Here is a 71,101-nt window from a genome sequence, read left to right as displayed (position 1 = left end):
GTATGTCTAGTTGATCCAATCTAGATAATTCTGGTTGGACTGATCCTAGTGCCATATCCATAAGTGACATTTTTGGCTCATAACCATGTAATCAGGGCTTGCAAACGTTTTAATAACGTTATGATTATAACGTTATATTTGATAAAAAACGATTGAAATTTGTAAACCTAATTATAACAGAAAACGGTAAACATAAATAAATAAATAAATAACACAAAACAAAACGTAACGTTTAACAAAATATATGATATCTAAATGCTTTTAAATTTTAAATAACGATAAACGCAAAAATTGTATAACGTTTTAATTATGAATTACGATAAATGCAAAAATTGTATAACGTTTTAATTATGAATTACGATAAATGCAAAAATTGTGTAACGTTTTAATTCTGAATAACGATAAACACAAAAGTTGAATAACGTTTAAATTTTGAATAACGATAAACTCAAAATTTGTATATCGTTTTGATTGTAAATGACGTAAAAAAATTTTTTTTCAAATGCAAGCCCCGCCTGGTACATTAAAAACATTTATACAATTTTCAATTTAAAGTCAACATGATTTTCAACTTCCTATAGTTATCAATGAATAGAACTATTATTAATTATAAAAATGTATTGAATTAAAAACATTAATAATATAGGTGACATAAATAATACTATATATTATGATTAACTACCAAATACTTACTGAATTATTGACCTACAACGTATTCTTGAAATTGAGGTGATCTGTTTATATAGATTAAACAAAATTATTACACTTTTTTTAAAATACTTTTTTCCTTTAATGCGTTATTTTAAATTATGATATAGCTGTACTTTATTTTTTAAATTTTAAAATCACATAAAACATAGTGTTTCCTTATGATAATTATACAATAAACACGAGTGCTAAAAATAACAATACAATTAATAATGATATGTTTGTGTATTGAAAAAGATACCATCCAGTGACAGCATTTTGTTGATACCTATGACTTTTAAGAAAAAACAATATGTTAAGTTAAATAAAACAATTAAACATTGAACTTGACTTTCGACACAAATTAATGTTAATTTAAAATCAATACCTAATGGAAATATTATATAATTGTACTCAAGGTTGAAGGCTCAAAAATAATATAAATATGCAATAGTTTATAATGAACTTTTGATTACAAAAATAATTCTATGAGATCGAAATATCTTTTTTTACAGCATGCACCCAAACACACATTTTTAATTACTCGTCTTTAGGAAATCTGTTTTACTTTATTTTTGTATGATTGCATCATTAACAGTTTACTGTTAACCTAATGAATTATTATAAATAATCACATGGAATCTCAGAATTTGCTGCATTATATCGAATATATCAAACAATGAATTTTAGCCAATTATTATCATTAGGGCCCGGAATTGTATGTATTTGTATATTTGTATTTATGAAATTAAAAAGTAGACAAAAATTTGAACCTTAACCTAATGTGTTAGTATGCAAAATTAAATGTTGCATATTTTTACATATTTGGCAGCCACAGGCTGGCCAAATCCGGTCGTCAGTTTGTACCCTAATTATCATATATATAAATTGTATTAACTATTTAATGAATTTTTATCTCAAATTTTGAACTCATGCCCCCTCCCCCCATTATTTGATTGAAAAATAAAAAAAATTTTAAATTAATTTAAAAAGTATAAATAAATAATATTAAATGTATATTTATAGTTCATATATTAAGAATTTTAATCGTTTAACAAATATTATTGTAGTATACAAATTGTTCAAAATAAAAGATAAAAAAACAAAAAACAATATCGTTATTACAGATAGATACTACCTAAAACTATAAAGTATCTTTAATATTTAGTTATTATCGTTCGACAGTCACAAGTCACCAAGAGGAGAAACGCCTTCTATCGTTTTGTCCGTTCTGAATGTACAAAAGTATAACGAGCTTAAGGACTAGTCCATGGCCTGGACACACAACACACTGATTCCAAAATTGTATTATAATTGCCAGAATCACGCCAGCGCTATGTCACGGCTGTTATAAATTCTGGTTGTAATATTATGTCGTACAATACATATATTTTTTTGGCAATTTATTGAAACATCCTGGTTCAAAACGTTCTTTTGGTTGGCCTCGTATACTTATTTCCAAATTATCTCTCATTCGTTGTATTATACTATCCGACATATTATGTAAGCAGGTATATTATAATATGATGCAGAATAAGGTTTTATTTTTTTAAAACTGGTTTCTTTTATGGGTACATGATATGGGTAGGTTGTAGGAATACACTGCGCCTGGGAAGTAAGAACACTTTCGATCTTACAAAGATTATACCTAATGTATAGTATTAATATATTATGTTGTTTATTTACACAATATTTGAGTAGATGGCCAACAAGAAATTATGTAAAATATATAATTTTTTTTTTATTGATCTGTTAATACAATTCGGCAGCAAGAGCCATCAGTTAGAGGTCTTAGATGCCATTTACAATACTATGCTACAATTTACAATTTGTATGGAGCTTACATTACAATAAATTTATTTAACAATTATAATATATTTTGTTAAAATGCTGGTTAATTTTAAAAATTAGATAATTTTTTTGTTTTGATCCGGGTTTGGTACAAGGAGGATTTCAGTTAAATTAAGATTTGTTCGTTCTTGTTCTTAAATATGACGTTTTGTTATGAATTTTTGATGTGTGTTTGACTGTGATCTGTGTGCCGCAAGTATCGAAGACGAGGAGTTCATCTTTAGACATGAGGAATCTTATCGAGTTTTTAAAGTCATCGTATGAGAGAAGATCTAGTTTGTTTGTGTCAGTGTCGCAGAAACTTATACTTTATTCCAACCACAATTTTATCTAAATAGTAAATACCAAATTGAAATCACACTGCTTTAGAAAATTAGAAGATAATTTGTTTTTCAGATGAAGTAATATTTTAGTATTATATTAGTAGAAGATGCTGGTATAATATAAATTATGACCTTTTCTGATTTGCTATTCGAATTTTAATATCGTCATAATATGTACTGGTGTTCTTCCACGAATACCGACTGTTGAATATGTAAATACTAAACGTGTTACCTGTATTATACAGTTTTTGGAATAAAGTATACATATTGCTATTTGTGTTATGTTACGCTACCACATGTCTTAAGGTTACAAGGATTATGATTTATGGTTTTAAGTTTTCTACCACAAAATAAGCAAAACACTAAGGTAACTAAATCATTAAATTTTATCCAGTCACACAAAGTATATACGATAAAATATTTTTATAACAAAAGTCGCCCTTGTTAATAAACTGGCTGTGCGTCAACATTCGAATGATCGTTATATATTATAAATAAAAAGCGACCGGTAAAACAGGCATTAGTATGATGCAAACAACTATTCATAATACAATCTACAAAAACGCAAACATAAACATTCTGTATCAAGTACCTACATACTTCCTCTACCCATTTCCGCAAAACTAAAATAGGTTGGTTGGGTTAGGCTCGGTTATATTGTTGAGATGTACATTCGCAGATCAAGGAATACATAATATTGGTTGTACAATGATGTTAAAAAATGAAATTATACTTTAATCTTCAACATACATTGTGGTTTTTGAAATACAATTCGACGTAGAAATTCAGAATGGTCAAGAGTGGGAGAACCTCAGTAATTGGGAAGAAGACTAACAAAACATGTTTACGCACCATCCAAAATTTTTGTTTGACAAAAGATTTTATTTTTTTGGTGTATTTCAGAAATCAAAATCGTATGACCTTGAAATTGTCACGAAAAATGTATACAGCATAGTTTCTAAACACTATACATTTTCAAAATATTTTGGATCTATGTGAGGTGTTTATAGACATTTAACTATATGATTTCTAGTTTCTGTCCATTCTGAACGAAGTGTTCTAGTGCTTACTACTATCAGCGTAGTAGCTGTACGGCTATGAATTGTACCTATTACTTGTACAATTATGTTTTGCTTTTTGTGTCACCGGGATTGGTAAAAGAAGAAGAATTAATATTAATTACGAATTAAAATAATAATAAATAAACTTTGATTATGATTTATTTACTATGATATCATTGATATTATCAGAGTACCATAATTATTACGTAGACCAATGTATTGACATTTGCAAATTGAATACGATGACTAATGGCTGTATATTGTAACACTCGTAATGTATAATAATAAATATTATCAATATGTAACTATTGCCAATATTCATAGCGTCAGACTGATTTTTACCGCCTCCTCCGCAGTGTGTGGGCCTTTACGGTAGACAGGTAGTTATAGGATTATCAGTGTTTATAATCAAAAATGTGATATGAATTATTAATCACTAATAACAGTTAAACATCATTCAAATTAAAATGTTATTGTATTTATGGTATTTATAGTTATTACTAAATTATGTAGATACTTAAAATTGGAACATGTTATGACCACGGCAATAAATGTTTCAAACCAGTTTTTTAATGGATGTCGGAGAGCACTTCATTACGAACAACACGTCACATTAATGTAGTAAACATTGAACTTCTATCGCCCGGTTGTCGCCGACTATATTTTCATGCCACATGAAATGCCTAGTTTTTGCTCCTTAGAAAGTGTGCGGGCCGGGAGCATAATATAATAATAATACACTCACCTTGACACCAGGTTTTTACACGACTTAGTTTTGAGCACCACTAGCAATTAAGTAAATACTAGCTGAGTGTGCAGCGGTGTAGTAGATCGAACAATAGTGGTCGGGATCGCCGGGTAAATACTGTTAAGCTACGTAGCATGTATTGTGTAAATATGTGTAGTTGTGTCTAAATGTGTACAAGAGTAAGTGTGTTTACAAAATAATTGTTAATAAAAAATGGCAGCACGGTTGCTGGAAAAAAAGAGTTATAAACATATTTGTAAATATTGTTCATATGTTAAATAAACTTATGCTAGTAAATGTACCAAATATTTTATACTTAAAAATACTATAGGAGGATACGAAGACTTTTAAAAGTTCCAAAAACGTATTTAATTTGTATTAGATATACACGACTCGATTTAGAGTAAATGATAATCTTAATTAAGTTATAAAATTAAATTTTTTTTGTCGGAGTAAAGATTGAATTTATTTTTTTTTTGAGTATTATAGTTATTAGCTATAGTTATTTATACTGCCACTCTGTTTAAATTAAATCAACTTTTTTTTAAAGAAACTTCAGGAGAGGTTTGAGGATATTCCTTGTTCCTGGGAACGTTCTTTGGAGAATATTTTTATTGGAATATCACTTCTTAAAGCATGCTTCGCGACGGTGAACCTCCACATCTCAGCTGGAGTATGTATGCGTTTTACTTTTAAAATACTTGAGCTCCTCAAAGGTAATACAAAACACAGAATTAGCACATTTCTGAAAATTTAACGAATTTTGTCAGAATTCTCACTTAAGTGCTTATAAAAAAATGTTGTGATTGTGTATTTCTATATTTTTTAATTTGTGTAATATGAACTTACGATGAACCTTGTACTAAATCTTAAAACGTTTTGATATCTTACACGTTTGATTTATTATTTGTTTTTTTTTCTGTAAATATGGATAAAAAAAAATTTATCTCTTAAAAATAAATGTTAACATTGTAAACCCGGGTACCTATACTAAAAGCATAGAGGTGCAGTCTATGGCATTTTCATCGACAGTTACAGAAATGCAAACTGTAATAATAACTTCGACAAGGGGAACAGGGATAAAAGGTACATTTCCCGAAATAATTTAACGCATATAAGGCAATGAAGGCATTCTTTTGAAAAGGAGCACTAGGGATGTTGTGAACCCATCCACAAACCACGAATAATTGTATCTCGTGCATTCATGCCATGCAAGCGTTCGCAGCACAAAATAAGGTCACCAGTCAGAGTTAAACAATACGACGACGAATGAAGTACTTACATAACTTCTTTACTCAATAATGAATATTATACAATATTCAAATTACAGTTTAAATAAATGTGTTACCATTGTTAATAGCAAAACCACACAAGGTTCAGTCAGAATTGGTTGGTAAAATCCGAAGACAAGTGGACAAAATAAATAAGAACTCTGTGACCACAGCTCCAATTTCAATTGAACGTTACCTTGAAAAACATTATATAATTATATATTAACAAAATTAAGTATCACATATTTTCATAAGTAATTAGGTACTCTGAAACAGTGTTGTGCATTATCTAGATAAAAATAATTCTAATTATCTTTTTATTTTATCTATATTTAAATAAAATGGTCATCTGAGATAATTTTTTGGGAGAATTTTTTTTTTTTATTTTGTTATGTTGTTGAGTGCCATATAGTATGTAATGTGTTGCCGTCCGAAATATTGGTCCCATAATTACGGCGGTCGACAGCGACGTCATTCTACTGCTGTGGACTGCGGCGCATATAATTAAAAAATGCTCTAAACAAAAGAAATGTAATCATATGATTTCTATGTATATTTACTTAAAACTTAGTAATTTGTGATACTTTGTTAATTAAATTAATCAATAATTTATAAAACAGTGTTTTACTAGACGGAAATTAAATTTCAATTAAATTTTAATGACAATTTCTAGAATACTGTTTTAAGCTTCTATATAATATTTAAAAATATCTTAAAGCTTGATTATTAGTTTTCAAATTAATTTTTTTAATCAAAGAGTAGACATATTTTACTTATATGTGATATTACATCACCTTTTAATTGTTTGTATCATTACTCAATGGTAATTTTAAAATGTGTTTTTTTATTCCATAGATAATCTAATAATTAAATCATACATTTAATTTATAATTCAAAATAGTTACACTCCATAGACCATACTATTATAGTAATATAACATCAGACGAAATATAAATAATAAATTAGATTCGTATAGATAAATTATTTAAAAATAATTTTATCTAGTAATAATTGTTCAAATAAAAATTTTTTCTAATTTATTTATTAGATATTAATGACATATTTTTATTGGGAGGCTTAACATTTACTTAAGTAAGTTTTTAATCTTACAATAGTATAGGACCTAACACAGTAAACATAGTCTATTGACACCAAAGCTGTTAAAAATAATTTAGGGGTGGTGGTAGATTTATAATTTATTTGGGAGACTAAGTTATGTGAAAATAGTTTAGCTTCCATGTGGTGATTACCAGCGAAAAAAAATATTCATAATTTATTAATCAGTTAATATTAAAAAAACATTCATTATTTTTATTTAATGTATTTTGTTTACCTAGTTGTATTTGCATATTTGGATATTGTGTTATAATTTAAAATTTTTAATGTTTGGTCTATTTTCTTGGTTTTCTTCAAGTGTAATAAATTATTACTATACATGCACCATACAATTTTAACTCTTTTTCAGTTATTACCTATATGTTTTTTTAAACTGCTGTCCATATAAGAAACTTGAATATTTAATGTAAAGTTCTCTATGAATTGTTATAGTACCTAATAAAAGTTTAAAAATATTATAGATTTTACGCTACAAGGTTTTTTTTCTTTGAAGCATATAAAAAACTACAATTTTGACAATATTTATGAAAATCACGAAAATTTGCAAATAATTTTGTGGTTCAAAATTTATGCAATGTTCAATTTGAAATATTAAGTTTTTCATAGGTAATTCATGGTATAACCAAAAAATTCACCAACCCAGTTTTTATTTTGATAGATATTTCAAGTTCATAGGTATTTGAACGAAATTTGATGCATTTGAATGAAAAATAACAGTTTTAGTTATTTTGTTGTAATTTAAAAATATTATCCGTGGGTACTTACAAGTATATGAATTACAATTTTCATCACACATCTTCACACGAGCTGACAAGCATATAAGATATTCATCGAAGCCCATTATTTTGTTAAAATAAATACAATTACAAATGCTTCACTCTTAGTACGAAAAAAAAACAATATCTTGTTTAGTAATAACAGTATTTTTATTTTAAAGCCGAAAATATCCAACATGACACAAAGTGTAAATTTTGAAAAAAAATTTTTTTTATATAATTTATCATAATAATTTTCGACACAAAGTGGTCATTTTTTAAGAAAAAAAATTGTTTTGAACAAAAAAAAAATGGCCATTTTAAATTTATTAAGAAAAAAAAACAATATTTTGTTTATAGTGATAACTGTATTTTTATTTTAAAGCCGAAAATATGCAACATGACACAAAGTGTGAATTTTGAAAAAAATTTTTTTTTATATAATTTATCGTAATAATTTTCGACACAATGTGGTCATTTTTGAAGAAAAAAAATTGTTTTGAAGAAAAAAAATGGCCATTTTAAATTTATTAAGAAAAAAAAACGAAAAAAAATTTTAATCTATTACCTCAAAAAAAAATGCCAAAGGCAGGTAATAGTTAACCTATAAACTACAAAAAAAAAAAAACACCAGGCAAGACACAAAAAGATTTAGAGGGAGGGGATTGACACGGAATGGCGAGGTTTGTTTGTACTGAATGGCCACTGGTCACCTCCATACGTCCACACGACCGGTCCCGCGGGCGGACGAGCGCAGTCGCCGACGCGTTTGTTCGCAGAGACGATCACCCAGACGACTGGTTTGGGCCCGACCACAACGACCGCTCAAGCGACTGGACGATTGGCGGTGGGGCGGCTAGTGGCGCGATGTTATGCGCTCGACGATTGACAGGTGCTGAGGACGACTGTCGCGACGACGACAGCGGAGACAAAAGCACTGGGCGAGCGAATACAGCTGTGATTGCTGCGGAACCGAAGCTGGAAGTCTCGCACCGCCGTACCCTGAAACTCATAATCGAATTCCCGCGGGTCCGGCGATGCTGCGACTTCCAATTCCTAGCATAGCTCTATCACTCGGCCTTGTGCCATAAAGTCTCCGCCGCCGCCGCCACAACTAGCCCTCGTGCACGCTCTGTCATCGTCGACGTACCGTCGGGGCGGAATCGGTGCCCACGCCGGTATACAACTAGCCGCCGCGCCGTGTCGTCGTGCGTCACTGCAAGGGCGGCCGAAGCAGCCGGGCCCGCGCCGAGTCGCCAGATGGTCTCGCCAACAAGCGACGCCGGCAACCGCTAACTCGTCGCGCCGCGTGTGGCCGTGGGACGTACTCGGGCGACATACCGCCTTTCACCGAGTGCACTTTTCCGCGTCAATCCCCTACGTGTGTCTTGCGTGGCGCTCCTCGGCCGAGGAGGAGGGAGCCGTGAACTCCGGCCGGTTACTCCCCTCGGAAGCAACCGCACATCAGGAGACGTGTCATCCGTCTCACTCCCTTCCAGGCGGTGGCGACGATCCTCCGTGATCGACCGCCCGGAAGTTTGCAACGTTTCTGTTCTGATGGCGGATGCTCCTGTTCACCCGACTCCTCCACTTTTGTATCGGCCTCGGCCGGCACGTCTTCCCCTAACACTGTTAACTCGTCAACTACTTTTTCTGCGTCCTGCTCGTCCGGTCCGACGTTCGGCGTCGCATCTCGCCCGGACGATCCGGGCGCTTCGGGGAGATGCGACACATTGTCACCGCAGGCGAATTCCAAACTCACATCTTCGCACACCGTCTCGACGATCCCGTCTAGAACAGACGACACTACCTCGTCTATGGACTCCGCTTCGGGCTGCATGACTACGTCGTCGGTCGTGTCGTCTGCTTCAAGTGCGTCGATCGAATCGCATAATACGACGTTCTCCGTTTGTATGGTAGGGCCGGTCGTATCTGATCCTGGCTGTTGTTCTCCGAGGTTGGTGTTATCCCCGGTGCCTTCGTCCCTCATCAATATGTCATAGATGGCCATTATATCGGCGTAGATTTCGTCGACGATCGTTTCGATTTCTGCGTTCATGATGTTTAGTTTGGTGTTTTTTGGCAGTGAATTACTAGTTTTGCGATCAGTGATGTCGGAGACAAAATTTGCAAGTGAATCAAAATAACAATCTCACCTTAAACAGTCGACGAAAAATTAAAATATCCCCCTGACGACGCGTCCGGCGTCGTTTATAACTAGCCAGCGAGTCGTCGTTCTTAACGGCCGGCGTTTGGATTTTGGGCACGCTTATTTTTCCAAACATATTATAGTTGTTTTTACACCCTAAGACGCGTAGGCACCTACACTATATTTTAACGAAGATCGGTACTTCGATTTGTATTTGTACTATAGTTTTATAGGTAGTAGCAGAATAATAATAAAATAATAACTAATAACTTAAATAACTAATACGTCTTGTAGTATTTTAGAAACTGCAGGGCGGAACGGAATGAATATATTTATTTAATAAGGACGTGAGTTTTTTTTTCTTGTATGTGTACATGTTTTGTAGTAGAAAAAAATACTTCGATATTGTAGTTATTTGTTACTTTTGAGCGGTGAATATATTCTTCTGTTTTTTCAAACATATCTATTATCTGCGGTCTGAACTTGGAAAAGGTCAATAATTTAGTGAGCTATTAATATTATTCTGCATATTTAAGTATCATATTTTACAAATATAAGAACGGATCCCTATAATTTTTTTTCATATTACGTTCTTTTTTTGTGGCAACCAACAATACAATATTGCTACGAACACCAAAGGCTGATCAAAACAATACTCCAATCATACTAGAATAATTATTGTGTATATTATTTAAAAAAATAAAAAACAATTATTTAGCATGAATAAAATAATAAATTAAGTAGGTACAATGAATGCCAACTCTATATGAGACTTGATGGTGATAATGCGAGCAGTATATTATGCCTACCTGTTGTGTATTATTGAAATAATATGTTTTATGTTTATTTTGATTGCGGACACGCTGATGAGCGGCTATAAGTGCAACTCAGCCACTTTGGCAGGCAATGTGCGAAAATTCAATTGTATACATACTTATACCTGATCTGCCCGATGAACCATTGCAAGCAACCAATAAACAAAAAAAAAACCATTTCTCTTATAACCATTAGCAACCGTATACAAACAAATATTTTCTTCGTAAATCTTAAAATCTCTGTTTGAGCAACTCTCCGGGTCGGACCTATCGGGTCCAATTGTGAATCTAAACCATCCAGGATTATGTCTTGTTAGATTAGTAAAATAAAATAAAATAAAATTGTACTCACGCAGTTTTTCTGGTAACGCCAACAACGGAAAATGGAAAATGGAGTCGTAATAATCGAATAATCATATTTCATACAGATAAAACCTAAATGTTATCTCTACTATCGACCATTATGTTTTATGTAAAGAGAGGGTATTTACGACTTTAAATAAAATCGAAGGGAATAAAAATGATACGAAAATTATCACTTTACAAAATTTAAACTTTACTTTATATAGTGAAACATAATATTAATACCTAATATTCAATATTATACGACATATTTCTCCATGTTCATCCATTTTTTTTTTTTGCGATGGCCTGCAGTTTAACGATTAGTTTTGTCATATGGACAATTTTATAAGCTAAAGCTTGCTGTAGCTTTTTCAATTCAAAAAAACATTCCGGAACTCAAAAAATAAATCACCAAAAAAATTGTTCCAAAATATTTTTTCGTATAAACTTTCTCCTGGAAATTACGAACAATTAAAAAAAAATTTGAGACAAATCGTCCAGCCGTTCTCAATTGATGATTGTTATACATTTTTGGTTCCATTATATATATATATAGATTACAAAAGCATTATGAAATATTATATTTAAATTTGGCAAACATTATTTTAACTCCACGATAATAACAACATATTATGGTGTGCACTTATTATTATACTATACAATATACATAAGTATACCATAACTCATTAAACATAACATATACCGATGATATTGTAATACATATATTGTGTATGCACTCACTTTTCGTAACATTTTTTTATTAGAAATATAATTAATTATGTAATAATATTTACACTAATAAATATGAAGATGGGTATTTCGTGTATAATTATTTTTTTTTTTTTTAATGAGTTGATGTAACTCGATCCATTTCTTATTTAATTGCCATCTAGGTTGAAAATCTAATTATATAGTAGGGACTTCTACTTTTCTACAGTATAAATACCTAGAACATAGTTCAATAATCATCAGTGTACTCGTTGTTTTTTTGGTGAAAACAAATTTATTTTCAAACATCACATTTTGTCAAAGTGTATACATATTTTTAGTCTAAAACATATTCAAAATGGCTACAAAGGTAAGAATACATTCAATACTTATTATTTACTAATTTTTAACAAGTGCAATTATCATTTTTATTTTTACATTGTTTTACACTACCTAGGTACCTTTAATGTATATAAAATATTTTTTTTTTATAATCATATATTATGGTATCCATAAAATAATATTTAATAAATACTATAATAAACTAGCCTAACCTAATAATAATATGCTAACATTTACAATTTTCAAACAATAGTAACTATAATTTAACGTATAATTATTATATCTTATACTTATCATTAAGTGTTTTAAATTGAATGATACCTTAAATAAAGTTATTTTTACCGCACTTAGAAAAATGCCATTGACTTAAATTACACGTTCTAATGTCGTTTAAATTACATAGGATATTCCGCTGATTATTTAGACAGACGATGTGTATAAGTAACAGAACGAATTAGTTTTACAAACATTATATTTTATTATCACACAATAATGCACAAGTATACATGTTATATTATCAACTCAATACAAACTTAACGTTGAACATTCCAGTTGATTATGTTTGCCACTTTGGTCGGGCACTTGGCCTTTGCTTATCCACCCATTGCGCACAAGAGTTACGTGGCCGACCATCATTACGATCACGCACCTGAACCATACCATTTCGAGTACGGTGTAAAAGATCTGCACACGCACGACATCAAGAGCCAGCACGAGGTGAGCGACGGTCACGGTAACGTCAAAGGATCGTACCGTCTCGTGGAGCCCGACGGTTCTACCCGAGTGGTCGAGTATACCGCTGACCACGAACACGGTTTCAACGCCGTTGTCAAGAAGATCGACGCACCCCATTACCATGGCGGGCACTCTGCAGACACCGAGAACTACCATCAACATCACGAGTTACTTCATCCGTACGAACATTCGTCGTACGACAAGTATTACTGAAATTAAAAAAAAAAAGATGAGGACGCCGATTACACAGGAAAATGTATTGCCAAACAGCTGGCCATATGGTACGAATTATTTGCTGTATTATGCATGTCGTGTATATTTTTTTTATTGAATAAAACATTCACCATTGTTATTATAAGACACGTTGCAGTATTTTTTTTGTCCACGCATGACAACCTTATCACACATTATGCCCAAAAATAGCCCCATTAAGATATTGAATTGATAGATGTGATTTGGCCATTGGCAGAATATATTTAACTCAAAAGAATCAACCTGCAAAACGTATTATAGAATTGTTTCATTAAATAGTTGCTAAGTGGTGTAGTTTATGTGTATATGCGCCTGCACATCCATGCACAACTGTACTTTATCGTAATTTATTAGGGTTCTAAAATTTCATAAATTTTTTTTTTTGAAATATTTCATTATTTGCATGTTTGAAATATTTAATTTCAATGAAAAAATGAAACTTTAATTTAAACTATAGAAGGAAGTATAGTTAACACCTCTGCTTAGTTAAATATTAAGTGGACAATTCTATAGAAATGTTGTTTACATCTTACATTATATATTTATATAGTTAATAACATAATAATTATCTACCTTATATAATATATCTCCTTTATATATTGATAATCACTGATCGGGCATGAAATCAGCCTGACTATCTAGTGATGATTTTATAAAACATACCAAAAACACGAAATCAACAAAATATATTTCTCAATATTTCATTTAAACATTTCAAAGTGAAAATTGCTTGTGGAATATTAATTCATACTCATAACCTTAATCATTAATCGTAATAAAGAATACCATTAATTAATGTAAAAACTGTTATTGAAGTAAAGGTAGATGTGAGTGTAATTCAATTCAAATGTTTTGTCTAATATTATAAACATATCTTAAACTCCTTCATTTGTTATTTGTCTGTAACGTTTTAACATTTAGGCCGCCAATTATTGACTGATAAAAATGCCCTTTCGTTTAACACCAGGCACTGCAGGCGTGGTTTCGCAAAAATGAGCTCGGGGATAGCGGTGACGACTGTTCGCCGGCTGACCTATTATAGTCTACCGCGATAAGAAAAGTAACGAAGTAATAGACGTTACTCCTATCTTAATCCGAAATCGTACATTCCTAACCTAAAACTGCTGGGGACCTACTCAAAAACGACACTGATCAAGGCGAGAACTGTTCAGGCGCCTCTCGGTGGAAAGATCACAAAAATGAAAATACTGTGAATCAATTGCCAGCGAGATGTATTGTCAGAACAATGCTAATATGCATGCTACAAATACGACAGCCCCCCAAACAACTACCATTTATTATAAAAATATAAACTATAATTATCTTCAATGGAACCCACGTATTATTTTTACACACACATGCGAGATGAATAATAGTTAAAAGATGTATGTTGTTAAAAAAAATGTATTTGAAATTGTCAATAACTTTGGGATTCTGAGCAGAGCGATGAATATATTGATCTGACAATGGTATGTGTTTGTTTTTCACTTAGTCAACTTCAGAAACTATTCTGGTTAGGAAATGAATATAATTGGAGCATCCAGAGGTCAAGATTGAAAATTCATAGTACCTAATTACTAGTTTTCAAAAAATTGGTGAAAATAAAATAAAGGAATAACTGTAATACAACTTTTGAGTTTTGACAAAACGTATTTTGGTTTTTTGATTTAACTGCTCTTAAAAAAATAATCATAGTCAACATGAAATTTACACTGAATGTTTGTATTATAATTTTCTATACATATCATAACATTTTCATAATATTTTGACTCTTTTCTTCAGATATTGATAAGATTGACTTAGATTTGTACTTGTTTTATTTAATTATTATCAATAAAAAATGTTCACACTCAAAAAAACTTAATTTTATGTAATTAAGTCCCACTATTCATAAATCATAAAAGTAAAAAAAGGTTCTATATTTACATCCAAGCATTGAAAATGTAATATATAGTTCCTGGTTGGTTTTAATATCTTGAACAAAAAAAAAAGTTTACCGGTAGGTCAAGTTTTTTGAGAGAATTTGAATAAATTTTTTTTTTTATTGATTTTAAGCCCTGTAGCTATGGCCATTAGCTGATTTTGAAGGTTTGTAGGTTTGTTGGTTTGTAGGCGGGACGAACGGTAGGTTGTAACACCTGTGTTTGTGTTTGGCAGAATTTTGATTATTCACCCGTAGGTTTCTGCCACGCGCGGTTGGGGGATGGAGGCCCCCCTCCCCACAGATTTCTGTCCGGAGAAAAGTGCCACCCGCGACCGAGGTTCAAACCGGCGATGGTGCAAGTTGCAACCGACGACGCCTTAGTCTACTCGGCCACTCTGTCCCTCCATTTGAATAATTATGCCATAAATTAGCGAATTTTCATCGAAGGATTTTTTAATTTTATTATTAATCAAAAACGAATAACGCAATGGATACTTGAAATTTTCAGAAAATGTCTATATTTTTCTACTACTAGTATTTTAATATTTTTTGAACTATTTATAGCTATTTTAAACTTGTTTTTGTAGTTAATTTTTATAAATGTCAATGAAAAATGTTTTTCAGTTAGAAACCGTTAAAATTTAATACAAAGCATATTAGGAAAAAAAGTCAATATCCTTCAATAAAAATCGCTCATCCCCACAACGTGTCCAATCATCTAAAACCATAGTACAATAGAACAAATAATGATGAATTTTAATTTATTTTTCTGTTAGTAATAATACTCCACTTTATTGACAATTATTATTATTCATATCCCATAGGTTATAGTATTTTTAGATTCTGAGTGGAGCGATTAAATGTATTGATTTTTTAGTTTTTTTTGTGTCTATGTACACGATAAGTATTTAAAATAATGCATCGATTTTCAAATTCAGTATGAGCGAAGACGGTATGTCAGTTAGATTTAAAAAGAACAATTTTTATGAATTTCTATCTCAAAATAATTTGAAAATTTTCGTCATTTTAACGCATTTTGTCAATATTTGAACTTTAAATAATTATAAAAAATTGTGAGTATAAAATACATATTTATTTTTTAAAAATAATTTCTTCAAACGACATTTACTGAAATATGTAGATTAGAAAACGAATGAAGGATTTAATGCTTTTATTAGCATACACATTTTTTAAGGGGCTAAGGCTCTACAAGTCTTTTCCATCCCACCCCAAAATGAGCACATCATGCATCCATAACAAATTTTAGTTACTTAGTGCATAATATAAGAACACATTAATATTAGATTCATGCGCGAACCGTGGGTGCTAATTTTGTTCTGACCACAGAGAATAGAATAGGAATGAGTTCATAAGTCATAATTCGATCGAAGAATAAATTAGGTCTTTAAAAAATCACTGACAAAGCATTATTTTAGATGGTAATTATGCACATACATGATGCGTTATAAGAATATAAGATATAATTACTTAAATTACAATTAACCAAAGCTAGCATGTATACGTAATAACAGACTGTACTTTTATTGTTTTTGCAAAAGAGATTTCAGAACTTGCAACTCCGCATTCTAGCTTTAACCAAAATATAAGTACTCACTTCTATTTAAAACTTATTATCTATGATTCAGTTACAACTGTAAGACGCTCATAATAAATTATTTTATGAAAAGTGCTTAATAGTATTTACAATGTATAATTTACTGTTTATTTATTATTATTTAATATATAATTATTCACCAGTTATTTTAACATAAAGTATAATATTATGATCTTTATTAAATTAATAATCCTATTCATAAGTTTTTCTTTTTTGTTAAGACGTCAAACCATATGTAAAATAATATTGTTTTGATGTTTATGAGGTTTATGATGTCTATAGTTAAAAATATATTATTAAAATGTAACTAATATTCAACTGAAAAATAATATAGGTAGGTTAATGTATAATTCAATCACGAAGTCAACCCAAAGTTTTTTTTTTTTGCTCTCAATTCTTTCATTTTTTCTTGTATACAATTTATTATTATGTATAATTGTCCATATTTTTTCTATATTTTGTAACCTGACTTTTCAAACTAATATTATATGTTTTAAAATGACCCAGGATGCAATTTACGTACATTTCAAGAATTTCCGGCAGCAGATTACGCAGACATGGCTTTATCTGGGTTATTTATAAGTTAATTTACATTTAAAAAAATGAAATTATAATCATTTGTATTTCATTACTACATAATCTGATAATATGCAAATCAACGTATAGGTAGGGCATATGTCATCGAACAAGAACCTTTCATTACTTTTGTTTTATTCGGTTTCCGTGAGGATACATGCTATAAGCAAAAAAGTAGTAGCTATCAATAGATAATTTATTATTAAACAAATAATACTATATCTGCAATGTTAAGTTAAAGTAAATAATCGTGTAAAATAATATTTATTGTATTGTTTTTAATTCGAAATAATATTAACACTAATATTGACAAAGATAGCATAATATTTGGTTATACGTTTTTATTTTTTAATAGAAGCGTAATTCACAACAGTCAGTTAGACCGTCGAATTTCAATTTAAAATGTTTGAAATAATTTTTTACATAATTGTTGTCATTTTTGTGGCGATGTGGTGTTACTCAAAATGGCAAAAGAGGCCATTTGAAAAATTGGCAGCTATTATGCCGGGGCCTACTTCTTACCCGATCATTGGAGTAGGATATCAGTTTATTGGATCAACAACAGAACGTAAAAAAAATAATATTTTATTCTTAAAAAAATATAATGTTACCTCGATGTATATTTTTGTAATATTTTTTAGAGATCATGAGCACAGTAATTGGATATGTGAAAGATTATAATCTCGAGCCATATAGACTTTGGATTGGACCATATTTTGGAGTAGTCATTGTTAAACCAGAAGACCTACAAGTAATTTCATTTTAAAAGCAATTAAGGTATACTTACTGAGATTTGATATTGAAAAAAATTAATTATGATTGAAAATGTATAATGATAATCAGATTGATAATTATAATGAAGTTTGACATAATTAAATTTTATTTTTTAACTATATTATGATATACATATAAAACACATGCAGATAGATTAGGTGTTATAATAACTATTAGCATTAACATGTATGAAAATCAATTTTAAACTTTAAAAATACTTCTCCTTAGTACCAACAAAAGTATCAACGAAATATAAAATTAATAACTTTAAAAAATGACAATATATTGGTCTATAAATCGTAACCATACATTTTTTAGATTGTCTTAAATAGTTCAAAAGCGCTTCAGAAAGGCAGTATGTACGTTTTTTTCAAGAACATTGTTGGTGAAGGCTTATTTTCTGCACCAGGTAAGTTATGTACAAAAGTTTAAACTATTTATATTTGTAAAAGGTAAAAATAAAATAATTTTTGTGAATACAAATTTACGTTTTATCTACTATATTTTTGATTATAATTCAAAATAATTTAAAACAATTATAGTTGACAAATGGCGGAAACATCGTCGAATCATATCGCCTTTGTTTAGTGGTAAACTTTTGGCACAAGTTTTCCCAGTATTTGTCGAGAAAAACAAAATCCTTGTAAGGAACGTCACGAAACAATTAAATAAAACACAAGCGTTCGATATCTGGGACTATATTGCACCAGCCGCACTTGATACTATTTGCGGTAAGTAAACAATATTTTAATCTTTAATATTTGAGATAATTATCTAGTTTCTTTATTATTTCTAGAAATTACTATGGGTTACAATCTTGACACTCAATCGAACAAAAGTGAATGTGAATTTGCCGAAGCAGTAATAACGTAATATGAAACAAAACAGTCATAAAGACTTAAATAGTATAACATAATACATTGTGTTTATTATAAAACATTATAAGTTATAACCATTCAGTACGATTTCGTCTGCAAATCAACAACATTTTTTTCTAAATTTCCATACTCAAAATTTTATTTACATCTATCATTTAGTGCCTTAAATTCGTAATTATCAACCACGTCAATGTACTTTTAGAGCAACAGATTTAGACGCGATGCGAATTTACAAGCCATGGTTACATCCAGAATTTGTTTTTTCAATGTATGTAAAACTCACTGGACAGCAAAGAGTCTTTGAAAAAGTGCAAACATTTCCAAAACAAGTATGTCGTTTAGACTTAAAGATTTTTAAAAAAACACTACACAATATCCAATAATCAGATGGTATGGATCTAATGTATGTATGTAATAATTTATTATTATTTTACTTGCGTAGTAGAAGATTTGTTATTGTGAATAAATGCCCAGGCATTGTGGACAATACCCCAGACTCTAGAATCTAGATGTAGGTATATTGTTCTAGGTCAAGTCAACATAAACATAAACAAATCCATAAAATGGGCAGAAATAAAGGTCTATACAATCGGCTTAAATTACACATATACACACACTTATGAACATCATTAATAAAACAATTTATTAAGATTAATAGTCAATACACTTACTTAATAACGAAACATAATATTACGAACAATGCTCTAGTGGGTCCTGCTAATCCGGACGGGGTTAGGAAATAAAGTAAATGAAAAAAAAGCATATGGAAAAAAAAGCAAATTGAAAAAAAGCGAATGAAAAAAAGCATAATGGAAAAAAAGCGAAAACAAATTATTATTATTTATTATTATAGGTATACATTTTACATAATAACAAAAATTACTACTAATGTATTAATTTTAGGATTATAACCTATGCTATAGCATACTATATTTTGATCAAACTCATATTTCGGGAATAAATAGACCAATTGGAATTTCACGGCCAGGTAAAAAAACTAAATTTCGAAATATCCCGCCAATCTTCCCACCTGTTACGTAAAATGTACACGAAACAACTATTAAAAATGCAGAGCGTACTAATAATCAAACAGAAGGATTTAATCATCGATTTTCTAAACTCGATAACTATAATCATCCCTCTATTTGAACACTGATTAAAAAAATTAGATTAGAGATAGATTTAGATAGCACTATCATGTTGATGCACTTAATATGTAATACCTACACTTATGACTTATTATAACATTATAATATACATAATATATTTAATTAATGAATTATTTTTATTTGATTTTTTTTTAACAAACTATTTGTAATAATTTATACCTATAATAATAATAATTGGTTTTCACTTTTTTTTCCAATATGCTTTTTTTTCACTCGCTTTTTTTCAATTTGCTTTTTTCCATATGCTTTTTTTCACTTGCTGTTTTTCACTTGCTTTTTTTCCTTTGCTTTTTATTCACTTGCTTTTTTTTCCTAAACTCAATCCGGACGGTGACGTATTATATGCGACAAGTTGTTTGACGATCACTAAATGGCTTGTTATAATGTATACATACGTGAATTCGTCATTTTTAGGTAATCAAAGAGAAGAAAAGCGAATTTGACCAGAAAAAAAAAGAAATTAATGCTAAAATAAACGTTACCGACGGTAAAAACGGTGAGTTATTTTGGAAACGTGGACTTAAATAATGATTGTGTAAATAAAAATCCAGGTTTTTAACACTAGTTATCAATTATTATATATATTACCCTACATAAATAGCAGTAAAACCAAAAGAAATAAAAAAAAAATATAAAACTAACAAATTCTAAATAACATGTATTAATTTTTAGAAAACCAATCAAAACTATTTTTGGATACATTGCTTGAACTGAACAATGATGGTGAACATTTTTCAGAATCTGATATTAGAGATCACGTTGTTACCATATTGTCAGGGGTAAATATATCGTTTATCTTTTGTAAATGTTATAATTTTCGTATGAAAAATGTTTTGAATAAAATGTGTAAATGTAATTACAGGGCAGTGAAACCAGTGCTATCACAATCTGTTTCTGTCTTTTGATGTTAGCTATAGAACAAGATATCCAAGTAAATATAATACAATACACCTAAAATATAACTAAAATATACAGATATAAGTCGTTGTGATATCTATTAAATATTAAATGTTTATAGTATATACCAATGTTAAATAAGTAAAACAAATTATTTTGTTGGTTGATTTAGTTTATATTTTAGGATAAGGTATATGACGAAATTTACCATATATTTGGTGAAGGTGACCGAACAATAACTATTGAAGACACTACTAGACTTGTGTACTTAGAAAAAGTGATAAAAGAAACCCTTCGGTTATACCCTGTTGGGCCAGTGTTACTCAGATCAACTGAAGAAGATCTTCAAATATGTGAGTGAATTTAAAAATGTACTACAAATGCATACGATAAAATCAAATTAACTGTTATTTAGTTTCAAGTGATTACGTATTGCCTAAAGGAACAACATGTGTTATAAGCGTAATAGGCACACATTATAATCCTGATTTGTACCCGAATCCTTGGACTTTTGACCCTGAAAGATTCAGCCCAGAAAATGTCGCTAAACGTCATAGATATAGCTTCATACCTTTTAGTGGTGGTCCAAGAGGTTGCATAGGTAAAGTTATATTTTGTGAAATAATAAATATTAATGAACAATTACAATATGTATACTGTAATACTATATTATATTTCAATTCAAACCACAGGAACCAAATATGCTATGATATCGTTAAAAGTCGGCGTGTCTACGTTCTTGCGAAATTTTAGCGTACATACAGATATCAAACATACAGATATTAGGTTAAAATTAGGTTTATTGATGAGAAGTGCTAATGGTTACCCTGTTACGATTCGACCACGAGTCAAAAGACCGACATATGAGTGAAATCAGAATTCACTAGGATAATGCACAATTGATTAATGATTAATCCGATTCATGAATTTTTTAAATGTTAAAATTAATGTATTATGTGTATTTTTGAATACAGTATATGGTGTTGACAAGAATAAACTGCCAAGTGGAGGTTACATACTCAGTTGTTTAATAAACGTAATTTGTTTACTGCTCAGAGCTCCAGAAGTTTTCTTCACCACTGTGATAACTTAAATACGTTTTTATTTAAATTATTCCAATCAAGTTAAAATTAAAACATTCAATATCAAAGAAATATTATATTGTTCATTGATTATGAATTATATTCGTTCTTAGGAGTTAGATATGATATAAAAAAACCCATTCACTAAAAAAGTTAAAGTTAGATTCTTTAGGTCAGTGGTGACAAAGCACGGCTCGAGGGCCATATTCGGATATCGACCATTTTTTTAAATGTGTTAAAATTAATTCCAAATTGAAAAAAAATACTAACAATGTAACTAACATTGTAACGTTTGTTAAATTTAAGATTAATTAGTATTTCCCATTTCTTATTGTGTAAATAATAGTCTAATTTGTATCAGTGTACCTATATTAATCTGTGCCAACAATGAAACATAATATTCACTAAAGGAAATATTTGAACTCTTGGTCCGCCAATAATTTTGTATAGCTTTTTGTAAAAAAATCATACTTTTAATTTAGATTCATTATATTTATGTATACTTACAATATGTGTCTAATATTTATCTTAACTTAAAAACCTCAAAAAATAACTTTAAATTATTAAATTATGATTATCTATAAACTATAGTAAATAAAACATATTATTTAAATAATTTTAAAGGCAACTCAAACACAACTTCACAAAATATTCTTTAAGAAAACACGGCAAAATGTTGTATCAATACAAATTTGCTTTTGTCTGTTGGTAAAGGAAAAAAATGTTTTTTTAAATATATCATACATCACAAAAAGATTTTTTAATGTTTAACATCATTTGATAGATTATAATAGGTATTTTTTTTAAATTGACCTTTGACCTATTTTAAATTGATTTGTGTTATTTTTATCATTTTGAACATAATTATTTTATTGAATTTTTAAGATATTTATTTAAATACACGATGCATTAAAAATAATCATATTTTTTATAAAATAATGAAATAAAAACAGTTAAGTGTAAATGCATGATGTCATTCCTGAACAACAACCAACTTTATGATCTTATAATTCATCAGTTTAAGTTCATAATTTTTATTTTCATTTTTCCCATGTTATTTAAACCCTAAAAAACGTCTAAAAAAATATTGCCATGAAAAAAAAATCATGAATTGTAAGGTTAATAAAATTGGGTCTATTGAAACTTAAAATTATAACTCTAATAACATATTATATGAACAGTTACAATTGAATGACAATAACTTAACAAAATTAATAGCTGTTAATGACGATAAATTTAGAGCTACCTTCATTTCCATTAATTAAACAAACAAAAAACTGACAAGACTTTAATAATTAATCAGACTGTTTCAAGGGAAAGGAGGACAGTCGACATTTTTTTAAAGGTTGTAATTACATGTACTGAACGGGCCGGGAGCATAAAAAATATTACGCGTGCCCGAACGCCAATGCTTTTGAGCACCACTTACACCTAGGGTGGAGAAATAATATGGAGATAGCTGGGTGTGTAGTGATGTAGTAGTTCAAACAGTAGTGGTCGGGGTTGCCGGGCAAATACTGTAGAACTACGTAATGCGTGTTGTGCGAAAAGTGTGTTTTTGAGTACAAATGTGTTTATATATGTGGGTGTGTGTACAATAAAACAATAATAATAAAATGGTAACACGGTTTTTGGTAATGAGTTGCTGTTGCTGTATAATACACAATAATAATGACACAAATATAAAAAATCACAGCAACACAAATGTATAAAATATAATATAATAAATAAATCAAAGCCCTTATGGCTATAACAGTATAATATTAAAATATAAATTAGCCCTTCTGGCCCAACAAAGGAAAATATGAAATATTATAATTGATTATAATATTAATACGCAGCCTTTATGGCCAACTGGAATAAATTACAATAAATAGTAGCTATTGAGCTGTTAGCTTATATAAGATAAGTGTAAAATACAAAAAGCATACGTGGCCCTTCTGACACACGATACTATAATAATAAGAAAATATCTGCGGTCCTTATGACTCAACAGATTCAAATGTATAATAAATAACTAATAAAATAATAAAAAAAAACTCACAGTTTGTGGAGCGCAGACTGGCCAGCTGGTCCTGTACCTATGCTATAATACGAATAATAATAACACACACAAACAATAATATAATAATTTACCAAATGATATATAAAAAAACTCAGGCGATTAGCTCCTACGATATAATAAATAATAATTTAACCGGCGATTCGCGCACGGCAAAAATACAATGAGTATTGATAACTGGACCAATATAATAATAATGCCCTTATGGCTCACAATAATAAAAGATTACAAATTTCATATATATGCCTAGGTGTATATTATACTCGAGCCTGGTCACTGGCACGACCAAATGGAAAATTGACACCTTGGCCGTGTTAAATAATATTCGCGTGGACGGCGCGGCGGCGTGCGATAACGTTTAATCTACATATTATATAATAATTCACAATCACATAATTAATACACAAAAACAATGAAACAAAAATAAATAATTAAAAATGTGATGATGTGTGTGTGACCAGCTATTCTCTATATCAATATTGTTGCGGTACAAACATGTACTTATACTTAAACATACACAAAATTAAAATATCTGATTTGAATTTTTTTTTTTGTTTGGAATAGTTTTTGATAAAATGATTAGGAATCTTGTATTTGAATATTAAATCCAAGAAATAACATTTTTATGAATTTTGAATTCAAAATAAACAAAATTTCTTTATTTTGACGAATAGGTAAGTATATTATTTATATTATAGTCTCATAAACAAATAAATCGTGATCTAAAGCAGCTCGCGATACTTTACGACCTTATGGCAATGATAATTAATTTTCAAAATTGAATAAAAAATATACAAATCGATTATTTTACAAAATTATATTACTCATCGCTATTATAAACAACAACAAAATCAGCAATAGAAATATTAGTACACGTATACAGCTCATGCTTATTACGTATGACAATAGTTGCATTTTAATCAAGCCCATTTGAAAACATGTATACTATATCCGGCGAGACCCTACTTCACATTCAGAGAATACACACATGCCTAACATTCGCTGTTTGAGCTACACTAATAGATACAGTATCAAATAAAACCAAACACATAATTTAATTAGCAATAAAAATTAAAAAATTAACCTAAACGACATAATAAAAATTGTACTCTAAAAAAATCAACCAACAAACAAACCAAACCAAATTTAATGAAAACAAAGAAAAATACAATAACTATACAGAAATATACACCGACGCATCAAAAGCCAAAACCCTACATGGGATTTGGCATTGCTGTCAAAACAAAAATCACAGCAATAGCTTAAAAAAAATGAATGACCACTATATGAATGTTTCCATTTTTGAAAGTACTGCAATAAACAGCAGTTAAGTATAAATTAAACCAAGACGATCAATATCCTCACTTACTCGCTAAGCACACTATCAAGCTTATGCAATTGATTTAATGCCAGTGAAATTGAAGTGAAAATGAAAAATTCAATCAACGAACAAAACAAAAACAATTCCTTTATATGGATACCAGGACACAGGTACCTACATTCGGGGTAAAGAAATAAAAAACAAGACAAAAAATCAAGTTACACTTTTGTTATTACACATAACTCCTTAACTACATTAGACTGAGTTACTCTTAGATATTAGTTTTAAGTTTTAACTTATAACATTAAAATGAAATATTAAGAAAAATAATATGCATATTGAATTTACAATAAACTTTAAACAAACAATTTTAAAATTAACAGTGATCAATAAATGCATTTATTTATTTTGACAAAAAAACATTAAATATCGAAATAACTATAATGTATTTGTTTATATTGTTATAAACGCCTAAAGGCTCAAGTACAGCACATATAAATAAAATACATCACGGTGAATCATAAATACTTGAAATTATAATACTAAAATAAGAAAAGAGAAAAAAAATTATATACACACATAATGCGCATGATATTAATATTAATTAAAATAGCAAATAAATATGAAGCAATCTATATTTAACACGACAGCAACAATAAAATATATTAAGAGGAACTTGGTTTAACGTACGGGAGACTTATGCAACAAATCATAATCTTTTAAATCATTACATTCTCTGGCAATACGACCCAAGGGGTTGTTATAGGCTTATAGGCATATATAGTAGTATGAAATGGAATTGAAAACGTAGGATAGGAACGGGAATTTTATAGAGAAACCTGGACATTTGAGGAGTGTAATAAATCCGGACAGGATATACGCGATTTATTAATTGGTACATAAAATACATATCTATGGATTTTCGTATGATGTAGGTATTATTATGGCGGTACTGTTGTAACATACATAATTATAAAAATAATTAATATTAAAAATATTAAATAGGCTAAGTAAATACGTATGTAACAATATTTAGTATTCAATTTTAGTCAGTAAGTTTTAGCAGATGCAGCAAAACAAAAACTAGATTAAACGACAATATATTTTAAGTCATGGTATATTAGACAAATGAGAGGTCAGTGTTGGTGATCGGGTGACTAGGTTACCACCAGACACCAGTGTTTATTAAATATGATTATAATATTATGTGTTCGTTTATTGTGCACGTCAAAGTGATCTACGTATACGACAGTACGAAATCAAAGTATAAACATTATTCGACTATCAAGTCAAGAGGAATTTAAAATTTAATTGTTCGAGATTATACAAAATATTATAAAATACTACACTGTTTATTAATGTCAACATACGCAAAAGAACTTAAACAATTATAATTAAAATAAAATGCTGAGACGCCAAGCTGTCTGTACAGCTCACAATGGTCGACTTGAACTTTCAGGAAGGTCGCCGACCTCGAGCCGAGACCTTGTTAAAACGGAGCACCGTGGATTTGTTATTAGGGAGAGAGAGAGAAAAAAGGAAATAAATAATTATTTATTTATTTATATATTTATTTAATATACATTTGTTAAACGGGAAAACATTTTACTGTTGTAAGCTAGGGCTGATAAAGCCGAACGGGATAGAACTTGGACTGAAATATTATTAGGTGGGAAATTACATGACATACAATTTGCAAATAAACCATAAAAACATGGTTTATATGAAGCAGCAATGATAGTAATTGACCACAATAATACTCACAATGATAATAGTAATTTAGGAAACCTCTAAATTGGACACCGGCGTCCGTAGACGCCGAGGTACAAATTACATAATAATAATTGTTTGAGTAAGACTCACATACCGGCCGGAGATATTTGTTCAAAACATGATAATATATAAAAAAAACCCTCCCATCATCCATCAATTCTCCGGCGGCGAAACCGCCGTAATTAGGATTCATGAATTGTGAATAATTCTGATATCGCACATAATATTATTGAAATGTAACTAATATTTAACTGAAAAAATAATACACTTAGGAATATGAATGTATGATAATTTCCTTACAAAGTCAACCCTTATAAATTTTTCTCTCTCGAAATTCTTTCATTCTTTCTTATGCACAGTTTGATATTATGTACTATTGTCCATTATTTTTTTACTTTTTGTTCTCTGACTTTTCAAACTAATATTGTATGTTTTATTTAAAATGACCCAGGACACAATTTACATACATTTAAAAAATACAAGGACAGCAGTTAAAGCCGCTTAGAGACAGGTCGTTTCACCACTTGTCACGTTATTTCAGCTTACTATTGTGTTTTTGTATCAGGGCTTGCATTTGAAAAAAAAATTTTGTTTTACGTTATTTACAATCAAAACGTTATTCAACTTTTGTGTTTATCGTTATTCAGAATTAAAACGTTATACAATTTTTGCATTTATCGTAATTCATAATTAAAACGTTAAACAATTTTTGCGTTTATCGTTATTTAAAGTTTAAAAGCATTTAGATACCTGTTTTAAAAGTACACAGGCCGCAATTTAAAAGTAAATGACTATGACCTTTTTTTGGGGACATAATTTCCCTATTCTGAGTTTTAAGTAGGTATTGTATCATTTTATTCATTTTATTTCATTTTATAAAATGGGTTAAACTAATATAAAGAAAACGTATGCACGTTAAAACTATAAGTATATTAGTATAAAATATAAATATTAAACATTTGACAACAATTAGACAAACACTGACGAGTGACTACTGAACAAATCTGTGCAAACTGAACACCGAACACAATAGTTGAATAACTTGAATGGTATAAATTTCGACCGTAGTACACATATTATAGTACAATATTATCAGAGTATCACTATTATTAGGTATTGGTAATTAAATTATTCTATTAATACCTTCTTATTAAGTTTTAAAATAATATCTAATACGAGATCTCCCGGAGAGGCAGGCCGGATGCAGAATAAAATTAATTCTTGGATTGAATAAATAATTGAATACTATTAAGTATTATTAAATAATTGGAAATTAATTATTTCGTTTAATGGAATACAATATATACCGTTTTGCGTTATGTTTTGTTTAATGATATATCATATATTTTGTTAAACGTTACGTTTTGTTTTGTGTTATTTATTTATTTATGTTTATCGTTTTTCGTTATAATTACGTTTACAAATTTCAATCGTTTTTTATCAAATATAACGTTATAATCATAGCGTTATTATAACGTTTGCAAGCCCTGTTTTGTATTTAAAACATATGCTCAATAAAGAAACTGTTGAGGCTATAAACATCACATATTCATTTCCTGAGTTTATGTAAGTATCGACGAGCCGAGACGTAATTACGTAACATAATGAACAATTTTTGGACCTTGAATCGTAAACATATTTTATTCGCACGACAATAATTCAAATACTTGACAGCAATACATTATGTAACTACCTATATCAAATTTCAGTTATTCAGCTTAAACGTATATTACTATATTAGTATTTATTAACTACCTTCTCTGCCTATAGCCTGCAATTTCTAAGGTAGAGCTCCTAGTCTAGATCTATAGTCTCTATAAATGGGTGGCCAAAGAAATAAGCGACTTACTCTTAGTATACATATTTACTATGTTTACTGGTTCTACATAAAAGGAATGGTGTTGGTGGTTGAATATAATTTAACACTGTAAAAAGTGTATAATATTAAAATATAACTTAATGCCTTAACCATGAGTGCTAATTTAGTTCTGACTACAGAGAATTAGATAGGAACGAGCTCATAAGTCATAATTCGATAGCCAGATAAATTAGGTTTTTAAAAAATCACTGACAACGCATAATTTTAGATGTCGCATAAACAAATACACAATATATTGTCAATTTTGTGTAGATACCTACCACATAGAGTTTATAGAATAGGGTTAATTTATGTACACTTTGGAATAATTATTATTTAACGTTATATAGCCGTTCTATGGCTGGTACAGTTGGAACCTATTTTAATGAGTGGTAACCTGGTATAGTCAAAATCGAGTCCCAAATGAACCAAACCCAATTTGTACGAGAAAGTTATAATATCCATGTAAATAAAAAAAAATACGAATTAACACATAAAAAACAGTGTAAAATACTGAAATGACACAGCTAATAATAAACAATATGATACGTTCGACTTTTCAGTTGACGACTAGCTAGTAGATTAGGAACGGGCTTCTCGTCATCAGAATTAATTGTACCTGAGTTTTACCACCTGGAGAGGCGTATACATGTAACAGGGCCTCCAGGATCTGAACAGGCTGTAAGGGTGGTATAACGATACGTGTTTCCTACGAGTGTAAGTTACCAAGGCACAACAATACTCAAAATAAGTGCCATTGTATTTCTATTAGTTTATGAAGTAACTAAAAATATTTAAGTCATTAAACAGGCACTAAGTCATATTTCATATACATTGTATACCTTTAATATAAGTAATTATTATTTTTTGTTTAAATATTATTAGTCTTACTAATACTAATAAGTGGTACCCTATAAAATATATATAGAACATTCAATACTATAGCACACATTATTACAAATGAAGTGGCGACACAATTAATAGCACAACCATGCTGAAAACAGTCCGAAGAGCTTACAGTGAACACTGTACTAATTGAATCATTATTAAAGTCACATACTTCTTCTCGGAGGAGTTGATGTCCGCGGTTAAGTCACCATCCACACCGCCGTCTGTCAAGAGCATATTATATAAGCTCGCCAGACGGTCAGTCGGTACTCTGTATACTCGTACAAGACACTAAGAAACAGGTCGTTACACTGCTCACCACTCTATTTTAATTTATGCATAATATATCGACGAGTCACGAGGTACTTACGTAACATAATTATTAATTTTTGTTCCTTGAATAACGTAAGAGACAACCTTGATAGTAACGTTGTTGCGTAATAACAGTCTATATTTTTAGGATATTTGCAATGGAGATTTCAGAACTTACAACAGTTGAAATTCCATTTTTTAGCCAGAACCATGATAGATAATTGTACCTTTTTTTTCTACGGTACTACTAAATATAGACGGCGGGTGGAACATTTTAAATTAATCAACGATATGTCGATATCGCACAAACATTAATGATATTCCATTCAAATTTTTGACGAGAATTATAGTGCACATAACAATACAATTATGATCCTACAAGTGTCACATATTTTTCACCTAAACATGAGTCCTTACTGTTATTTAAAAAAAAATGACGTACACACCATCAAATTTAGTATCCATAATTAAATTACAACAGTTAGACGTTCATAATATATGTTATGGACCAGTCCTGCCATCACCTAACATATTTGTGTTTCCTCCAGGAGACAAGATTGAACAAACTCATTTGACCTTCTGAACAACACAACTTTAAATTGAAACTCTTATTACTTAGTCTAGACATATTTTGTTATTATTAAACCTTTTATATTACTATGTAATACATATTTGTAAAAAAAAAAATGTATCTTACCCAATGGCCTAGTTGCCGAGGGTAATTTCTTTAATAAAAAAAAAATATATATAAGTTATGAAAAGTGTTGTATAGTTTTTACATTTTTTAATTTACTCTTTATTAATTAATATATGATACAATTTTACTGTATCAATTATTCACCAGCTATTTTAATACAAAATATAATATTATGATCTTGATTAAACTAATAATCCTATTTTTATTTTTATTTTTTGTTGACACTTAATACAATTTAAGAAAAAATATTGGTTTGTCAATGTTGTTTATGATGTTTATGATTAAAAGTATAATAAAAAATTTTAAATGTAACTAATATTTAACGAAAATAATAATAAAGGTAGGCACATGCATGCATAATAATTGCCTTATACCTCACAAAGTCAACAGAAATAATTATTTTTGTTTACCATTCTCTCCTTTTTTCTTCTATGCAGTTTAATAATAGTATGTTTTTTTTTTTTAAGCTTCGACAACTGAGGCCATTAGCTGTAGGTTGTGGTACTGTAGGGTTTTGGAACTGTAGGGTTTTGGAACTGTATGGTTTTTGGAACTGTAGGGTTATGGAACACGTGTGTGTTTGTTTGGCAGAATTTCTAGTGGGCACCCGTAGGTTTCTGACATGCCCGGTTGGGGGATGGCGGCCTCTCTCTCCTGACACCATGACTGAACGGAGAGAAGTGCCGCCAGTGACCGAGGTTCGAACCGGCGACGGTGCGCGTTGCAACCGACGAGTTATCCACTCGGCCACTCCATCCCCCAATAGTATGTTTTATTCTCCATTATTTTCCTACTTTTTGTTCCCGACTTTTAAAACTAATATTATATGTTTTTAAATGACCCGGGAAGCAATTTAAGTACATTTCAAAATACCCGGGCAGCAGATTACGTAATACGTTGCTGTAACCTTATTTGCGGAGACACTTTTTATAAATTAATTTACATTTCTTAAGAATGCAATTATAATCATTTGTATGTCATTATACACAATCTGATAATATGCAAATCAACATACAAGAATGGCGTATGTTGTCGAATAAAAACCATTAATTATTTTTGGCTTATTCGGTTTCCGTGAAGATACATGCTATAAGTAAAAGAGTAGTAGCTATCAATAAATAATTTATAAGGTTACAAAAAATAATACATCTACAATTTATATTATTGAATAGAAGCGTAATTTACAATAGTCGTACATCTATACGACTATGGTTGGATTTGAATTGAAAATTGAAAATGTTTAAAATAATTCTTTATATAATTGTTATTATTTTTGTGGTGATGTGGTGTTACTTCAAATGGCGCAACAGGCCATTTGAAAAATTGGCAACTATAATACCGGGGCCTAAAGCTTATCCGATCATTGGAGTATTATATAAATTTATTGGATCAACGTCAGAACGTAAGAAAAATAATAATATATTAGTGAAGAAAACTGAAGTGAAGATTCTCCCCATGTATATTATTATTTATTTTATGTTCTTCAGAGATCATGAGCAGAATAATTGAATATAAGAAAGAATATAATCTCGAACCATTTAGACTTTAGAGTATGGTTAGGACCATATTTTGGAGTTATCATCACTAAACCTGAAGACATTCAGGTAAAAATATTTTAAAACTATTAAGATACTGTGTTAAAAACCTGCTGAGATTTGGTTTTGAAAAAAATTTGATGTCGATTGAAAATGTATTATGCTAATTACATGGACGATTTCAACGAAATTTGATATAATTATGCATTATATTAAAACTATAGTATTATGTACAAGAAAAGCTCTTTGTAATTTCACTGTTATAATAATTATTAGCTTTATGATGTATGAAAATCGAACTCAAATTTAATCATTTCTAACCTTTTACGATGTAAGTATTAAAAATATAATTAAGTAGATAGTTGGCTTTTTGACATTAAATTAAAAAATGTACTAATAACTTAAGAATCACCATAATATATGGGTCAATAAGACCTATAAAATAAATTTCTTAGATTGTCTTGAATAGTTCAAAGTCACTCCAGAAAGGCATATTATATGATTTTTTCAAAAATGTTGTTGGTGAAGGCTTGTTCACTGCACCAGGTAAGTTGACTACAAAAGCTTAAACTATTTTTATTTGTACAAAGTAAAAATAAAATTACTTTTGTTATTACAAGTAAATGTATTATCTAATATATTTTTGATTAAAATTCGAAATAATTTAAAATGATTATAGTTGATAAATGGCGGAAACATCGACGCATGATATCTCCCTTGTTTAATGGTAAACTTTTAGAACAGTTTTTCCCAGTATTTATCGAGAAAAACCAAATTCTTATAAGAAATGTCAAGAAACATTTAAATGAAACCCAAGCGTTCGATCTCTGGGACTATATTGCACCAGCTGCCTTTGATACTATTTGTCGTGAGGATACAATATTTTAATCTTTGATATTTAAGATTATCATCAAGTTACCAGCGGATACATTATTATTTCTAGAAAACACCATGGGTTACAATCTTGACACTCAATCAAACAAAAATGAATGTGAATTTGCAGAAGCAATGTTAAGGTAATAAGAATACCAAACGTCAAAAGGACTTGAATAATATATCATAAAGTCAGAACGCATTATGTTTACTATAAGACATTATAACCATTCAGTATGATTTGATTTCGTATGCAATTTAATAAAAAAAATTATTTTCTTTAAATCTTCATACTGTGAATTGTGTTTACATCTATATTTTATTGTATTAAATTCGTATCTATAATCCATGTATATCTATTTTTAGAGCAACAGATTTAGATGGGATGCGAATTTACAAACCATGGTTATATCCAGAAGTCATTTTTTCAATGTATCTAAAACTCACTGGACAGCAAAGAGTCTTCGAAACAGTGCAAACATTTCCAATACAAGTATATCTTTTAGACTTTAAGATTTCAAAAAAATATTACAGAATATCCAACAATCAGTATGGTCTTTTATTATTATGTACGTTGTAAATAACGTAACAATTAGAACGACTTACGATGGCACGACTCTAATATACATAATATTATATATATTTATTACGTGACGGGTCTAATGATTGGTTAATATGAAAAAATGCCCCTTACTCTAGAACATAGATGTAGGTATATTGTTCATAGTAAATGCTAAATAAGAAATAATCTGTCCATAAAACATTTCTATAAAATCGGGAGATTTTACGATCGCCGTTTAAGTTACACAGACTAATGAACAATTCACTATTATTAACACAAATAATCAATACGCTTATATAACAAAATATTACCAACAAGTTAATGTCTTGATTATTTGTTTATTAATATGGCAGATAGAAATGAGTTAATTATGGAGGTTAATTCGAAGAGGAATTTGGAAAAAATTAAATTAAGATTTGAATCTTGTGAATTAATGAGCTGCTTCGAACCGGAAGTAGCAGAAGCATATAACGGAAAAAATTGAAGAGAGTTGTTGAGATGAGTCTCTGGGAATAAGTCTGAGAGGAAGTTTTGAGGATGGTAGGAAAAAAGTCTCGGGGAAAAAAAGTCCTGGAAAAAAAGTCCCGGAAAAAAAGTCTCGGTGGAAAAAAAGTTATATTTTTATAAAAAAAAATATGTCATTGAATCGTAGTCGTATTTAAAAAATAACACATAATATCACATAAATATAATAATATAAATAATATAAATTATTATCGTTGTAGCTTAATATTTTGAAATATATACACATAGTATATCACTAATGAGTGAATACTAATAGTAGATTTATACCCAGACCCAACGTTTTTGAATATGGATTTTGAAATTGCTGTGATTAAAGCTGCAAAAAATATCTTAGGTAAACATTTAAATATCCGTGGTTGTTTTTATCATCTCACACAAAGCACCCACCGAAAAATACAAGAACTGGGTCTTGAGAATCGGTATCGCAATGACAACGAGTTCAATCTTTTCTGTTGTATGATAGACGGGTTAGCATTTCTACCAATAGAGTTTGTTGAAGATGGTATGTCACACTTAAAAAATATTGTCCCGTTTGGAGCTGAAGATTTACTTTTATATTTCAACCATACATACCTATGTAAATGGCAAATTTCGCCCAGGTAGACCTTGTAAAAATAATATAATAGTACAATATCGTCGTACCCTACCACTATTTCCCTTCTACAACTTGGAATGTTAATTTGACAACATTGACTGACGGGCACAGAACTAATAATGTATGTGAAAGTTGGAACTCTCGATTTTCACATATGGTTGGACAAAATCATCCAACAATTTGGAAACTAATTACTAAAATTAGATATGAGATAGCTGCAGACCGCGCAAAATTGCCAAAATTAGCATTAAATGAACTGGGCGAGCACTCAATAAAAAAAAAAAAAAATAAAATGGAAAGAAGATTAAATGCTTTATGCACTCGTTTTGGGGAAAATAAAATTGAACTCAATGATTTTTTGAAATCTATAGGTCAAAATATTAAGCTACTGCGATAACAATTTATAATTTCTATATCTATAGGATTTTTTATATTTATGTAATTATTTTTTTTCTAACTTTGTGTGATATATATAATGTTATTTTTTAAATACGATTCAATGACATATTTTTTTTTATAAAAATATAACTTTTTTCCCTGAGACTTTTTTTCCGTTCCCCAGTTTTGTTTAGTTGGAAAATTTGATTTTGTGGCAATTTCGAATATATTGGTAGACCCGGTGTGACAGGAAAATAATACCCTCGGATATTCATACCCCCCTCCCCCCCCCGGGCTTATGATTTTCCTAGGTAATAGTACTCCCAGTACTAGTTTTTTATTTTTTTTTTGTTTTTTTTTTAATATGCAAATAAATTATAAATATACGTTTTAGATATAACAATTATTGAATAATATTTTTTTTTTTTGGATTAATGATTCAAATACTAAGGTCATTAGTCTGGTACTGTATGTGAGGAACGGTTGGTTGGAACAAGTTTGTATGTGTGGCAAGTATGTGCTAAAAACCCTGGTGGTCACCCATGTTAGCAACGATGGCCGGTACTTACGCTCAGAGCGTTGCCGCAAATTGCACTTACGACCGCGCCTCACCAAGCCACGAATAATAATTATATTTAATAAAAAGTAATCTATTTTTATATTTGTTACGATAATAAATATTTTGTTTTTTCATCATTGTCGTCCCATTATTTCTTCATCAAAAATAAGCGTTAAACTATCAACTTAAATATTATCACTGGCACAATTTTTCTAGGATTTTAGTACCTGCCAGTATAAAAATCGTGAGGAGTATTAAACTGTGAGTATGAATTTACTAGAAATATATAACCAGGTATTAAATATTCATTGGATTTTAGTACCCCCCGGTACAAAATTTAAGGAGGTAGAGATATCATAGGAAAATTATACCGGGGTTATAAAATGATAAGGATATTCGTACACCCCGGTATGAAATCTAAGGAGGTATAGGTTTCCTAGGATTATCATACCGGGGGTACTATTGACCTAGGAAAATCGTACCAACGGGGTGTACGTATTTCCGGGGGTATTCACCTGTTACATAAATGTCTTATTAATTTTAAAGATTTTAAGCTTTCATTTACAAACTACACACTGTTTTCGAACCAACACATTATATCCCATATTATAAGAGTAAAATCCAAATTTTAAAGAATTGTCATCAAATATTCGATCAATAAATTTCTGTTTTTTTTTTTTTTTGTAATTGTTTTTCTCCAAGTTTGATGTTGAAGGTATCATTGGTAACATTGTTATGTTTTCATCTGTGTTATGTTTATACTTTTCACCAATTTTAGGAATAGCAAATTTAACCTAATTTCGAAAAAATGTATGCAAAAATTATATAATATTTATGAAAACAAACTTATACGACACTTCGTTACAACAGCAGTAATTTATAAAAATAATTTATAAAATGTATAGATAAATGACTTGATCATTTATCGATTAAGGCCCGGTGCACACTTGCGTTATGTTAACGCTTGACAACATTTAGGCATTAAGTAACATTCTTGTACTCTGCAAATATAAAATAATACGGTTTACTCAAAAATCATTTTATCCGATGTCATATGAAATAATATTTTTGTGTCTTTCCTTACATACATAATACAAATAAATATATAATTTTTCAATGGCAGTGACGTAATATATTATGCGAAAATTTTTAGGATAACTAAATCAAGTCATTTGACTTGTTGTTAACAATAATACATTAATGCATATTATGTGTTATTGTCATTATTAGGTAATCAAAGAGAAAAAAGGTGAATTTGATCAGAGAAAAAAAGAAATTGAGGCTAAGATCAACGTTACCGACAATAAAAACGGTGAGTTATTTTGGAACCGTTTTGTTTAGAATCGATTAATTGTGTAAATATATTGAAATGTTTTTAATACTAGTAATTAATTATTGTATTTATTAAAAAAGTAAAAAAATGCAGGTAAGTGGATGTCGCTCTGCTTATACAGTACGTTTCATATTTACAAGCGGATATGATGCAATGTATGATGTTAAATTTCAATTCAATGATATAAAATAATTGTATACGAAAAACGATTCTGAGCAACGACGATATGTTAGTATAGGATATTTTTCAGTAGTTCAGTATACTTGATGATAATATTGTGACTAAAGTAATTAATTTTACTGTTAAAACACGAGTACTGCAGTAGGTTAAATTCATTTTTGCTAAAATAATTAAATTTTAGTTTACGACAAAATAACATAAGTCATTATTCTTGGTTATTTAATATGTAATTTTGTCCATATTTGAACATAAAAAAAACTCAAAAAAAGAAACCAGGCTAATAATTATTTTAGATTTTTTGATGACAGAATATCCTACTTAGCAAATCAATATGACAATATCCAAAGTTGTGAGAATTTCGACTTGAATTTGATATTTCAGAACAATTTTTTTTCACTAAAGTAGACAATCGTATTATATAAGTAATATTGAATTAAATTTTAAAATCATAGAAATAATAAGAAAATTTGTTATAAATTTAAAATCAAAATAATTTGGTAATTTTATGATCCTAACAAATTTTGCCAAAATTCTAAATTCAAACGTTGATAAAAAATAACTGTGGATTTAAGCTCTACTTTTTTTAAACTTTACTAACGAAAACTTCCAAAAAAAAAATATTACATTTTACACTTTTACAGATTTTAACGGAGCAAAATTTTTTTTATTGACATTAGTTTAAGAAAAATAAAAATAATTACAAATTTTATATGCCTATAAATAGTGTATCAATATTTTCAAAATTTTATTCTGTATAGAAAACTGAGATATAAACATTCAGTGAAAATTGCACGTATCAACGATATTTTTACTTGGAGTTACATCAAAAACCAAAATTGATTTGATTGAAAACTGGGTTTCCGTTAAAAATCCCATTTTTCCTTCAATTTTTGATTGTTTTTCCTGATACTTTTGGAAACTATTAATAACTTTTTACTTTTGACCGCCCAAAGTACCAACTAAATTCACTTTCCTACAAGAAAAATTGAAGCACTTTTAGTGCCACCAAAAAATAAAGATAAAAACATGCATCATTGTAAATTAATACATTCATCGCCCCTATCAGAATCTTAAAAATATAAATCAATAAACTCTAAATAACGTATATTAATGTTTAGAAAACCAATCAAAACTTTTTTTGGACACATTGTTTGAACTGAACAGCGATGGTGAAAATTTTTCAGATTCTGATATTAGAGATGAGGTTGTAACCATGTTGACAGGGGTAAATATACCTGTTATCATAAGTTAATTTTTTATAATTTACGTATGAAAAATGTTTCGAATAAAATATATAAATTTAATTACAGGGCAGTGAAACCAGCGCTATCACAATCTGTTTTTGTCTTTTGATATTAGCTATAGAACAAGATATCCAAGTAATTATAGTACAATATATTTAATGAATAGCAAAAATATGCTTGAAGGCACCGTGACTCACTAATAAATTACTCTAATTCAAAGCTAATTAATATTAAATGATTACAGTATAAACTAATGTTAAATACTTAAAATAAGCTATTTACAGACAGTTTTATTTATTTGGTTTTTATTTGAATGGAAATCAAAACAACATATGTTATGTGTACCTAAATATTATGTTGATTAATTTTTTTTTAAATTCTTTATTTTTAATCTAGACCTTATAATCTATACTAAATAACATAAGCATTTAGCAATAAGTATAATGTATGTTTTTTTAAATTATGTGCAGTGGCTTGGGTGACTTGAGGAAATTCGGAGTGAAATTATTGATTAATTTAATTTATATTTTAGGATAAAGTATATGACGAAGTTTACGATGTATTTGGTGACAATGACCATATAATAACTATTGAAGACACTACTCGGCTTGTGTACTTAGAACAAGTGATAAGAGAAACCCTTCGGTTATACCCTGTTGGGCCAGTGTTACTCAGAGAAACTCAAGAAGATCTTCAAATATGTGAGTGAATTTAAAAATGTTTTGCTTGTGAATAAAATACTATTAAATTAAATGTATTTAAGTTTCAAGTGATTACGTACTGCCAAAAGGAACAACGTGTGTTGTAGCCCCAATAGGAACACATCATAGTCCTGATTTGTACCCGAATCCTTTTACTTTTGATCCTCAAAGATTCAGCCCAGAAAATGTCTCTAAACGTCATAAATATAGCTTTATACCTTTTAGCGGCGGGCCAAGGGGTTGCATAGGTAAAGTTATAATATTTGTGAAAAATAGTTTTAATAGGTATACAATTCCAATAAGTATACTGTAATACTATATTATATTTCAATTTAAACCACAGGATCCAAATATGCCATGCTGTCGATGAAAGTAGCTGTGTCAACATTCTTGAGAAATTTTAGCGTACATACAGATATCAAATATGCAGATATCAAATTAAAATTAGGTTTATTGATGAGAAGTGTTAATGGTTATCCTGTTACGATTCGACCACGAGACAAAAATATGAGCAAGATCAGAAGCCACTAGAATAATGCTTATTAATCTGATATTTTAGTGTTTCTTTATATTAGTGTTAGAAATAAGGAAAGTTTATTAATATATTAAGTTTATTTTTGAATAAAATATATTGTGTGTTACCTGATTTGAGCAGCCGTGGCGTCGATGGCGTAGTTGGGTCATCTGATATTGCCTCTTGTAGTTTCCAAATATTCAATTTTCAAATGACAAATACGAGTATTGAACCTTATATCAAATTCACAAGTCATTAATTTTTTTTAAACATCATTAAAGTTTAAGAGGAGGTGATATCCAAAGTGAAACGTATAATTAAGAGATGCTCTGTTAAGGCCCCTGCAAATGTGTCATTTTTAAGGAGTTGTGTTTAGGCAATTATTTCGTTCCTGCGATTACTGATCGTCTTTGTGTGTGTAATAAATGATCATTAGTGTGTGTATACTTCCCTACCATCACCTGCGACCCGCATCAATTTACAATACATTGATATTTCTTATCTGATTTATGGTCCCACGCACGCACACGCACATGTCATTCAATGTCTAGATCAAAATATTCAAAACCAATTTATGGACGTGAAATAGCCGTCGCACTGACAAAAATTAAGGTACTTCTAGTGGTTCGATTTAAAAAATGTAAAGATGTTTGTGTTGGTAAACAAGTTTACTTTGCATCGGTCGGAGCACTTTTTCAATTTTAGAAAAATTCTTGACGATAATAAATATTTTACATTTTATAAATGTATACATTTTTAGTATTGAATATCTTCAAAAATATCAAAAATATAAAAAATATTGTCCAACCGATGCAAAGTAGACTTGTTGACCAATTAAAACATCTTTACATTTTTTAAATCTAAAAACTAGAAGTACTTAAATTTTTGTCAGTCGCTAAGGTCGATTTGATGAAAAATGAATAGAGTTTGCAGGGGCCTTAAGTGTTTTAGCGATCAGCAGGCAATCGGCAATCGACTTATCTTTGTCGGAGGCCTGCCAACGAGTTTTGTTTAAGGGAGTCGTTTTTTATTGTATGAAAGTTAACCTTAGACGTTTTACATTATTATAAAATTCATGAACTTAAATGACGACGTAATATTTTAAATCGCGTAGGTACCTGCAAGCTAACGATTATCATTTAAGTCACTGCTTACCTAAGTATAATAATATGTACAAATATATAGATCGTATAAACTGTTTTATAACATAGGTAGCTTTATTTGTATTTATTGCAAATACTTGTTGAAATATAATACCGACCGTACCAAACGTTTTTCTGTAGGCGGTAATGTATGATGTATCTGTATGTTTACTTGTAAGTGCTTAGGTCAAGGCATGCGTATATTTTATTTTTATCGTTTTCAAATACGTTTTCTATTAAAACCTCGAATTATTTAAAATACTATTGGTACTTACTACTGGATTTGGATATACAGCTAATAATAGTTTCAAAATTATGACTTTATCTATCATAATTCGTAACAACTGATGACTAAGAAGTAGAGTGTAGATTCATGTTTTATTTTAATTGGTACTTATAATTAATGATATTTAAAAAAAATATATTTTAGAAATGATTGTATTTATTTTTATTATTTATAAAGCAAATATTTTTTTTTTTTTTTTAGGTTTAAAGGCTTCAACATCTCAGGTCATTTTCCTATGATAAATTATAAAGTATTAATCTTATGGGGAGACATTATGTTAAGCATAACAAGGGGAGTGTAAAGTATATTATGTACAATATTTTTTTTTTTATATTACATTAATTTTGCTAAGCCTATGTTTGTGCAGAAATTGTGTATATTTTTGTAGCTCTCTTCTCCAAGTGCTTGTTTCATCGATGATGGATTTCCGAGGATTTGTCTAGAGATGTTGAACTTGGGGCATTCTAGTGTGATGTGTTTGATTGTCAGTTCTTTATCACAGAGTTCACAGGTCGGGCAGTCTTCTTTAGTTATAAGGTGCAAGTGTGTTAGACGGTTATGTCCAATCCGAGACCTTGTGATAACTACTTCTTCGTGCCTGGATGTTGGTGAGGGGGTTTTCCATGGGTTGATTGATGATTACCCATTAATTATTTTTTTTATCATTTGTTTGATATGTGTGGAGAGGGGTCAATAATATCGGTTTTTAGCTTGCGTTTGCTATTTTGAGAGTCAACAATTTTTCTCAATCAACATTCTTCATAAAATCTCAAAATTATAATGTATCAACATAATAACAATATTATTCATCAGTATTAAAATATAGGTGTAGTTTTGTAGTTCCAATACAGGTAAGTAATTCTTACATGATTACAGTAATAGGTACCTACAGTAATTTTTTTCATATAAATTCATATTTTAGCCATTTTCTAACCAAACTGTCATGTTGTTGATGTAAGTAACTTTCCCAAAATTTTCAGGAAATGTTAACTTAAATTCAGACATGAATATATTAACAGTCATTACCGAAGTTAAAATTAGGTTTTGTAATGCATAGGTCATGGTTATCCTGTACGATTCTACCATGAAACAAAATATCAAAATATAAGGGGCCATCAGGATAATGTAAAATTGATTAGAAATTAAAGTAATTAGTGCACCATGTTTATTTTTGAATATAAGACATGCTAATAAAAAAGAATGCTCTGCTAAGTTATGATATCACTCATAATTTTTATAAAATTAATCCTTCTTACTGGTACAAATATTTTTGTCTGTAATAGCTTGTATATTATGTATTTTTATAAATAATTCCAATACATTTAATATTAAATGAACCTTCAATACCACAGATATACTTATTCATTGGTTATAAACAATATTCATACTATGGCATCTATGATATAAATCATCGTCATAGATTAATTCAATTTTCCTTTAAATAATTTCTTGAAAAAATATCATATTTTTTATTAGACTAATAATTGTAGCACAGTAGAATTCGCTTATGACAATCTCCAAGAAATCTAGAGAATCAGATCGTTATATCCAAAATGCCGAATCTGGAACATTAAAAAACAGTGATTAATTAAATAAATAGGTACATGTACCAGGTACCTACATATTATGTATTTTTGATTACAAATGTATAGTTATACACACCTGATTTTAAGTGTATGAATGAAAAAAAGTACGTTTTATGTAAATAATATTAATTTGAAAAAAATCAATTATTCAAAGAAAATTGAAAATAACCATGTCGCCGCGTATAGTGGCGAATCGGAATTGAAAAAAAAGGCGTCACGGAACCACCGGCCGATCGACCGCGCCGGTGACCGCCTCCAATGCGTCGGTCGTCTGAACGACCAACTCCCGAAAGACGATCACCAGCGTGGTCGACAGACCGGCGGTCCGCTCGACAAACGCCCATCGCGACGCACGGTCAGTGTGCGCTCCCGACGCTTCAAACTCGACCGGTGGGCCGAGCCGTGCACGCATCGGTGTCACTGGGGGTCCTGTCCAACTGACAAGACGAATCCCCGAGGCAAGGGGTAATCTTAACAGATCGCAGCCTATAGGCTGCATTCGAATTGCATGCCAAAAAAAAAAATGTCTGAATTGCATGCCGTTTTCTGTAGGGGTTTGTCCCGTTTGTCCGGTTTTATCCGCATAAATATTTTGTTGTCGATGAAAAAAAACAAGTTTTATTTTACGATTCTTATTCACAGTGTCACCTCCTACAATATTTATATGTTTTATTGTAATGTAACAAAATCCCGATCCTCCAGTTGAAAAGTAAGTTATTTATTCGGATATACCCCTCTAAGAGATGGCATGCAATTCGGACAAACCCCTCCAAGAGACGGCATGCAATTCGGATGCACCGGCAACGTAGTAACTGCTCTGCCGAGTACAACACCCCGCCCGGTACTTAAGTCGTCTGCAGACGATTCCAAGACCCCACATCGTTTGCCGCGGGATCACCGCGTTCATTGTTGATGCGCCGCCAGCGCGCCCTTAAGCCCGCGCGGTGACGATTCCGGCCCATCGTGGACCCTAAGGTCCGTGCTTTGAGCCTGCTTTAAGTACTCTAATTTGTTCAATGTAAACGCGTTGGCCCGCCGACGGCACTCGGTGAAGAGCACAGCTCAGCGAGATTGGAGTAGGCGACCACCGTCATCGAACCCCGACGGCCGCGCAACGCGTTGGATGAGTCCAGTATCGTTATTTTTCGTCATTACCTCCCCGTTCCGGGAGTGGATAATTTGCGCGTCTGCTGCCTTCCTTGGATGTGGTAGCCGTTTCTCTGGCTCCCTCTCTGGAATCGAACCCTGATTCCCCGTTACCACCACGGTAGGCAAGGAACCTACCGTCGACGGTTGATAAGGCAGACAGAGGCACAGAGACCGTGCGATCAGCTCGAAGTCATTCAGAGTCACCAGGTCTTTGCGTGGGCCGCGATCGAGACGCGCACGAAGCGCTCCGTGACGGGCCGGTTTTGATCTAATAAAAGCGTTCCTCTCGCGCCCAATGCCCGAGGGCGCTGCGGCGGTCGGAACTCTGTCGACATGTATAAGCTCTAGTATTACCACAGTTATCCAAGTAACTTGAGTACGATCTAAAGAACCACAACTGATTTAATGAGCCTTTCACGGTTTCACCTTAATACGGATTGCACTGAGACATGCATGGCTTAATCTTTAAGACAAGCATAATATGACCACTGGCAGGATCAACCGGGTATCTCGGTTTTTTATAGCGACCGCGACCGCTAGGGTCTCGACGTACGACCGACCGCGGTAAGTGCGTGGGCACGAGGTGTGCAGACTGGCGCGCGCCTGACGTGAAGTGACTCGTGTTGACGAATGCCGCAGAGAGAGCGGCCCGGCTCCCTCGGGCGCAATTGCCTGATTCGTAACGCCCCCCCAGCCGAGATCGCGGGGGAAGCCAGGACGCTACACGAAGTCTGTCGTCGTCACGGAGCTTCGTTGTCGTACGTGATCAGCAAACGGACGTCGGAGAGACGCCGACGACCAAGCAGCTCACAAATTTACAAAATGTTGGGTTTTACCGCCTGCCGTCCGGGTATCGACGCGTGGTGGTACGCTCGGCCGGTCGCGATCTACCTCGGTGCGTTGCCGTATTTCGGTTTTTTACGATAGTACTTATCAGGACAACTGTCGGCCTCAGATCCTTGTTGGATTTAGGGCTAACGAATTCCTAGGTATAAAAAGCGGTGATCGTGATACACGATTGTGGACGTTACTTATCAGGGAGACCATTTTAAAATAACACGATTGCGAACTTTATAGTTCAACAAATGGACCCCCAAAAATGACACGATTGCGGTCACATGTTGCCAAATGTATAAATAATACTTCGATAATCTAGGAATGTGGGAATTCTGAGTGTGTTAATTGTAGTATGTTATAAGTAATTTCTGACGATAATTTTTTCAATAAAACAAAGGTCCAGAAAAATTGGTGAAAAAAAAAGGATTTAGATAGAATTAAATTAACTATTCAAAGCTATAATGATTTTACAAATCACCAAAACAACGTAATGCCTAGAAACAATTTGCTGTCATTACCGAGAGAAAAAAATAAATAAATTCATATGTTTATATTGAGCAATGAACGCTTGTCTTTTGATTTTTAATTTTTTTTTTTTTTTTACTTATTTATTTGTTTATTTGTTTATTTATTTGTTAACGGGCTGGGCCCTATTCAACAGTTTAACATAATACAATAATACATAATTTAAAATAATTAATACAATGACATAATTAAATTTATATAAGATAATAATTACAGAATAATAAGTATAATAATGATAATATAACAAATATAAAAATATATAATAATAAATGTATCAGTTTTGATGAACGGTGCTCTCATTGGCCAGCCGCATCATGCGGTCTAACGGATTGTTTCTGCCATAATTGGTAGTGTGCGCAGGAACAACGAAAGGAGCATGGTATCTAGTAGTACGGGAAGGAACTTTGAAATTGACTATCGAGAGAAGTGAGGGAGCATCTATACGACCATCAACTAGTTTATTCAGAAACTCTATGTTAGCGTTAACTCGCCTGTCGGCCAGTGAAATGAGGCTGAGTTCCTGCATAACTAAGAAATAGTCGTGGGGAGGATGATTTATTTTTAAGAGAAAAGCTGCGCAAGATAAGAACCGTCTCTGAACACGTTCTAATTGACATGAGTCAGATACCGTATAAGGGTCCCATAGGACCGATGCATACTCTAAAAGTGAACGGACCAATGAGCAGTATATAGTTTTTAATGAAGAAGATAGATTGAACTCCTTTGATATGCGCATTACAAACCCAAGCGTTTTTAAGGCTTTGCAGCATATCATTTCAGTGTGGGAGTGAAAATTGAGATCGGAATTAAAGATAATACCTAGGTCTTTCTTACTGCAAACCGATGTTACACTAGAACCATTGATGGAGTAAGCATAGTTGATAGGGGAGCGGTGTCTTAAAAATGACATGGAATGACATTTGTTTACATTAAACTGAAGACCAATATTATTAAACCAGGAGACCAGGTTGTTGAGATCATTCTGGAGCGTAGAACAGTCAGATAAGTTATCAATTTTCCTAAAGAGCTTCAAGTCGTCGGCAAACATGAGAAGTTCACAGTTTTTGACAATTTCCTTGATGCCATTTACATACAAAGAAAACAGTATTGGAGATAAATGTCCTCCTTGAGGAACTCCAGAAGAGACCTTTGAGACGGATGATTTGCATCCGAACACTTTTACCCACTGGACTCTGTCTGACAAATAAGATTTGAACCAAGACAACAATGGTTCACCGAACCCAGTTTTGTATAGGGTCTCGATTAGGCAGCCATGGTCGACTCTATCGAAGGCTTTAGTAAAGTCTGTGAAAATAACATCAACTTGGATGTGCTTCTCGACAGCCTTCATAACAAAATTGTTAAAAACGAGTAAATTAGTAGTGGTCGAGCGGCCAGGTCTAAACCCATGTTGCTCGTCGATTAGAATAGAGTTAATTGGCGATTGAATACTTCTCAATACTAGAAGTTCAAACAGTTTGGATATGTGGCTCAAAATAGAGACAGGTCTATAATTTTTGACATCAGCTTTATCACCAGATTTAAAAATAGGAGTGACAGAGCTAATCTTGAAAGAAGAGGGAAAAACTCCGCTATCGATTGAACGCTTAAAAAGTAGCCACAGTGGAAAACATAATGAAGATTTCACATTGTATAAGAATATACCTGACAAGCCGTCGGGGCCTACGGACTTAACATTTTTTAGTGCGTCTAGACCAGCGTCAACATCATCGATGTCGAATGAACAAGTGCTAGGTAGGTCATGGAACAAAAAAGGAGACGAATGGTCATTAGACAAAGGAGGAACATAGACTGTATTGAAGTAATGGGAAAATAAGTTAGAGACAGATTCTGTACCCGAGCTTTGTAAATTCTCAAAATGTACTGAGTGGGGAATTTCGTTGCTAGATTTATTAACACGGACAAAGTCCCAAAACGACCTGGGGTTAGATTTTAGCATTGACTCAGTGCGAGACAGGTAGGCAGTATGACATCTCTTGTATTCTGCCTTGTAAGAGGCACGAAGTGCGGAAAATTCCGCATAATCAAGGGGACAGCGTGAAGCTTTAAACTTGGCATGTGCCCTCTTCTTGCTTAAAACAATATGCTTAAGATTTTTTGAAAACCATTTCGGGAATGTCGAAGGTATATAAGACACTTCCGGAACAAAGTTTAAAATGCAAAAGTGCAAAGCGTCATAAATTGCCTTAGCCGCTTCGTCAACGTCGAGAGATATTATGGTCTCAAACCAATTAAATGAGTTTAGGAATTCGCATATTTTTGAATAGGGAGCACGGCGGAAGTCATAATAATTATGGGAACGATCAAGTAAAGGGGAGAGTTTATCCAACTTTATCATAATATCAAGAGCCGGGTGGTAGAGATCACAAGGTACTGCTGAAGTTACGGCTTTAGAGATATAGATTCTGTTATCATTGGAGAACACAAGGTCCAAGACAACACCAAAAGAGTTTTGAATATCATTTAGTTGGAAAAAGTTTAAGAACGCAAATGCATCAGGGATACATTGAACTCTGGGATTAGTAACCGTATTGTAAAGTAAACCAAAATCATCATTGGACCATATAATATCTGGCAAATTGAAGTCACCACAAAAAATGAATACACATTCTGGATGAAGGGGAAGAACAGATTGTACAGCGGAAATAAAAGACTCATAAGCAGAAAGCGGGCAATTAGGAGGAAAGTACACTGAGCACACTACATAGTTGATGTTATTATAATTAAATTTAACAAATAGATGTTCAACATTGGTAGCTGGAGTGTAAATTAAATTAGATACTATGTCACTACGAATGGCAATGAGAGCGCCGCCACCTCTGGAAAAATTACTTGTTAAACTATTTCTATCACATCTATAAATGATGTAGTTGGATAGACCAAGTTCACTATCATAGAAGCTGTCACATAGCCATGTTTCAGTGAAACAGATAAAAACATAATCAAAAACAGCGACATTACATTTTAAACTACTTAGTTTGGTTCTTAACCCACGACAATTTTGATAAAAACCTAAGAGAATATGGTTACAAGTACATAAATCACTACATAAACAATAATCCTTACTATTATAATTATAAGCGTGTATATCAACAGGAGGATCACAGATAGGCGTACATGAAGAAATTAGTTTTTTGGAGTGTCGCTTAGAATCATCTCGGGCGTAAGACGACCCCAAAAGCGTTTGACCATTACGCCATCAGGCCAGAATGTAGGTTCGAGGACTTCATCAAGCTTCTCCGCAGGCAGGCGCACATGGAATGAAGAATATGATGGGTGTTTTGTCACTAATTTATTTATGGTCACATCTGAGTAGCTATTGAACAATTCAGATTCAAGCATAGTGGTCGTTACACACGGCTCAAGTCTTGAGACAAAGATATCAATATGCCTCCGCACTGGCACTGAAGACAACTTGGAGGATACACTTTTATGAGAGCCAACAATAAATTTTGATTTTATGGACGAGGATAAATTAGTAGTCGATTGGATTGCAGGCTGTCTAGAATGAGTATCCGCATTCAGCTTGGAGAGTAAAGTAGTTGGTAGATTGTTTGAACCAGTGTTTAAATTAGGAGAAGTGGTAACCTTAGCAGTCGTATTGAGACGGTTTAGCTTATCATGTAACTTAGAGTTACTAAGTGCTACAGATTTGAGCTCATCGACAACAGATTGAAGAATAGTGGCCACATTTAATGAGTTCTCAGAAGATAGCGATGTAGGGTTAGAAGAAGATCCTTTTAAGAATGTTGACAATTCCTCGCTCAATTTCACCCCAGTAGGTAGTGATTGAGTAATAATGAAGTCAACGAGCATGCTTTTTGTCCACTTATTCAGCTCAGTAGAAAGTAGATCATTACTTTGGGCCATTGCGTTAAACGACTAAAAGTTTAACTAATAAGCAAATATTCAAAATTAATTAAAATAAAATAAGACGCCTTTGAAAATGTAGATAGGCCAATTAAATTACACCAGACGCTAAAAGCAGCTATATGTGTTGGCCTTGACACGTGCCGTGTTCTAATCAAGAAAAATTCAGATGCGGGACGCCGCTACTTATCGTTAGTCGATAAGCCGTAATTAACTGATAAAGTGAATTTATTAGGTTTTACCTTATCACGTTCACGTAGTATAACAGAATTAAAAAACTAACATTAAGTGAAGAAATATTAGGAAGACTGACTCAACAACGACACCAGTCATTCGCGCACTTTTTATAAACTTAACGAGCTTAAAAACGTAAAAAACGGTTAATTATTTCCAAAGGAAACAAGAAGCGAACACAGAGCGTAATTGACCACTTGTTCACTTGTCCGCTATATTTAATTGTACTATTGTTGTGTGCTTTTAATGAATTTGTACAGTAAGCGCTTAATTAGAACACTTAAGTCTTTGATTTTTAACCTATTTTTATAATCTTAATATTGTGGACTATAGAAATTCGACACCAACGTTATTATAAATAATATAAATCTATCATCACTTATCATAATTTGTGTTTGTGTTATTATTCTTATTATTATTGTGTACATTTATTTTACGTAATTACGTATATATCTTACACCGTGCTATAGTCTATACTAGATATCCAAACGATAAGCCGATCATAAAATTTATAATCATTGTAGGAAAACTTCGATGCACAACTTGGCAACGTTTCCCAAATTTCGACCGGAATCATGTAATTTGTTGGTTACAAAATAATATCTTTTGTCACACAGACATATAGTGATCGTCCGCAATCGTGTTCCACGCATTAAAAGTACACGTATACACGGATTACGTTAACTTGAATTTGAAATTTAGAACCCGTGTATTTAAAACCATGTATTTACCCCTGTATTTTTTTAACGAGTACACGGACACTCATATATAAATATAATTACACGGTTTTTTCTTAGTTTTGAGGGTATTTAAAAAAACACAAAATTTAACTTATAATATAAAAAACATTTTTAATAATCTTTTATTTATGCTGTTAATTTTGTCCTACCAAAAAACCCATTGTTTAGTCTACGATGGTGTACACTTATCCTCAAGGAAGTTTTACCTAATGTTTAATTTAACAGTTAAATAATAAATAATAATACTGCAAAATTCAACAATGAACAAATTTCCATCAGTTGTACATTCACCACTTAACACTTGACAGTTATTATTCTCTAAGATTTTGCTGCGAATTGTAAATCGGTATAAGCTATTTTTATAATTTTTAATAGTTACGATAAAATTGTCATTTTAATTTGTCAAAATCAAAAAGTTGGGAATGGCAGAATACGAAGCGTGCCGGAGATAAAGGCTATTGTAATATGGATCTAAGTTAATTTGCATATGTCGGTGGAAGTACAGGATCATTGGGTCGACACTTGAAATGTATACATAATTAGTGGCCAACAAATTCTTATTCCACTGAATCAACAAAGTACTATTATTGTTTGCTAATTATGTAGGTACATTATTTTAATAATCATTGAAATATTATGTAGAACTTAAAAGCGTTTACGAAATTTAGGAACGCAAGAATAATATAAATTATAAGTATTTCTAGAAATTAGAATTTATTAAATTTATTATTTCAATCGCGATTTTAGTTGTCCAACATAATCAGTCTCCAACTCAAGTAGAAACTAATGACATCGATAATAGATATATTATTATATCTGTCAAAAGTCTAGTTAATGATAATAACTTAAATGATGAACACACGACCTTGCTACTAAGTCGAAAACGTAAAAGACGTTGTAATATATCAAATGTTGAAACATCTAAGTATTATAAGTCCACGTGCAGTTGTGAACGAACAGAACTAATTCATGATTCACGAATCATTAGCAAAATTAATAGCGATGAATAAATTACCTATTTCTCTTTGTTCAAACATGAGATTTACAAAATATATGGATGTCGTTGAACCCAATTACGAAATTTGTAAGTGAGAAGCAATAAAAGTTCTAATAAAAAATTTGAAAAAAATGTTGAAACAAAAATAAAGGGCAATTTAAGTCAGTCTAAAAGTATTGTCAGTACAACTGACGGCTGGTCTTCATCACCTCAGGGTTCGTTTATTACTGTAACTACTCGTATAATTGATTTACATTGGAATGTTATCTCTTATACCCTTACCACGCATGAAATGGAAGAACTGCATATAGCTGAAAACTTATCAATTCAACTGGAAAACACATTAAATAAATGGAAAATCGACAAAAAATCATGGCTGTTATAACAGATAATAAGTATTAGGAATATAATTCATGGAATTGTATTAATACCTAATGGTACAAATATGTATAGTGTCACATACTCACATGTGCAGCTCATTCTCTTCGACTTGCTATATATAAATCACTAAAACAAGACTTTGCAACAACACAACTTTTACAATTATTAGTCAAAAAGTATAGTAATCTTGTAAGGCATTTTAGACATTCTAATATAGCAAAACACGCCTTAGAGATCAAGCAAGAACAACTAGGTATGGAATAATTAGTTGGAATCCAACCTTTATGATGTTAGATCGGTTATATCGAAATCGATGTTCATTATCTAATGTTTTGACTCTGATCGAATCACCACAATTGAATAAAAAGTTAGCACAAAAGTTGGAGATTACAGTAAGCCAACGGCCAATGACAGATTTTCTCATCAAGTACCTAAAACGACTCTAAGTAATAACATCATTGTTTTGCAATGAAAAACATTCTCCGGTGTCAATGGTCAGACCACTATTAAATAAAGTGATTCCAAAACATTCTTCAATACTTGATACTGATAATGAACTTGAAATACATTTTAAGCAAACATTAATATCAGAAATTAAAGACCGCTTTACTGTCGAATGCACCTCATCCAACATTGTATGCGTAAATCAAATATCATCTTTTCTCGGTTTAGATCACTAGGCAATTGAGTCAAGAGATAAAATTCGTTTAAAGTTGCAAAATATACCAGAAACTTCACATCCATTTGTTCCAACTACTGAAAACCAAAAACTTTACATAAAAGTGCCATGGAGTTTCTCTACGGTGATGAAATAATTGACATAAATGATCCAAAAATGCAATTATAAAGTTATCTAGCTGAACCGCAGCTTAGATTTGACACAGATCCTTTCGAGTGATGGAATACATGCACAACAAAGTATCCAATCATAGCCGACCGTGCAATAAAAATACTTAGAAATAATAGGTTTATTTCAGTTCTGAAAGATGTTTTTCAACTGCTGGAAATATCGTTACACCAAAAAGGAACTGTTTGTTGACAGAAAATGTAAACACTTTAGTTTTTTTATATCAAAACATTAAACATTCAAATATTTATTAATTTACGTTACATACGTTTAAAAATTGATGTATACCCACTTATATTATAATTTAGAAAACATTTTGTTGTTAGATTGTTAATTATGTAAAGTTTATTATATTATGAAACATTATATCCATTATATCGTATCTAAAACAGCAACCAAACCAAAGGTAATATTTAATATAAAAAAAATATAAGTTATTATTGTTGCTTATATTGTATTTTATTGACTTTATTAGATTATTTAATATTCTTGTAATAAAGTTAATTTAAACTATTTCTAGTACTTTCCAAGTTTGTATGAATATATTATGATTTTGAAAATATCCATCTTATTAAATACACATGTATTTCATTATACCCGAAAATCAGTGTTATTAAATACACCTACATCCGCGTATTTAAATACAAGTGAAATAGTAAGCTCTAGTTGGATTGTAGTATTATGTATTAAATTGTGTGTGTCGTGTGTATTGGCTTGAGGTCTAACGGGTCGCAAGCAATCATATTATTTTTACGATTATAAGTTTGTTGTCAAATACACTTCCTCACGTCGGATCATTCCCGGTAACGGATTCTATCAATCATCGATACGCTCTGTATTAATTATTTTTTTGTTTTAAATACCCCTCCCCTTACAGTTATATGAAAAAATGTAAGATTATTTGATATATTCTCAAGTTTCAATTTACTCACTTGCATTGGATAGATTTACCAATAGTGGCAGACGGCAGAGATTTTAATATTTATAATAGAAAATTATTAAACCCATTTGGTTACTATATGATTAAAAAAGAAGATTATTCAAACATATCTTTACAATATTATATTATATTGTAATACATGAATTGTGGATGATATCTTTATATTGCTGTTATAGTAATTTATTTTACTCAGGGCTTGCATTTGAAAAATAAATTTTGTTTTACGTTATTTACAATCAAAACGTTATACAAATTTTGAGTTTATCGTTATTCAAAATTTAAACGTTATTCAACTTTTGTGTTTATCGTTATTCAGAATTAAAACGTTATATAATTTTTGCGTTTATCGTTATTCATAATTAAAACGTTATACAATTTTTGCGTTTATCGTTATTTAAAATTTAAAAGTATTTAGATACCTGTTTTAAAAGTACACAGGCCGCAATTTAAAAGTATACGACTATGACCTTTTTTGGGGGACATAATTTCCCTATTCTGAGTTTTAAGAAGGTATTGTTTAATTTTATTTATTTAATTAAATGGGTTAAACTAATATAAAGAAAACGTATACACGTTAAAACTATTAGTATATTAGTATAAAATATAAATATTAAGGGGGCTCCAGCGTATCATGTTTTAAGGAGTAATATTTAGGCGATTTGTATGACATGAACATTTTGGCTTTGTCTATGTGTGAGTAGTAAATTAATATTAGTGTGTGTAATCCGTTATCGTTTTTATCATACTGCCACCCGCCCATTATCCAAAATACGAATTTCTGGAACTACGATAATAATCAAAAGAAACGATTATTATCGTTATAATGTGTTTCTATATTTATGCTACACATTCATACGGGCATCCGTTTTTATGATATTATCATAATAGCTATTACCTAGTTAAATTTTAAAAAATACAATAAAATTAATAAAAATGCTGTAGACAGCCTATAGTATGAATTACGATAGATACAATTTAAAATAAACAAAGCATTTCCCTGTCACAATTAAAATAAAATAATACTGAATATTCTTCAATATTTAAAATAGTAATATTACTCTAAATTCTATATGTGTTTATATAATTACCTGAACAACGCAGCTATGATCTTTGTAACTTTTTTTTTTTATCGTTTGTAAATTGTTCAATCTGTGTTTTTTTAATTTAGATGCACTTAACTTACGCCTAGTTTTTCTGCCAAAACGCCAGTCCTTACCCATTTTTTAAAATAATGAATAAAAAACACGAAACACTGGACACTTTACAGACAACTTTACTGATCGGAGTGTAGTGTTGAAATCAAATGATTCATATAGCCATATAGGCGGTATAACTTTATATTTCCTAATATAATATGTGTTGTATTATTATAGAAATATTTGATTATTATTATTATCCATTAGTGATTTTGCTATACCTATCCAGTAATCCTTATCCACTAATTGTTTCCAAGAATCGATGTCTCCCGCACCGAGCAACCGCCGCTGCTCGCCGAGCCGCCGTTAGCTATTCTCACACGCGCACGCACATGTCAATGCATAGCGAAAAACGAAATATATTCTTGTATGCTTAACTATAAAAACTGCTAAAAGCGGTAGTAAATTAAACATACTTCCTGAAGTTTAATTGAAATTTAAAAAAACTGTTGAATTTATAATCTTCTAGACTATGCTCTTCAGGAATCACTTTTTTGGTTTAAAATCAGATATGCTCAAAATAAATACAAATATAATGCAAATATTTCATGAGATTTTTGAAAAAAATATCTAAATTTTAAGGGCTTTTAAAATTTAAAATCAAAAATCGACTTCCTAAAAAGCCTAGATATTTTGTCAAAGAGTTCATACATGTATTAATAATTTAAATCGGACATTCCGAAGTATGTGCAATTTACTACCGCTTATTGGTCTAAAACGTATAAAAAACATTTGACAACAATTAGACAAACACTGACGAGTGAATAAATCTGAGAAAACTGAACACCGAACACAATAGTTGAATAACTTGAGTGGTATAAATTTCGACCGTAGTACAGATAGTACAGTACAATATTATCAGAGCATCACTATTATTAGGTATTGGTAATTAAATTATTCTATTAATAACTTCGTATTAAGTTTTAAAATAATATCTAATACGGGATCTCCTGGATAGGCCGGATACGGAATAAAATTAATTCTTGGATTGAATAAATAATTTAATACTACTAAGTATTATTAAATAATTGGGAATTAATTATTTCGTTTAATGGAATACAATATATACCGTTTTGAGTTATGTTTTGTTTAATGATACATAATATATTTTGTTAAACGTTACGTTTTGTTTTGTGTTATTTATTTATTTATGTTTATCGTTTTTCGTTATAATTACGTTTACAAATTTCAATCGTTTTTTATCAAATATAACGTTATAATCATAACGTTATTATAACGTTTGCAAGCCCTGAATTTTTACTATTAGTTGGTGGGTTGAATTCATTTTTGTCAAAAACATTGTATTTATTACATTATTAATATTTTATTATTATAATAGTATAATATATTGATCATATAATTAACAACTTTTATTAACTTTTGAGTCAATATGCTTCATAGAACGGTGTGAATAATGTGTTGGTGGTACAGATAGGCAATAGCACATTAGCACAGTATAATTACCTATCGAAATGTTTTGAAATTTAAATTGTGTTTAAAAAATAAAATAATGTGACAAGAGTTTCAAATACCCGCCAACTATTTATTTTAGTTTATTACAACAGAAAAACTAAAATTGCTATTCTTTGTTTAAATGAATAATTTTGTGCACCTATAATTATTGTAGGTACATAAAATAAATTCTGCTTTTATACTTTTAAATTTTTGTTACACAATAAACTACTTATGAGAAACTTTGTATTAAATGTCCAAGTCTTAGACATTAGATACATAATTGAGCATTTTATACATTTTAAACTACAAAATAATTTGCCGATTTTTGTGATTTTGACATATTTTGTCAACATTTGAACTTCAAATGTTTAGAAAAAATGTGTGCCTATGTATCATTAATATTGTTAGGAAGTTTTATTAACACATTTTGAGGAGCTTTGCATTTAATTTTCTGTATTTTGATGGAGTGAAAATATTTTCTATCAACATTTAAGGACAAAACAAATTAAAAATATTGAAATAATTTTTAGGTACTCTGTTTAAAATCAACTATTTTTATAAATAACATCTAAAATATAATAATAGCAGAAGACTCGAGGTATTAAGATAAACAAATATTTATTCCTACTTTTCATGTTATTAGAATATTCCACCAAAATAACAAATACTAAAAATTGTATGTATTTTAATATGTGTTAATAAAATAAATGCTAATAAGGTAGATTTATTCCTATAAATTAAAATCTCATAAATAAAATATTAATACTACAGAGCTCTAGGTAAGTACTATAGATACATTATATATTTGAATTCAGATACAAATTTGAAAAAACATTACTCAACGAGTACCAATATTTACAATGAAATGGCACGACAATATCACAGATGTAGGTATACCGAAAAAACTGACATATTTAATGTATATTATTATGCATGCAGGATGTAACATAACATTCTGATAAATAAAAAAAAAATATATTTATATTTATATTTATATGTATGATAAAAACCTTACGCCTGGAATTGCCTAGAAGATAAATATATTGAAAAAAGTTATTACGGTTTAAACTTCAAATTCATTTATTCTCAAAGAAAATTGATATTTAAAAAAATAAATTCTGTAACTTGAATTAACATGTTTACCATTAACATTTGTACCAATATTAGATTAACAAATCTGCTATTTATTGAATTTTTTTATTTTAAGTTTTAAATTTAAAAAAATTTAAAATATAAATGTTATTACCGTACCTACTATTGCGTAGCACAAGTGTTTATAAATTATTCATAAAACAATTATAACGTATTGATTTGAACAAGAGTTATTTAATTTTTCACGTCTTTCTGTTACACCTAGTATAACTAACACGAGTCATGTTGAATAATTGCACAATAAATTGCACTGTAATTTATTACAGTCATGCGGTGTCCTATGCGCTTAGAGAGAATATTTACTTACATACATTACATATTTATTTTCTGAGTTGATGTATGTATTGAGTCATTACGACACCTTCAAACTTAATATCTACAATTGAATTCTAACAATAATAGTATAATAATAGCATATTTTATGAAATAAAAATAAAATAAATTAATAGTATTTACACATTTAAATTTACTATTTATTTACTATAATATAATACAGTTTTACTATATGAGTTACTCACTACCTATTTTGACACAAAATATAATATAATCTTTAATAAATTAATAATCTTACTTTTTTTTTATGGTTTATGATGTTTATGATCAAAAATAAATTATTAAAATGTTACTTATATTTAACGGAAAAATTATGTAGGTAGGATATTAATATATGATAATTCAATCACAAAGTCAAGCCAACTTTTTTTATTTTTTCTCTCAATTCTTTCATTTTTTCTTATGTTTAGTTTAATATGCTGTATTATTGTCCATTATTTTTTCAACTTTTTGTTCCCTGACTCTTCGAACTAATATTAGATGTCTTATTAAAAATGGTGAGGGACCCAATTTACGTACTTTAAAAATAATCTGCAGCACTTTACACAGTACATGGTTGTAAGCTTTTTATCGGGGACTCAAATATTTATAAACTAATTTACAATTCTCATGAATGAAATTATAATCATTTGTATGTCACTATTATATAATCTGACATTATGCAAATCAATATAAAGTGTCATCGAATACAAACCATTAATTATTTTTGCTTTATTCGGTTGTCGTGTAGATACATGCTATAAGTAAAAGAGTAGTAGCTATCAATAAATCATTTATTAGTTAACAGATAAAAATACATCTGCAATTAATAGTTTAACCAAATAATACTGAAAATAGATATTTAGTCCATCGTTTTTAATTTGAAAATATATTGACACTAATATTGACAAATATAGCATCATATTTGGTTATATGTTTTTTTTTTTTATGAAGAGCGTTCTTCAAAACACTCAGTCGAGTTGGATTTCAATTTAAAACTGACAATGATTGAAATAATTCTTTATATAATTGTTGTTATTTTTGTGGTTATGTGGTGTTACTTCAAATGGCACAATAGGCAATTTGAAAAGTTATCAGCTATGATGCCCGGACCTACAGCTTACCCGATCATTGGAATAGGCTATCAATTTATTGGAGCTACGTCAGAACGTAAGTAAAATAATAATATATTCTTGAAAAAAATTAAATGTTCCCCTGGTGTAGATTTTTTTTAATGCTCTTCAGAGATCATAAGCAAAATAATTGAATACGAAAAACATTATAATCTCGAGCCATTTAGAGTATGGGTTGGACCATATTTTGGAGTTGTCATTATTAAACCGGAAGACCTACAAGTAATCACATTTTTAAAACAATTAAGATATACATACTGATATTTGGTTTTGAAAACCGAAATATTTTTGACAGCTAGATATTATTTAAATTTAAATGTAATTATGTAAAATTCTTATCAATTGGATAATTATGTCTTATATTGAAACTATATAATGAATAAGTGAAACTTTTTATTATTCAACTGTTATAATAATTATAATCATTGAAATGTATAAAAATCAAATTTTAAATTTTAAAAATACTTCTCTTAAGTACCTTTACGGTGGAAGTATCAAAAAAATTTAAAAGTAATTAGTTCAGTTTTTATTTGCATTTTTAGTTTGAAATAATATTTATTAATAACTATAAAAAAATAATATATATTATATGGCTCAATAAAACATTTGCCATACATTTTTTAGATAGTCTTAAATAGTTCAAAGTCACTCCAGAAAGGCATATTATATGATTTTTTCAAAAATGTTGTTGGTGAAGGCTTATTTTCTGCACCAGGTAAGTTATGTACAAAAGTTTAAACTATTTATATTTGTAAAAGGTAAAAATAAAATAATTTTTGTGAATACAAATTTACGTTTTATCTACTATATTTTTGATTATAATTCAAAATAATTTAAAACAATTATAGTTGATAAATGGCGGAAACATCGACGCATGATATCTCCCTTGTTTAATGGTAAACTTTTAGAACAGTTTTTCCCAGTATTTATCGAGAAAAATCAAATCCTTATAAGGAATGTCAAGAAACATTTAAATGAAACCCAAGCGTTCGATCTCTGGGACTATATTGCACCAGCTGCACTTGATACTATTTGTCGTAAGAATACAATATATTAATCTTTATCTTTAATATTTTAGATAATCATCTAACGGATATGTCATTATTTCTAGAAAACACCATGGGTTACAATCTTGACACTCAATCAAACCAAAATGAATGTGAATTTGCAGAAGCAATGTTAAGGTAATACGAACAAAAAAGTTATGAGGACTTGAATAATATATTATGTTTACTATAAGGCATTATAAGTTATAACTATTCATTATGATTTCGTATGCAATTCAATAAAAAAAAAATATTTTTTTTTAAATCCTCATACTAAAAATTGTATTTACATCTATCTTTTAGTGCCTTAAAGTTACTATAAACCATGTATATGAATTTTTAGAGCATCAGACTTAGACGGAATGCGAATTTACAAACCATGGTTATATCCAAAAATCATGTTTTCAATGTATGTAAGACTCACTGGACAGCAAAGACTCTTCGAAACTGTCCAAAAATTTCCATTACAAGTATGTCGTTTAGACTCGTAGAATTTAAAAAAGTAGTGTTTTTCTCTAACAATCACTATGGTCATTATGTACTTTCGGATTAACGTAACAACGAATAACTATGGTATGATTTGAAACCGTGGCCCTTCGGCTTGTTTCGTAGAACTGTGATAATAACAACAACTCTTGTTATATGGTATCACTTTGTCTGTTTATTTCTATGTAAATATATTATTTAAATATTATGTTCAATTTTGGGGTGAATAAGCTAACGCGGCAGTGTGACGATGCCCATACGGATTGCTCACGGGTTTGTGCGAAGAGTCTTCGTGTATTGCCGATGTTCGTTCCTATCGGCCTTGTAGTCACCGCTATCCGGTTGGCGATTTATACTGTGGCTCTTCCGCGTTGGTTTGCCTTGGTGGTTCTTCTTGTCTTTGTACTTATGTTGTGTTGAAGGTTTAGTTGAAGAAACTGTATTGATTGAACTATTGAAGAAGGTGTCTGTGGTTGGGAAACGACCGGTACATAATTCGCGTGCTGTACCGACTATTAAGCTTTTGGGTGTGTCACCATGTTGTTTTTGTCACCCATTGGTATGGATTTAAATGCTGTTTGTTAGGTTTCTGGGTTCCGGGCATGGAGAGGGTCTCGGGTTGTTAGTGTAGTCCAGAGAACATGGATTCAGTCAAAAGTCTCTGACTATTGTTATTTCATATATGTCGTGTTCTGATTGGTTGGTTATGTAGTCCTTTAAAGGACTGTTTTGATGAATGGAATAAATGTTACAGATCCTAATACATATATAGCCATATAGAGTGATTCTCCAAGCATGATTGGGGTGAAGTCTTCTTAACAATGAGTTTATTCATATTCGGATTTTTGGAATTTTTTATATATTCAAAGACCTAATTTTAAATTCTTGTTTTTTTTATACTACTTAAAGAGTATTCTGTGGTGATACAAACTTTTGTTTTTAAAATTTGAGAACTCTCTTTTACCGTCAATTAATAAGTGGATAGTTTGTATTGAGGATCTTAGTCCTTAACACTGGTTTTAATAGCCCAAAAATTAAATCTAGTATTTATTATACTTGGGTTATTCTTACAAATATTATTAATATCGATCAATTTTGAATTTATATTAATAACTAAAACGTTCAATTCCCCATCGCCTTAACTAGACTTTTCATCCTTAAAACTTAAAGTAATAAATAACTCAAAAACTACTTGTATACATTTTGATATTCACACTTCAACAATATCAGAAGAATTATATCCTGTATAATTTATAGTTGAATAGGAATGTTCTCATTTGCAAAACAGAAGTTTGTATTTCAACAAGACACTCCTTAAGTAGTACACGATTCTTAAGAATTTGAAAATATGTTTTTAATGTGTATTTAAAAATTAAAAGAATTAGATTTTAAATAACTGCGCTATTAAAGAAAAAATTGAGTACGGATGTTCGGTGAATCATAATAAATATAAATATGAATATTATGTTACGGGCCAATTATGAGTTTGGTTATGGCAAAAAAATTCCCCAGATTCTGGAATCTAGATGTAGTTATATTGTTCATTGTAAATGCTAATCGGTTTATAAACAGGTCTCTAAAATCGAGAGATTTTACATTAGCCGTTTAATTTACGCAGACTAATTGACAATGCACAATTTTTAACACAAATAATTAGTATGCTTATGTGACAACAAAACAGAATAACAATGCTCTAGCGAGTACATTCTAATCCGGCAGTGACGTAATATATGCAATGAGTTGTTTCAGGATAACTAAATCAAGTCATTTGACTTGTTATTAATTATAAATTATAATACGTTAATACACATGTGTAATTGTTATTTTTAGGTAATCAAGGAGAAGAAAGGTGAATTTGACAAGAGAAAAAATGAAATTAATGCTAAAATAAACTTAACCAACAATAACAACGGTGAGTTATTTTGTAAAGTGGATTTAAATCATTATTGTGTATATAACATATATAACCAGGTTTTTAATACAAGTAATGAATTATTATACTTATAATCAGCGTAACGGTATAACAAAAAAATAAACAAACAAATAAAACTAACAAACTCTAAATAACATATTGTATTAATGTTTAGAAAACCAATCAAAACTTTTTTTGGACACATTGTTTGAACTGAACAGCGGTGGTGAACATTTTTCAGATTCTGATATTAGAGATGAAGTTATAACCATGTTGACGGGGGTAAATTTACTTGTTACCTTTTGTAAATTTTATAATTTTCGTATGAAAAATGTCATGAGTAAAATATATAAATTTAATTACAGGGCAGTGAAACCAGCGCTATCACAATCTGTTTTTGTCTTTTGATATTAGCAATGGAACAAGATATCCAAGTAAATTAGTAAATATTATAATATAATATAGCTAATCTAATACCTAAAATATAACTTAGGTACACAAATATCCTTCAAGTCGTTAAAAAATTTAATATTTTTTGATACAGACAGTTTTATCTATTCGGATTTTACTCAAATGAAAATAAAAACAATGTTTGCAGTATGTACCTACCTATAAATATATTGTTGATTGATTTATTTATATTTTAGGATAAAGTATATGACGAAATTTACGATGTATTTGGTGAAGGTGACCAAACAATAACTATTGAAGACACTACTCGGCTTGTGTACTTAGAACAAGTGATAAGAGAAACCCTTCGGTTATACCCTGTTGGGCCAGTGTTACTCAGAGAAACTCAAGAAGATCTTCAAATATGTGAGTGAATTTTAACATATACAACCAGTGCATACAATAAAATGAAATTAACTGTGTTTTAGTTTCAAGTAATTACGTATTGCCTAAAGGAACAATGTGTGTCTTAACCCCATTAGGAACACATCATAGTCCTGATTTGTACCCGGATCCTTGGACTTTTGACCCTGAAAGATTCAGCCCAGAAAATGTAGCTAAACGTCATAGATATAGCTTTATACCTTTTAGCGGCGGGCCAAGGGGTTGCATAGGTAATGTTCTAATATTTGCGAAAAATAGTATTGATATAAAGGTCCAATATGTATACTGTGTTACTATTGTATTTTAATTTATACCACAGGATCCAAATATGCCATGTTGTCGATGAAAGTAGCTGTGTCAACATTCTTGCGAAACTTTAGCGTACATACCGATATCAAATATACAGATATTAAATTAAAATTAGGTTTATTGATGAGAAGTGCTAATGGTTATCCTGTTACGATTCGACCTAGAGACAAAAGACCAAAATATTATGAGGAAAATCAGATGTCACTAGCATAATGCCTAATTGATTAATCAAATTAGTTATTTTTTTTAATTTTTATGCTAGAAATAAGTATAATTAATAAAGAAATAAACCATATTCATTTTTGAATACAAGACATGATGTGGACAAGAATAAGCTGCTAAGTAGAGGTTACTCACTACTCAGTAATTTATCAACTTACTCATTTCAAGGCTCAGTGCTCCAGAAGTTTTTTTCACTACTGAGATAATTTTAACACAATTTAATAAAAAGATATATTTTTTTTTAAATTAATCGATTGAAATATAAATTAAATTATTTAATATCATAGAAAAATTATATTATTTATTAACTATGAATCATATTAGTTTTTATGAGTAAGATATGATATAAAAAACAACCCATACACAAAAAAGTTTTAGTTAGAGTCTTTAGGTGATAGATACATTCAACTTTTCTATAAATATATATATATATTTTTTTAATCATACTTTTAGCTTAGATTCATAATATTTATTTCTATTTGTTTACTTACTTGAAATGCGTGTTAAACATTTATGTTTACTTAAAAGCTTTAAAGAATAACTTTATAGTTTACTGTCAGATGTGTATATTACACTATTTTTGTATAAATATTGTTCGATATCCTTACTATAAACCCATCTCGTCAGCCTAACGACCTATATCAAATTGTTATTTTATCCTTGACAACATGAAATAAATGTTTATACAGTCCACACATGATGTTATTAGTATTATTATAAATACTATCAAGAGAGAAATGTTCCCTTTCCTTCATTTTTCAACGTGTCCCATTCGAACCGGATTTAAATGAGTTTGTGTAGTGCTGAAATTGTCATAAGTTGTACTAAGTGCAATGTATAAATTATTATTTATGTTTGCATCTGCAGGTGTGAAGGTCTAAAGCTCGTCGTGATTTCATTACATGTTTGGATATATAAATCAAGATTCGACAGAACAGATCAGTTTAATAATATCGTAAAATGAAGATCACGATTTATGGCATCTCTAAATATTTCGGCCGGATGAATTTTCATTGAAATTAATTTTAGGGGGAACCTTATAGGAAGTACTGAAATACATATTTTGTGAAATGTTCAACATTTTAACATTAACGCCCAGTAAAAAATGGATTTTTTTTTATGTTTACAGTTATTTTTAGCACATGATTTGGATTAACGGAATTTTTTCAAGTCGATTTTGACAGCCATTATTCAATTTCGAAAAAAAAAATGTTTAATTTATCTGTATAGCTTATTGATTTTAGGTTATTATTTTATTATTATTATTATTATTATTATTGTTATTATTTAGGAAATTTTATTTATTTCATTAATAATTATCATTTTTATGCGAAAATCTTCACTTTCTTTAAGACATTTATATTTTTAATTTTTATAATTGATTTCTGGACATAAAGGTATAAATAAAAATGTGAAATATTTAAAAAATATATGTAAATTTGTGTGTGTGATTATTATTTATTGCACTAATACCTAAGTAATAACAATATTAAATACTATAATAATAATATAAGAAGTAGGATTATAAATACAAATAAACTTAAATGTGTACTATATTAATATTGTATGTGATATTTTTGTGTTTGTCAACTACATCATAATTGGAATTTAAACTATTTTTATTGTGGATTTTGTTTCATACTTCATTAATTCTAACAATATTATGATAATCAGATAATGTTAATAATTATTTTAATGTTATAATAAAAACTTTATTGTTTTTATATCTTTATTAAAAATGTGTTACTATATGTATCATTGTATTATCAGGCCCCGCTAGGTGAATACTATATTACTATATATATGATTATATGAATAATATGTTTTATTTTGATTATGTACACTCCAATGAGCGGCTAAAAATGCAACTCGGCCTCCTTGGTAGGCCATATGTAAATATTCGATTTGATGCAGGCTTAAACCTGTTCTGCCTGATTGACAACCAAAATACAAAAAAAAACTAATTTCCAATAAAAAATTAAGAAAATCAGTTATTAATCATAATAGGCAAATTGACGGAAACAACAAATACTGGTGTATTTTATATAAAAATCTAAATTGAATAAAAAACTTTCTTGATTGGATTAAATGCCTAAATAAATGAAAAAAGATGTATACTAATAAATTAACTTAAATTAGTAAAAAATGTAATACTATAAATCCATAATTAATAAAAAAAATCTAAAATGAATACCTACTGAATATTCTTAATTTAAAATCCTAGTTAAATATAAATGTTTGATACCAGGTTCGAATGCGTAGGTGAATAAAGATGGACCATGTAAATTCTAAGGTCCTGGGTTAAAGTGAGGGAGGAGGGGAGCCAACTTCACGCACGTAAACAAAAGTACTGCTTAAATGTCAACATAATATGCATAAGTACCAACCAAAAGTAAACAATTATAAAACAATAGAAATGAAATGAAATGAAATTACATTTTTTTTTTTTTTTATTTAAATTAATCATTTTTTTAATTGACAATATACAATATAAATCAGCACATAAATATGTATAATTCAAATTTAAGTTGACAAATAAACATTAGTTTGCAGCGTATTCTCCAAAATACCTTACAGTTTTGAATAACTACAACCATATCCTTATTACTGATACTTACACAAACATTTTTAAAATAAGTTATTCATATTAATCAATTGCTCATCATCCAAGTGGATTATAATTTCGTTTTTATGTCGATCTTATGTCTCTTGGTCGAATTGTAACAGGATAACCATGAACACTTCTCATTAACAAATCTATTTTTAACTTAATGTCTGTTATTTTGATGTCTGTATGTACGCTAAAATGGCGTAAAAATGTTGACACGGTAACTTTCATCGACAACATGGCATATTTGGATCCTGTGGTTTAAATTTAAATACAATAATAATACAGTATACAATATACATATTGGAATTTTATACTCATATTATTATTTGACAAAATATAAATTTACCTATGCAACCTCTGGGGCCGCCACTAAAAGGTATAAAGCTATATCTATGACGTTTAGCTACATTTTCTGGACTAAATCTATCAGGATCAAAAGTCCAAGGATTCGGGTACAAATCTGGACTATGATGTGTGGCTATTATGCTTACTACACATGTTGTTCCTTTAGGCAATACGTAATCGTTTGAAGCTAAATTACAGTTAATTTGTTATTATATTATATATTTGTTGCCTGTTTTTAGTAAATATTTAATTTCACTCACATATTTTAAGATCTTCTTGAGTTTCTCTGAGAATCAATGGTCCTGCAGGGTATAATCGAAGAGTTTCTTTTATCACTTGTTCTAAATACACTAGTCTTCTAGTGTCTTCAACAGTTACTATTTGGTCACCTTCACCAAATATATCATAAATTTCATCATATACTTTATTCTAAAATATGAATCAAATAGTTAGGTATATGCCTATAAGTTATAACATGGTTTTGATAAAATATCCATTTAAATAAAAGCCAAATAAATAAAATTATATTATACATATTGTTTATTTTTCATGCATGTTTTACATTAATGTACACTGAAAAGTGAAAAGTATCAAATATCCTTTAAGAATAGTTTTTTTATTTTTGTTATACACTATGTGTTAGATATTTACTTGGATATCTTGATGTATGGCTAACATCAAAAGACAAAACGAGACTGTGATAGCGCTGGTTTCACTACCCTGTAATCAAGTTTATATATTTTATTGAAAATATTTTTCATAACAAGGAAATTAGGATGCTAACAAATATTTACCCCAGTCATCATCGTTACAACCTCATCTCTAATATCGGAATCTGAAAAGTGTCCACCATTATTGTTCAGTTCAAACAATATGTCCAAAAACAGTTTTGAATGTTTTTCTAAACAAAATTGTATTTAAAACTTGTTAGTTTTAATTTAATGCAATTTTTATTATTGGTTGTTTAGGCACTGTTGCGCAATGGAAAATATATAGTAAACAATGATGTTTAAATTTAATGCCCCAAATAACTCACCGTCTTCATTTTTTGCTACGCCTACTTTATCATTACTATCTTTTGATATCTGGTCAAATTCTTCTTTCTTTTTCTTGATTATCTAAAAATTGAAAATACAATTATGTTCTAGTAATAAGAATATATACATATATGTTTGTTACGGTAAAGTTTAGGTAACCTGCACAAGTTGATAAATGATTGCTGAAACAATCCAAGGCGCCTAGTCTTAGGCTATTGTATTGTTTAATAAATCATCCGCTAAAGTTATTTGTGTTTTAAATTGGTACGAGTATGTTTCGAATGAATGTGTATTCCATGTGTAAATTAAAAATAACTGACTAAAAAGCGTTTTATTTACTAAAAATATGTATAATATAATATATTATGATTTATGACTGATTAATAATATGAACAGTTCCAACGTTTTATAAATTAAATAAATAATAAGAGTAAGTAATAGTAAATAAATAGAATATGATGAAATAATTGTAAAAATTGGCTTGCAAAATCTAATAACTGTGGTACAACTTCAACATTAAATCATCTATATCCCCGTTGTGTCCACCCATCTATTAATTACCAGTAAATAAATAGTTACGATTGTTCATATTAAGATACATTTTATTTATTGCAGTGATGTATTAGAGGGGGGGGGGTAGAGAAGGTGATCACCCCGGGTGTCATTTTTTAGGGGTGGCATCAGATTTTCATGTTCTGTTAATGAACAATAAATTATATATATTGGTTATTTTTTTTTGTCAATAATATTTTAAGATGGTTCCACCAGCAGAACCACAGAGCAATAGATAAGATGTATAAATAATATTGATGATGATCGATGGATATAGTAAAGTTCCTCTAGAGCTCACAAAAAATATAGGTGAACTGTAAATATTAAATGTTTTGAATTTGTGATTAATTTAAAATGATAGCATTGTGCGCCACAATAGATAACGATAACATAAAAGTTGTTGTTACAAGTGGTCAACTTGTGGTGGGGATGCGGGTGGAAAAACATAAGACATAATACATCTCTAATGTCTGTGAATACTGTACATAGTTACGAATTTACGATTGTTTGTCTTAGGATATTTATGATTGTTGATATTAAGATAAATACTTAATACTTATTATACCACATACTCATTAGTACCACTGTATTGAGAAAACACCACACCCGCATGACGTGTTGTCTCTGTCTTACAAATGTTTAACATAGAAAAAACTGTTTCTCCCGAGTCACGAGATAGAAACACTCAGGTTGTAGTTTAAACTAAACAACCAAATTTTCACACTAAAAATAGGAGACAATTTTCCATGCAACTTCGTTATTACGAAATCACAAATGCTCAAAAATAATGAATTTAAAAAAATAAAATACTGATGTTTCCCTAATTAGCATATATTATACATAATACAATTTACTATACCTTATAAATTTTTTAAAATAGCTAATTTCCTAATGTAGGAGCATAACAAGCATAACGATGCACAATGATTAAAGGCAAAAGTGATTGTAAGTGCGTTCACGAAATCTTTAAATATAAACACATACTTGCAATGGAAACTTTTTCACTGTTTCGAAGACCTTTTGATGTCCTTTGAGTCTTAAATACATTGAAAACGCAAATTCTGGGTATAACCATGGTTTGTAAATTCGCAACGCGTCCAACTCTGATCCTCTAATCAAAGAAACTGACGTGGTTAGTACTTAATTAGTAGTTAATTATTTAAGGGGTAAACAGAAAGATGAAAATTAAATATTCAATATGAATTCATTTTTTTATTGAATTGCGTAAGAAATCGTATTGAATGGTTAAAATGTTTTATAGTAAAACAATTTATTATCAAATATAATTAAAGTCCCAAGGACTTAAAGTAGTATTACATTACAATTGCTTCTCCAAATTCACATTGTTTATTGTTTGATTGAGTGTCAAGATTGTAACCCATAGTGGTTTCTAGAAATAAAAAGTGTTTTTGTAACTATAAAAAATAATTATCACAAATCATTTTAGATATTTTGTAGTTTTCTAAAATATACTATTTTAAAGTATTCAAGTATAGATACAGCTGGTACTTATTTTCAAAAGTGTTTAAAAACAAAAATACGTATTTTAAGTTATGCATAATTTCAAATACTTTCAATTTATTTACCTTACAAACCAACCCGATTTCGATGTCGAAAGTTAATTTTGTTACGAATTTTACACCATATAATTTTATAGATTAGCTCTGAAGTCTTTCTTTATTTTTTTTTTTGCCAAATCATTAGAATTTCGGGTTGATTGTAATTCACAGTAAAAAAATAAATAAAATATAATTAAGATTGAAATTATATTAAATAAAAATAATGAGTATTTTAAATACCTATTAGTCTACTTAAAAAATATTTAAATACTTTTACTCAAGTAGTTTACAAGACTCGTATTATACTTACCACAAATTGTATCGAGAGCAGCTGGTGCAATATAGTTCCAGAGATCGAATGTTTGTGTTTTATTTAATTCTTTTGTAACATTCCTGATAAGAATTTTGTTTTTTTCGTTAAACACAGGGAAAAACTGTTCCAAAAGTTTGGCATTAAAAGCAGGAGTGATCATGCGACGATTTTTCCGCCATTTCTCAACTGTAATTGTTTTAAATTATTTTGAATTATAATTAAATTATAAACAAATCTCCTTGTATCCACTTAAAATAATGAACTTTATTTATATTTGTTGAAAATGCAAATAAGTTAAACTTTTGTACTCAACTTACCTGGTGCAGTAAACAAACCTTCGCCCACACCATTCTTGAAAAAATCGTACATTCGGTCTTTTTTAAGTGCCTTTGAACTATTAAAAATAATCTGTAAAATGAAGGTAATAATAATAAAACTTTTTATGAGTTTTGTAACTAAAAGCTTTTTGTAAGTTATTAATATTTACTATTTAGAAACGGAGATGTTTTCAAAAAGTAAACAAACTAATTTTGTATTCTTTAGATTCATACCCATCGTCTTACTAAAAAGTAGTATTTTTAAATTAAAAATATTTTAATTATATAACAGTGAAAAAATAAATTGTCAAACATTTTAATGTGTATGTTGTTATACGATGATATAATATGAATATCTTTGTGACAATTGAAGGTTTAAATATTCTAACTGTTTAATTCACATACCATTGGGCCAATAAATTATATATATTGTTTTAAAATAATAATTACTTGTACGTCTTCCGGTTTGGCGATGACAACTGCAAAATATGGTCCTAACCATAATCTAATTGGCTTTAGACTATATTTTTTCACGGTATCAATGATTTTGCTCATCACCTCTGAATGACATAAAAAAATAAACATATATAAAACATTTCATTTGTTTTCAGAAATTTATTATTTTCGTTACGTTCTGATGATCCAGTAAATAGATATCCTGTTCCTATGATCGGGTACGAAGGAGGCCCCGACATTCTAGCAGCCAGTTTTTCAAAGCGCCTATTGTGCCATTTGAAGTAACTCCATATCATCACAAAAACAACAACAATCA

The 71,101-nt window shown here is 30.0% G+C and overlaps 5 protein-coding genes, 1 long non-coding RNA gene and 1 pseudogene across 6 annotated transcripts in view; 4 read left to right on the top strand and 3 right to left on the bottom strand.

Moving 5' to 3' along the window:
- The first annotated feature begins 12,062 nt into the window (after nucleotides 1-12,062).
- Nucleotides 12,063-13,264, top strand: LOC111037590 (cuticle protein 7-like). Its single transcript, XM_022320247.1, has 2 exons — nucleotides 12,063-12,199; nucleotides 12,724-13,264. Exons 1-2 carry the CDS (start codon nucleotides 12,188-12,190, stop codon nucleotides 13,117-13,119), a joined length of 408 nt encoding a protein of 135 aa, XP_022175939.1. The 5' UTR covers nucleotides 12,063-12,187; the 3' UTR covers nucleotides 13,120-13,264.
- LOC111037592 lies at nucleotides 13,124-24,230 on the bottom strand. The gene is made up of 2 exons (XR_002604893.1): nucleotides 24,118-24,230; nucleotides 13,124-13,401 (listed from the first exon to the last, which is right to left on the bottom strand). It is a non-coding gene; the product is annotated as an uncharacterized LOC111037592 (long non-coding RNA).
- On the top strand, nucleotides 17,391-22,582 carry LOC111037586 (cytochrome P450 4C1-like). Its single transcript, XM_022320244.1, has 12 exons — nucleotides 17,391-17,841; nucleotides 17,915-18,024; nucleotides 18,366-18,456; nucleotides 18,590-18,778; nucleotides 18,844-18,916; nucleotides 19,128-19,254; nucleotides 20,509-20,590; nucleotides 20,767-20,873; nucleotides 20,957-21,025; nucleotides 21,176-21,344; nucleotides 21,407-21,592; nucleotides 21,684-22,582. Exons 1-12 carry the CDS (start codon nucleotides 17,676-17,678, stop codon nucleotides 21,860-21,862), a joined length of 1,548 nt encoding a protein of 515 aa, XP_022175936.1. The 5' UTR covers nucleotides 17,391-17,675; the 3' UTR covers nucleotides 21,863-22,582.
- A 7,990-nt stretch (nucleotides 24,231-32,220) lies between the features above and the next one.
- On the top strand, nucleotides 32,221-40,005 carry LOC111037588 (annotated as a pseudogene).
- A 5,777-nt stretch (nucleotides 40,006-45,782) lies between these two features.
- On the bottom strand, nucleotides 45,783-48,444 carry LOC111037583. Its single transcript, XM_022320241.1, has 2 exons — nucleotides 48,437-48,444; nucleotides 45,783-48,384 (listed from the first exon to the last, which is right to left on the bottom strand). Exons 1-2 carry the CDS (start codon nucleotides 48,442-48,444, stop codon nucleotides 45,783-45,785), a joined length of 2,610 nt encoding a protein of 869 aa, XP_022175933.1.
- A 9,934-nt stretch (nucleotides 48,445-58,378) lies between these two features.
- On the top strand, nucleotides 58,379-64,979 carry LOC111037585 (cytochrome P450 4C1-like). The gene is made up of 12 exons (XM_022320243.1): nucleotides 58,379-58,823; nucleotides 58,899-59,008; nucleotides 59,411-59,501; nucleotides 59,635-59,823; nucleotides 59,898-59,970; nucleotides 60,176-60,302; nucleotides 62,149-62,230; nucleotides 62,406-62,512; nucleotides 62,596-62,664; nucleotides 62,878-63,046; nucleotides 63,109-63,294; nucleotides 63,384-64,979. The coding sequence occupies exons 1-12, from the start codon at nucleotides 58,658-58,660 to the stop codon at nucleotides 63,584-63,586; spliced, it is 1,572 nt and encodes a 523-aa protein (XP_022175935.1). The 5' UTR covers nucleotides 58,379-58,657; the 3' UTR covers nucleotides 63,587-64,979.
- Nucleotides 64,980-66,254: 1,275 nt separating this feature from the next.
- Nucleotides 66,255-71,101, bottom strand: part of LOC111037587 (cytochrome P450 4C1-like) — a 5,217-nt gene continuing 370 nt past the window's right edge. The window contains exons 2-13 of the mRNA XM_022320245.1: nucleotides 70,961-71,101; nucleotides 70,780-70,889; nucleotides 70,330-70,420; nucleotides 70,010-70,198; nucleotides 69,458-69,530; nucleotides 69,125-69,251; nucleotides 67,588-67,669; nucleotides 67,346-67,452; nucleotides 67,203-67,271; nucleotides 66,812-66,980; nucleotides 66,553-66,738; nucleotides 66,255-66,457 (exon numbers count right to left, since the gene is read on the bottom strand). The exon at nucleotides 70,961-71,101 is cut by the window's right edge and continues 71 nt beyond it. Coding sequence (XP_022175937.1) covers nucleotides 66,285-66,457; nucleotides 66,553-66,738; nucleotides 66,812-66,980; nucleotides 67,203-67,271; nucleotides 67,346-67,452; nucleotides 67,588-67,669; nucleotides 69,125-69,251; nucleotides 69,458-69,530; nucleotides 70,010-70,198; nucleotides 70,330-70,420; nucleotides 70,780-70,889; nucleotides 70,961-71,101 — 1,517 coding nt within the window. The 3' untranslated portion in view covers nucleotides 66,255-66,284. The remainder of the gene's footprint in view (nucleotides 66,458-66,552; nucleotides 66,739-66,811; nucleotides 66,981-67,202; nucleotides 67,272-67,345; nucleotides 67,453-67,587; nucleotides 67,670-69,124; nucleotides 69,252-69,457; nucleotides 69,531-70,009; nucleotides 70,199-70,329; nucleotides 70,421-70,779; nucleotides 70,890-70,960) is intronic.

The sequence above is a fragment of the Myzus persicae genome, unplaced genomic scaffold (genome assembly GCF_001856785.1).
Source record: "Myzus persicae strain clone G006 unplaced genomic scaffold, MPER_G0061.0, whole genome shotgun sequence".
NCBI classification, from domain to species: Eukaryota; Metazoa; Arthropoda; class Insecta; order Hemiptera; family Aphididae; genus Myzus; species Myzus persicae.
The sequence above is the reverse complement of the archived record's forward strand: the minus strand, read 5'-3'. Positions and strand labels throughout refer to the sequence as shown.

Bases quoted from the DNA above. Each gene is read 5' to 3' on its own strand.
- LOC111037585 (XM_022320243.1), top strand. From the start codon at position 58,658: ATGATTGAAATAATTCTTTATATAATTGTTGTTATTTTTGTGGTTATG. The intron at 58,824-58,898 runs GTAAGTAAAATA...AATGCTCTTCAG, and splicing joins TATTGGAGCTACGTCAGAAC to AGATCATAAGCAAAATAATT. The intron at 59,009-59,410 runs GTAATCACATTT...TACATTTTTTAG, and splicing joins TTAAACCGGAAGACCTACAA to ATAGTCTTAAATAGTTCAAA.
- LOC111037586 (XM_022320244.1), top strand. From the start codon at position 17,676: ATGTTTGAAATAATTTTTTACATAATTGTTGTCATTTTTGTGGCGATG. The intron at 18,457-18,589 runs GTAAGTTATGTA...AAACAATTATAG, and splicing joins AGGCTTATTTTCTGCACCAG to TTGACAAATGGCGGAAACAT. The intron at 18,779-18,843 runs GTAAGTAAACAA...TATTATTTCTAG, and splicing joins CGCACTTGATACTATTTGCG to AAATTACTATGGGTTACAAT.